The 72089-nt window shown below is 37.0% G+C and overlaps 1 long non-coding RNA gene across 1 annotated transcript; it reads right to left on the bottom strand.

Moving 5' to 3' along the window:
- Window positions 1–26403: 26403 nt before the first annotated feature.
- Window positions 26404–27331, bottom strand: LOC146141660 (uncharacterized). Its single transcript, XR_014498712.1, has 2 exons — window positions 27168–27331; window positions 26404–26543 (listed from the first exon to the last, which is right to left on the bottom strand). It is a non-coding gene; the product is annotated as an uncharacterized LOC146141660 (long non-coding RNA).
- Window positions 27332–72089: the final 44758 nt, after the last annotated feature.

Genomic DNA, 72089 nt, shown 5'->3' with positions numbered 1-72089 from the left:
CGCCCTAAAATCAAACATAATAAAGGTTTATAACGGCCACAGAAAACACATGTAACTTACCATGGTTTCTCAGGAAGCATTTACTTTCATTGGCAAATAACCAGATGAACAACATTTCTAGAAAAGCGTAATCCATTATGAGAAAAAATAAATCATCTTAAGTTAGACTATAATAAATAAAAATAACTTACATTTTTTGAGTTGTTTTGAACAAGGATTTGGATTTTTCCTGTCACAGTTTGAGAAAGTTAACTTACGCCCAGGGTTGCCAGAAACAATTTATAGAAAAAACTAGATTTTGCAAAATAAACCTATACAAGTTATATTTAATACTCTATCATGAAGTTTTTCTCCCTTCTTAGCTTTCCAATGTTAACTATGAAGTAATTACCGTACATCATTTATTCATCAACACTGGCTTCATCTAGATACATTAATTAGCTTCCAGACATAACACAGCTACTGTTTTTATTCACACTGCTTCTTCTTAGCTATTGTTTACAATTTGCATCCCCTTAGCAGTAAGCATGTACCTATTATACAGGGAGTCGAACCGTTTGACTTTTCCGGTTCAGGTTCGGTTCGGGTTCAAGGATTTTTTCGGAATCCGGTTCAGCTCCGGTTCGGATACAATTAAGTTGCATTAAATCTATAAAATGTGGGTCAATAATAAATGTAGAGACTTATCTTTGAATTGTAAGTCATTTAATCTAAGTTACATTACGTAATAAAAAAACAGCAACTCAGTATTGAAATATCTGAAAAATCAAAATAAACATTTTATTTAATCAATATTCCTATATTTTTTTCATAAAATTTCAAACATAGCATAACTTGACTCTGTAAACTACAAGTTGGTGACGTCATGCTGGAGTGAACCGCTTTTTTGACAAGTTCGGGTTCGGTTCACTTCCGGTTCGACTCCCTGCCTTTATATATGTACTATACATTGTTTTTTTTCAAACTAAACCTTTTTAGTGGACTGTCAAAACTAATTTAGACATACATATATTGAACACAGAAGAAATATATATATTTAAATTTAACACAGCTTGACAAGTAGAATCTTTAGCTTAGAAGTATAATAAAAATAAATGTAAGAGAACTAGGTAAATAATCATGACAAAAATCTCGAAAATATTGCGTACTTTTACAAGAAGGAATTTAGATCAGTTCATTGCAGTTCAAAAATTTTTTTTGGTTTCGGTTTAGTTCGAGTTTTGGTTCGGGCAACTTAAAAGATCTATCAGCTCCAGTTTGACTAAATTTATTTTCATAACAGGTTTATGAAGTTACAGTTCCTAACGATTGTTGCGTTGACAAATGTATAGAAAAGTTTAAAAGTACCGCTCGTATTTAATTTAGTTTTCATGACGTATTAAACAACAAACAACTCTTTGTTGAATTAGCTAAAAAATAAAAATCAATAGTTTATTCGATGCATATTCGTTTTTTAAAAAAAAAATTCGAACATAGCATAACTTGACTGAGAAAAATATAATTCGGGCGCTGGTCTACAATCCTACCAAACATTATTTTGGTTCGGTACATTCTGGAAAGCATGAGAGGGGTTGGTAGCCGATGTCGCATATACGGGCGAATTTCTCTACCGAACATACTGTGTGGTGTAAGGCGTCGGAATGGCGTTCTATCATATTTTAGTTGGCCAATATGAAGTGGTTGTGTTACCTGACAGTTATGACGTCATATCATGTCTCGTCATGACGTCACACTCATCAAGTGCTGTAGTAAATAGCTCATATTTGGCTAGGTCGCATATCCGGGCGAATTTCTCTACCGAACATGTTGTGTGGTGTTGTGAGTCGTCGGAATGGCGTTCTGTCATATTTTAGTTGGCCAATATGAAGTGTTTGTGTTCCCTGAGAGGTATGACGTCATATCATGTCTCCATGGTGACGCGTCACACTACTCAAGTGCTGTATAGTAAATAGCTCATATTTGGCTAGGTCGCACGGGCGAATTTCTCTACCAAACATACTGTGTGGTGTAAGGCGTCGAAATGGTGTTCTGTCATATTTTAGTTGGCCAATATGAAGTGTTTGTGTTCCCTGAGAGCTATGACGTCATATCATGTCTTCATCGTGACGTCACACTAATCAAGTGCTGTAGTAAATTACACTTATTGGACTGACTTGTTAACCACTAAAGGTCGCATATACGTTGCAGTCGCATGGTGCTGCATATACGGGAGAATTTGTGTAACTAGTACACGAAGAGGTGTATGGCGGAAAGGCCAAAATAGGACCAATACCTAATGGTATCAGCACCGTGTAAAGGAATAAGTCCTAAATCCGGCGGAGTAAAACCTAAAAGGTCAGAATCAGGTCTAAAGAACACTTTAACTAACCAACCCCACCCCTAAGTACAACACTAACCCACTTTTTTAACTCCACCCATTACCCACCAATAACTCCAAACAGTACTAAAAATCTGGTGCCGTCAGGGCACCATCCAGACAAGGGCGTCCAAACGTAGTCACCAAAACGGCCGATGCCAGATTGATGGCCTCCGATCGTCCCATACCCTCTGTCGACTCATCGTATCCCCACGAGTTTTCAACGACCAGAGACGCTATTTATTTAACATGTTGGCATGAAATGTTCACCCGATCCGTTAGAAATCAGTGCATTTCTAAGCAAAAAGGTCTACGACAATCAGGGCATCCAATGGCAGAAAAGTCTAGACTTTTAGACCTTGAGGTCCCTGGCAATGCACTGATTTGGACCTTTAGGTAAACTCCCAGCGTAGATAAATTAAAAATATTCATTAAAAGTTCAGAAAAGATAACAAAAAGTATGAGATAGGATTAATAACACTTGACCCACCTAAACCCTAACGCTAACCCGAATCCTAACCCAAATAATGTGCGTTATTTTAATAATTCTTTAAATGCTGGGGAAAAAAGCCCAAACTCGGATGGTTTCTCGTCCATTGTATTTAAGATTATTACGTCACAAATTGAGGTATTGGGGCCTGAAGCGTTATAATTATTAAATTATCGCACATTATTTGGGTTAGGGCGCTGGTTAGCGTTTGGGTTTGGTTGGTTCAAGTATTGTTAAACTTAATCTTCTTATGCACATTTGTTAATGCAAATTAGTGCATTGTCCAAGACCTCAAGGTCTAAAAGTCTAGACTTTTCTGCCTTAGGATGCGCTGATTGTCATAGACCTTTTTGCTTAGATATGCACTGATTTCTGACGGATCGGGTGAAATGTTTGATTCTATCGTCCGAAAACGTAGTAGTTGATGTCAATCTGGTCATTCACCCGGAATGGCCGTTTCAATTGAAGAAGTAGCTTGTTGGTTTCCGTCGAAAGCAACATTAAGTGCAATTCAAGGCGAAAATCCCGTAGGATCTTGAGGGACTTTCCTGAAGGCAACAGCAATGCATGGATATATAGCTTACCTGATCAATTGTTTGGGCCGATTGTAGCACAGGCTCGTGGATAGTTTTATTATGCTGACGCTTCTAGCAATTCTTGCAAAAAAATACAGCAGCTGCCAATTAACACACCCAAAATACATTTATATAAGGTTATTTTGTTATATCATATATTCGATTCGTGTTCCGGTAATGTGTTTACCATTTTGCTTAATATTCTGTCGGTTAGCTGAAAAAAAATTTGGCAGCAAAATCTCATTTAAAGAAGTAAATTACTAAAAAATTACTGTAAAACGTAAAATAAAATACCGCGGAATCCTTAAAAGAACGCAACGAAATTGCAATAATAATGGTATTCTTACATGCATTAGGATATGTATATTATTAAAACAACAGATAAGTAAATGAAATATAAATGTCATGCGTATATATCAAGCTGGATTTATTGATTAAACACAATGGTTCTTAAATTGAGGACCGCGACTGAAGTGACATGAAGGATTAGGAAAATAAAAAAAATAATTTATTTAATTTTAAGTTTTTGCTAACACAAATTATTGCGCGACCTATCCAAATATGAGTAATTTGATACACCGCTTGATTAGTGTGACGTCACCATGAAGACATGATATGACGTCATAAATATCAGGCAACACAAACACTTCATAATGGCCAGCTGAAATCTGATAAAACGCCATTCCGACGCCTTACACCACACAGTATGTTCGGTAGAGAAATTCGCCCGTATGACATTATGCGAACTCCCCTATATGCGACCTAGCTAAATATGAACTGTTTAACAGCAGCACTTGATGGGTGTGATGTCATGAGGAAAGACATGATATGACGTCATAACTATCAGGCTACACAAACACTTCATAATGGCCAACTGAAATCTGATAGAACGCCATTCCGACGCCTTACATCACACAGTATGTTCGGTAGGCCCGTATATGCGACCTGGCTAAATATGAGCTATTTACTTCAGCACTTGATGAGTGTGACGTCATGATGAGATCATGATATGACGTCATAACTGTCAGGTAACACAAACACTTCATAATGGCCAACTGAAATCTCGGTAGAGAAATTCGCCCGTATATGCGACATCGGCTACCAACCCTGATGAAAAGTATGGCAGAACTTGACGAGATCTCGCGGGTGCACGGGTGCGCAACAAAGGTCAAAAAAGTACACCTCGATTTTCCTATGAACTGTAAACGTATGCCGTCTTACATTCAGACTTTTTCCGGGTGCACTTTTGAAAGGTTGATAAAAACTCGCGGGTGCACTTGCCATACTTTCCACAGATGCGTGGCGCTGGTCTAGAATCCTACCACATTTATTTTAAAAGTAACAAAACGAATTGTCAACGTTGAAATTGCAAGAAAGGCATAAATATGTAAAAATAAATATAAAATAACACTTGACCCACCCATACACAACTCGCATCCTCACCCAAGTATTGCTAACAACAATATAAACCCGCAGACGAAAATGTGGTAGGATTCTTGACCAGCGCCCTAGTATTATTATTTAATTATAATAATAACGCTGACTGCTGTTTTTAATAAAAACTGACTGATTTTTTTGAATAAAAAGCGCAAATTCCGTCAAAATAAATTTAAAAGTTTCACGAAACCTTTTAAAAAAGATAGGCCGGCTACTGCTGTTATTATATTACTTCATATTGGCAATGTGTACTCTTGTCAAGATTTTTTTAGGATGTTAATTTAAACTTTTAATTTTGGTTTATGAAAATCTTTACATTTTGCTTACGTTAAAAGTTTTATATTATACGTTTTACATTAGTTTGAAGAAGTGTTATCTTGGAACGTTTATTAAAAATATAGACGTCTACTTTACCACGTTTGTAGTCGTTTAAATGTATACGATTTTAAGATTTTGTTTTCAATACGCTTAAATAACGTTTTAGAAAGGCAAAGCGAAAATCCTCTTATTTTTCTCCAAACAAATACGTTTTAAAAATGGTTTAAACAAAACGTTTTTGAGACGTTGTTTTTTAACGTTTAATAAACTTTTTTGTAGATAAACGTATATTATACAACTTGTAGGACATCTTCTTGAGACCAAGAAATATTTCAAATTTTCTGCATTTTTAAAGACGACGCAAGACGTTTTAAAGACGTCAAATTCAACCTGAAAACGTCTTTCTGCCAAGACGTGTTCAATGGGAAGTGTTTACAGTTGAGAATAAGTATTATGAGTCCTAGAAGTTGAGACTGTGTTTTGAGGTACAGTAGGGTTATTGCAACTGAATCATCCCAGTGATCTCATATGAAATTTGTTGTTAGTACAATTATGGGAGGTAATGGGTTAAATATAATTTACGTTGATAATGCGTACGGCCATCTTAATTTAACGTCTACTATGGTTTGCTACACTTTTGGTAGATTTTTACGACGCCTTCTTGATCTGTGAAAGTTTTGCGAATTTAAACCAAATAAACACAACTTAAAGATTTAATTTTGAATGTAGCGATGTTATTACGCAGCTAAACGTCGTCGCTAAAAATGCATTCAAATTTTTATTTGTTTAGGTCTGGTGTTAATATGTTGGATGGAGCAACATGTACAACAGGTGCTAACGAAAAGGTGTACACTGTCTCCAGATTTCGCATTTAAATTTGCGGCGCAAACTATATTGTGTTGCAAGAGCAATAAGTTTTTATACAAAGAGATGCCTCTTTCTAAAAGCCAAGTCGCACGCGCGATTTCCCAAGTTACAATAAAACACGCAGCATGGTGCCAAGTGGCTTCGTCGCTTCGCAAGTTTTTCAACTGCTAGAAGATGGGAGTCCATAGCTACAGCGAACTAAAAAGATGACGTCACATTATTGATTTTTCCCCCCAATCAAAGGCCCCTGGGGGTGGTGCGCAGCCTCCTCATAAACAACCTACATACCACTCTACCGTCACGTCTGAAAATTTGAAAGCTCTACGGATGTACACTTTTTCTTTAAAGCACTGGACATAGCAAACCAAAAAAGAACTAGACGGGGGTGTGGTTGTTGTATTTTATTTCAAAATAAAATTTTTAGTGAGCCGATAGCGATACTCTACCAGGGTTACTTTTAATTGTTTCTGCAAGCGTTTGCTTAACTTGTTTCTGCAGTTAAACACATATGGGCCGAAAATTCCCCACTTACCATATGGTTTAGATGTGGGATTCAAAAACGGCGAGGTATTTAGGGTAATGCCATGTTATTACAATTTGGCAGCTAAATGTTTTTAAAGCAAATATAATCATTAAAATGGTTTAACGCCTATAGTTTGCTATATATTTTGCCAGCTTTTGCTCGGTAATTTTTTACAGTGTCTTGGTCGGAGCAATATGCAAGCAAAAATGTTGTTTTACGTGCCAGCGTGCCTAATACGCCACATTGTAAATCAAAATTTGTTGATATGATTGGTTGTAGCAACAAGTTAGGGATGTTCAGATTAAACTTTTTTTTGAAAATCTATGTTTTCTCCTTGATTTCCCATTATGTTTCACATAACAAAATCAGTATCACAAGTTTTCAAAACGATTGGACAGCATTTTGGGGCTCCGCAGACACACCCCAAAGTTACCACACTAAAATCTGGGACTTCCCCTAACACGATACTGTACGTTTTGTGAAAAACATACCTTGCAATTTTTATATTAAACAATGGCAAGAAAGCATCACTAATCTATTTTCCAGTTTTATGTTATAACAACTCCCATGTTGTTATTTGTTAATTAAATAAGTAAACGTACTTGATTGACGTCGTTCATTGTTAAGTTACTTCAAGCATGCTAACTTTACGCACTTTTGGTGGACTCTTTCCAGATGGTGGAAGAGCTTTCAAATTGACTTAGTTGCGCTATCCAGGTTTCATAGAGATCAGTGGTTTAAAAAAAAAAAAAAAAAAAAAAAATTGTGATTAAATTTGTTAATGTTTGGATTGCTGCGTATATTTCTTGTGGCTATTCCTTGTCAGTAAAAGTAAAATGCCATTTGATTAGGAATGTTATTTGTTTGTGCTAAATTAAATTATAAATATCTATATTTCTCTTTCTTGTAAATGCTCGTCTTCCATAGCCGTGTATGACGTCATAATCGTATTCCGTTATGTTAAACTTTCGCGCTGTTAAGCATCCACGACGGTTGCAGTTAGTGTAGCGTTTCTTAATCGCTTTGATTTGTTCTTTGTCTCAAACAAATTGCGTTTGAGTTTCGATGTATCTTGCGCGAGCACACTAACAATTGTGCAACGATCGAACGCGTTGAATTTATTGTTTTCCAAGGTGGTGCCGCCATGTGAGCCAATTGATTAATCTCATTTAAAAACTTTTTTGGCCTTATTTATAAATTATTGTTAAAACGACAGACAAAATTATATTAATTATAAAAAATAGGGGTGCAATTAATTAACTGGCAATAGTTCATTTTGACTAAAAGCATCTGGCAACCCCGGACTAGAAAATTTTTGGAACGAATGAAAACGATTCTGTAAAACCACTGCCTCCCAAATTTGCCACTAAAACAGTAAGGTTTTAGTAATTGCCCGTGCTTTTTTTTATAAGCTATGATTTAAGTCCCTTTTTTAACATAATCAACAAAATATTAGTTTTTGGCCCTAATTGAAAAAATTCATAACTCAAAATCCAGACGTGATGGACAAAAAATCAATGAAAACAAAGAAATAAACCAATATTTGATCATTTGGCAGAAGAAATGAAGACGCAGCATGGATTAGCTTAAACTAGGTTTGTTTATTTGGAATGCATTACTTGAAACTTAACTTTGTTTTATGTCCTAATTCCTTTATTCAAAAGTTCTATATTAAATAGTTTGTTTAAATTTGTATGTAAATGATTTAAGAATAAAATAATTATCATTACCTAATCCACAAATAAAAACAAAGACTAATAATACAATGTTTGCCAGAGAATTGATCCATGTTTAATAAAAATCCCATAAAACTTGAACATAAGTTTAGTTTAGCTTTTGTATTTGTATTTTAACTTTACCACTGCACATGGGTGTAGTTTACAGCTAAGGGAAAAATGGAAAAACCTCAAAAGAAGTTACAACAAAATGATTACAAAATTAAAAGTGTCAGGATCAGACAGTTCGATCTTTTTACTACAAGACCAAATGCACAAGTAAGATAAAAATTTTGTGACGCTTGAAGATAAACAATATAAATAACAAATCTGTGTTATTAAGGCTATTGCAAGTAATGGAATAGATTCTATGGCTATGCCAGAGAGTGCAGAAGAGACAGAAGAAACATCTTGCCCTTCTTGTAAGTTAATACAATCGAAAGTTGCTATATTTTTGTAGAAATTTTAAATAAATGCTAATCTTGTTTTTAGCAGATGAGGAAACGCCACAGCAGGAAATACCAAACATAGGGAATGGTTTTATTGTGATTTCGCGTAATTAGCTGTGCACCTAGAGAGAAAAACAATTTACCTTCAAAATCGATAGCCACCCTCTTTCTTGTGTCAATTGGAGCTCTCACCGTGTAGTCATCTGCAAACCATTTTGATTACTTATTTTTTGTACTATTTATATAGCTCAAAACTATATTCATTACCTGGTTTCATTTCGTCCCACAGCACATCCAACAATAGTTTTTTCCCAAAACTCTTTTGACCTATGTACACGAGTGTATTTTTTACCTCAACTCAAAATTATTATATTAAATGCCACACTTATTCATCATCCATACACTTTTTGTTCGTCTTCTATTACGGTGCAATCTTGTTGTTGCTTCTTGTTGCTAACAAAACTTGAAACAAACTTTTTCGAGCACACAAACGCTTGTGGTACCATAACTTGTATAATATACTTGTAACAGTTAGCCACCACTCTTTGATACACAATTTCCTAATTATTTCAATAATAAGCTGAAATTTAAAAAGGTGTATACTTATCTAAAGTGCTCTTAAAACAAAATCCAAGCATATATGTCAGAGTTAATTATTACAGTTTTCAGAGTTGCCGACATGGTTTTGCTTTGCAACTACGCCGCGCGCAACACACAGAACGCTAGCGTTCACAGACATTTTTGCTTTTCCACAGATTTTCCTAACATTTTTTCCCTAACCCGGGTTCCCTGAACCATGTAAATCCACTCGCTTATCGTGTTAACAAAATAACTCTAACCCGTGCTACCTAACCCACTTATGTAATTAGGCTTAGAAGCGGGCCACAAACAATAGCATGTCGTGAAATATTTTCCAACCATGTAATATGAGTGAATGAATTATACGACACCCCCTTAAGTGGGTGGATAGCTGAATAATATCCATGTTATGTTGGTTACGTAAATTAGCGGAATTCAGGGTTGTTGCTTATCATAAAAGTTATAACACCGTTTTAGTTGGGTTCAGGCTGCATTTGAGAAAACACAGTGCTTAAAAAAAATATTATTGATCATTGGAACGAACTAAAATTATACTTTCGAATGGCTGGAAGGAGAAAGTGGTAAATGAAGCATAGTGTAAAGTGAGAATGATATGAAATATCTTAACCAAGAACGAAACCAGACTCTACCTTCTGTTCCTATTTACGGTTGTGGCAGAATTGGAGAGAGTAAACGCTGCAATCCAGGTCAATTATTGCTATCCGGAAAATCTTTACGCTTTACTTCATTACAACAGAAACGGCAATATTTTACCAAACTCTCGGGTGACTTATCTTGCGTGTTTTTACATCAGAGTCTATATCCTTCTTGAAGAGACGCGAGGTGGGATCAGACCGTGCTCAGCCCACACCATCGGACACAAAAACCGGAAGCAAATATATATTTTAATTTTAAAAATGTTGTGGATAAAAATAGCTAAAACCTGAAATGTTGAATAAAAAATGATTATTACATTTAGAAGTCAACAAAAACGGGTGGTTGTTGTGAAAACCAAATCACCATTAACAGGAAAAACCTCACTAGTTTGTTGTCGTTCCTGCTGTTGTTGACTTTTTCGTATTAAGGTTTAGAATTTTACCAAAATTAAAAATCCTCACCTGAGGGGCTTTTGTGGAAAGAATTGTAATTAAGCGTGAAGAAGCTTATAATTCTTCCAACAACCGAACAATTTTGGATTTAATCCCCTCTGGCAGACAACAATATTTTTTGCAAACATTTCTTCTTCTCTAGGAAGAAATACCAAGATACAAATGTCTCATGGATACGTCCAAATTTTATACCTAGGACACAACATCATCAAATGTAAATGTGCAGTGTCCGACCAACGTAACATCAAACGACCACAGTAGAGCTCTCACAGTATCCAATCCCAACATCCGGCAATGAGTGTGGTAAATGCAAACGATCTTACAAACACATTTACTAGGTTTCCTGCCACTTCTCAAGATGTCGACCTGTCCAAGATCAATCAGCTGGGCAGAGGAGATTGATCAATATTTGGACTAAATCTTCAATGACCAAACATCGAGTCTAAATTTTACAACATCAAAATAATTCCAATATTGTGGAAATGTTAGATAACAAATTACGCGCATTATACCACCTTCCGTCTTAAGCGCAAAGCGCACAAACCCTGAGCGTCAGAGAGCAGCTTGCAAAGAAAAGAAGAGAAGAGGGGGGACATCTATGTTACGCATCAATACCTATGGAACAGAAATTGCCCTCTCCTAGCAAAGATTTTGCGCTATCTCCGAGGTAGAAAAGTTTTACATGAACCGTTTTTCCACACCATCGCCTGGCCCCGACGGTATGAGACTCCTAGACCTTCGCAAGATCGGACCAAAATTTTACAGCGCATCTTCGATATCTGGTTACGCCACGGGGCCACACCTCAGTGGACTAAGCAGAGTCGAACGACCATCGGAAACCACCTCGGATGTTACACAAAGTCATGGCTGGCCGTCTACAACGATGCGTCAACATTAATTCTCGACAGGCCTTCCGCCCGGAAAACATCCTGCTTCTTGATGCGATCCTCCTACGAGATGTCAGAAGATCACGCCGCCTCACAGACCTCGCCGTGGATTTCCTTGGCATCGCGAAGGCCTTCGACACGGTCTCAGCCACAATTCTGTCGTTCGTGCTCTGAAGCGACATAATGTCCCACATTAATATCGTTTGCGACCAATACGAAGATTAAAGTTGGCAACCAGAAAACACCTCCAATTCCCATCAGAAAAGACGTCAAGCAAGGTCTGTTATTGAACATCGTGTTAGATGAACTTTTCTATGAGCTGCCCCAAGATCTTGATAACAATCAAATCAATCAAGGCAAATGCTCTTGCGTTTGCTGACGATCTACTACTGCTCATCGGAAACACACCGGAAGGAACTCAAGATCTACTCCGGAGAACAACATCTTTCCTAGCCGGCAGAGGTTTGACGGTTCAACCAAAGAAGTGCTTCTCCCTCGGTATAACAACCAAAGCCCGGGGCAAAACATCTACTTCAACGATCAGAGTCTTCCAGGTAGAGAACGACTAGCTCCTTGTGTGATCCGTCCTGGGAAATGGGTCAGATATTTAGGTATCAACATCGGCCCTCACGGATCCTGCAAACTCGAAAGAAACACCATCACGAGCGGGATCAACCATCTTCTGAGCGCTAGCCTAAAGCCGCAGCATAAGATCTAATACTGCGGCATCATCTGATACCGAGGTGGAGATACAGACTCGCCACTGGGTCGACCGGGAGGTTAGGAGCGTAAAGATCTCCTCCTACATGCTCCTTTATGTTGGTCAAACGAATTCATCTACAACAGAAGAATGGCGGACTGGGCATGCCAGCTTTGGTTGAATGGGTGTATATGTCGCTAAACAACGCTTAAGAAGCAGGCTTGCAACGTCCCCTGGACCCCGCCGTCCTATCTCTCACACCATCTACAACAGGACGGTGAGCAACATCGAAACGAATCTCCGGCAGACGATCATTGCAAACCGAAGATTCCAAAATCAGATCCAGGGCTGTGACTCGACTCACTTTAGCAAAGAATCCAACACCTGGCTGAGTGGATCGTCAAGACAAATGTCGGGCCGAAACTTTGTCCACTCCGACGCTCCCAACCCGCGAATTCACATCCAGAGAATGACCAGGAGCCACTCCAGAAGGTATAAACTGCGGGTTGCAGAGCGAGACGCTGTCTCACTCACCGCACCAATAAGATCAGGATCCAGCAACATAATGCAGTTCTCTGCAAGTACATATAGACCATCTACGGAGAAGGAAATGGACTGTGAGATCCGAACCCATCATTCCAACTCCGTCTGGCAGCGTCTTAAAGCCGGATCTCCTTTTAACATCACCAGAACGAGTACATTACAAAGCCTTAAATATCAGGTAGACCATTTTTATCGGGTCTCGCACCCACAGAGTAAATTCGAAATCTATATCGTGCCAGCTGAGCTGCCCTTTGCAAAATGGCAATTCACCAAAGTGTCTATACTATAAAGACGCAGGTGATAAAGTCGAACTTGTGAACAGACATGAGGAGGTGTAGGATGGAAGGTCTTCGGGCCACCGGTGAAATACCCTACTCCCATCGTGTTTTACTTATTCAGTAAAGCGGGGAGCGCGACACATCTGTCGAAGAGTAACGCAGTTGTCCTAAGGTGAGCTTCAGTGAGGACGGAAACCTAGATTTTAATTTTTAGTATGAATACAGACCGCGAAAACGTGGCCTATCGATCCTTCAAGCAAGAGGTGTCAGAAAAGTTACCAGAGGGATATGAATTTGTTTGCGTGCTCTTCGTGCATCGGGTTAACACCACACACCCGCGTGCCCACCCTGATTGCAGCGATGTCTAGCTTGGGGCATCCAAGCTTTTTGAATTTCGGAAGGCATCTTAAAATAGTCTACTCCTAAAACAAACTATATTGTTTTTTTTATGAAACAACTGAAATATTTTTAATTTCTAACAAAAGCAATTGGTTGCCCTTAATTTGTGAAATTTTCGTTTTTACATTTATGTGAAAAACAAACGTAAACATTTCTCACAAAACACTTATTTTAATTAAGTTCGGTTTTATTTTCAAAAACAAATGGCACAACACAATAACTTTATTAACGCAAATTAACCTAATGTTTCTTTTTTGGTGTTGATGTCACTTGAGTTTCCGGTGTGGTGGAAAATAATCTGGCTGCATTGTTGTGATTGAGCGCGTTATTTTTGTGTGCAAAGCAAAAGACCGCGTTTCGTAAAACGTTGGAGTTGTATCCTTGTAATTCTGCTGCTCAAGTCTTTATGGGCAGCTTCCAAATAGGAATTGATGTCCTTAGGTTGTTTAAACTTTTTGAGGTTTGGGTTGTCTTTCGAAAGGTCCGCAACAGTCGTTAAGTTTTCCAATACTGCTTTAGCAATCTTAATGTGTATTCATTCCCACCCATGTCGCTCCAACTCGAAAGACATCGCGAAATCGCTTGCATGGCTGAATTGCTTTATATCATTTTTCCTAAAATGATTGCTGTGCGTGATTAGCGATTTTAAAATTGTTCCTACCTCAGCAACGTTTTCTTCGTCCGGATAATAGGTCCATATTATTCTCAAGACGTTTCCAATTTTCCACCAATGGTCTAGCTAGCCCCTTCGTTGTAAACGGCCTGATGTGTTTAAAAATATAATCGTCTGTCATCTCTTGTACTGGTACCGTTGCTATGCCGTAAGGTTTCAGAAGATCCTTAGGAAAGCGACGAAAGTATTGAATTCCTGTTTGTTTTTCTGGCGAAGAAGTCTATTGAGTGTTATATATTGACATTGAACAAAATGTGCTACATTTGTAAATGCTTTTAATACAATTGTTGTTTTTCAGTTGTTTTAAAAAATAATACCAATGAAAAAATAATGAAGGTGTTAAGAGGAAATCACAATTTAACAGCGAAATTGAGTTACAAATGGCATTTCTCGTAGGTTAGCGTCATTGATGTTTATAATAAAACATTCGAAAAATAAAGATATACCGTTTTTAACCAGATTAAAGAAAAAAATGCATAAATTAAACTGCCAGCTAAACTGAAAAACCGAAAATGCATCTCTTTGATACAAACAAATACTTAAATTTGCATTTCTCATATAGGATAGCATCATTGTCTAAACGTTCAAAAAAAATATTTTACTGTGTTTTTTAACGAGTTTAAAGTCTATTGAACAGGGACAACAATGGGTTGAACTGACAACTACTAAACTGAGATGCTAAAAATGCAGTTACGGAAATAACAAAAAAATCTTTGCAAATAGAATTTTTTATAGAATAGTGCCTATAATAAACATTCAAGATATACTTATGTTTTAACCAGTTTCTAACTATAGTGCTTCTAATTAGATGCAATTGTTGGAAAAACGTAATATAGATGAGTTTTTAGGAAATCATTACTCAACAAACAAATTAAGGGCAATTGCATTTCTCGTAGGTTAGATATAAAACATTCACCAAACTATTTTGTTTTTGCAGTTTATAACTTTTTTCTGATCTGCTTAAAGTATATAATTTAACAAGGCAAGTACATAAATTATACTGCCAACTGAACTGGAGCAATTCATCCAAAAAATGTTATTGTGTTAAAATTGCCTTCATCGTAGGATAGTGCATTAGCGTCTATAATGAAACATTCAGAAATAATTATTTAACTATCAATAATTTAACTATTGTTTTAACCCGATTAAATGAAATAAACTACCAACTAAACCGAGATTAAAAAAATGAAATAGTTGCTCGAAATTGAGTGACAGATAGCATAAATAGTATCTACAATGAAACATTCAAATTACTCTTTTTGTAACCAACTATGTACCTCACCAGTTTAAAGTCTATTGAAACGCCAATTGCTAAAATAAATCTTTAACTAAATGATACCAAAAAATGTTTTTACTAGAACAACATTTGAAAAAATATACAAAATAGAAGTTACTCCTGTAACATTATTCCATTTCTTCAATTTCCGTTGGTTTTATTTTTATTGTAGGGGTTAGTTAAAGCTGATATAACACAAATCTATTCGTTGATGAGATCCATTTTTTCTGATCAATTTACTCACGCTATTTGACAACGCCGCTAGATTATAACCAAGTTTTAGTCAGCTGTCTAACTGAATGAGCAAATCAACAGCGACTAAAAATTAACACCAATAGTACATTGCAACGGTTAAACTTTTAAACGATTTGACTGAATCCTTTTTAGTCACCAGTGGCGGCGTTTCAATATTTAGTCCATCAAGTCCCTTGTATCCATTAAAATCATTGTGCGAATCAGCGAACGTTGGTGGGGAAACTCATTTAAGTGCCAAAAAGGGGCTGTCTTAAAACTTCTGTCATACGTCGTTGATTATATCATGCCATTTAGCTTGCTGCGTTTTCAGTATGATCGTTGGCTGTATAAAACTGTTTCCGGTGCGATAGAAATCATTTGCACATCACCGGCCGATCTCGCCCGCTTTGCCGGAAAGGTCGAGCGAGAGCGCTCGCATTGGGACCCGAAAGATGGTGAACATGCCTTAAGAGGTTGAAGCCAGAGGAGAAACTCTGGCTGGCGCTTTGTCGCAGTGAGGCCTTGGGGACGAAACGTCCTTAGGAATAATTTGTTGGCGGGCAAGTTGGCTTCATAGCTGGCTCGCATTAAGTCTCTCGATAATTTTCTCCGGGAAATAGAGACTATTGCATGGGGTAGAGAGAAATGTTTGATTAGATTTAGGATGATAGCCAAGCGTAGCCACCTTCTCGAGGCGGTCCGTGTAATGAACCACTTGTGGTGAAACTAGCGCTCTAAAATGGTAACCTTTCGATGTAGGACATGCGAGAGGGCGGAAGCACTAGGCCTTTCATGCGTCTGCAATGCCAACGTATTCGCGACAAAGGTGGGGTTTGGCAAATGGCGCTGCTGGAAGTCTCCCTTCTGGCAGCAAAGCGTCCAAATATCAATGCAGAACTATGGTCACAGATGAGAAAGGCCGCAGCAGATGCTCGCGGGAATTCTTTCGTCCTTAAGGAGACGGTGGCTCGAGTAAATGTCAAAAAGAGGCAATTAAGCCGGGGCGGAATGGTGCGATGATGAGCTTCGCGAAACCATCACAACAGGAAATGCCGGAAGTGTCTAAGGTTTTCGCGGAGGAGTTCCGAGATCATGTCCTTCGGATGTACAGGAGAGGAAGTGGCCGAAGCCAAGGTTCGTGCGAAGAACCGCTTCTGCGAACTCAAAGGGTCGAAGAGGAAAGTCGGCAGAGGTGTACGCGGTTGCATCGATTGTATCAAAGCAACCGGACTGAGGCAGTACGTCAGGCGACTTCGCCCCCTTTTTGGAGGGATAGGATGTTTTCGGCAAGGAGTCTAACTAAGAGCGATGGGAGGAGAACCGTGAAACCCCCAAAGAGGTGCTTTGGCACCTGTTCGCGGGGAGGTAGCGAGATGATTAGCACAACTATGCGAGATACTACTGCAGCGGGGCCGGACGGCATAACGGTGGCCGACCTCAGGAAAAGATCCAACAAAAGCATGGCGGCTCTGGGCCATGAGAACGCCCGAGTCGATACAGACGGCACGCACGATCCTAATCCCTAAAGGGCTCTGCACACATACTGCGTTTCGCGTCAAGCGTCGCGTTTTTTGGTTAAGCGTTACGCGGCAAAGCATGCACACTCAAAAACGCGCGCGACGCAACCGTCGAGATCTCGCTTCAACGCGTCAAACGGCAGAGTTAAAATTTGTTTAACTTTTCCGCGGGACGCGCTTATTTTTTGTATTGAATATTGGATAAATTTACAAAATATATTGGTTTGTTGATGTAAATTAGTAGTTTAGTAACTTTTTTATTGGTAGACCAGTGAAAATGAGTTTTAATGAAATATTAATCCAAATGGTTCGTGATGCCCCATATCTATACGATTCCAAAGATAAATTTTACAAAGACCAATTAAGAAAAGACAACATGTGGATGAAAATAAGCGAGTGCACAGGCCAACCAGGTGATTGGTAATTAAAATGATCATGAGTTTACTAGCGTTTTTCCACGTATTTATTTTGACAGTGGATACATGTACAAAGCTTTCCAAAGAAAAAAAGAAAATAGATAATCAAAGAAAAAGTGGGTCAGGAGCTGTATCTAATTCAATGTGGGAGCACTATAATTCTCTCACCTTTTTACTGGACCACCTTCGACACAAAATGTAAGACGACATGACTAATTTATTAATTAAATCTAGGAAATATTTTGTAAATAAGTAACTTTTTGTAGAACTATTGGAAATGTCAGTTCCGCTGAAGAGCTATTTAATCCTACACAGGAACTAGATTTTACAAACACAAGTGAATTGACAGATGAAGGTGCTGTTGTATGTTTGTCCTTGAAACTCACATGTATCTTTAATTCATGAATAGAAAAAATACTTGATCATTTTTGCATGTTTAGATCAAATAGAATTAGAGCCTGTGGAAAATGAAGTGGTAGAAACTTTTGATAGTGAATCAGTCCACTCAGGCCAATCACAATCTAGCAGTAAAAAAAGAAAAACTTCAAATCGAACTGGATTTCAGGTCAGTTTATACAGTACATTCAATTTTAAGTTATTGATTCAGGAAAGATGTTTAATGCTTGGTTATTTCAGGAAACCATCTGTGGCATTTTCAAAGAAAACATGAAAACTATGGCTACAATACAGTCAAAACGGCCGTCGAATGAAGATGAATTTGATAGCTTTGGAAAGCTTGTCGCATTTAAACTACGAAGCATGAGTCTTGCCAAAGCAAATGAGTCCACGACTAGTATTTTACAATTTTTATGTTCTCAATCTACAAGTGAAGAGCCTCAAGTGATTTCAAGCTAACAATCAAACTGTTTTTTATAGTTTTTTATTTTATTTTTCATTCCATTCATTTTCAAGTTGTTCTTTTTTCAATACACAAAAAGTGAAATACTGCTCTGCTAGTATGAAGTGAAGGAAAAGAGAAATACCATAAGTAATTAGGTAAGAACATTACAAACGGTTAACCACTGCATTTTGCCATGACAATTTTCCAAAGTCTGAGATAAAAAAATCTTTAAAATTTTCACGGATAACATAAGCATCTTTTGAATACATATTGGAGCCGCAGCGTCCAAGCGAATGCAAATTGGTATGCTGTTGCAAGTTTGCACGCCACTCTCCCATAGTGATGTTACCCAGTCTATCTCCTCTTTATCAACATAAGATGGTGAACAATACATTCTTTCCTGGGGTAGCTGAAGTTTGTTTTTAATTTGGAGGTAATTATGTAAACAGCAAGCTGCTTTTGTAATTAAAACAGCTTTATTTGGTTCTGCAATTATTGGTCTTCTAAAAATGCGCCACCGGCTCGCTAGAATACCAAAGGTATTCTCAATGACCCGTCTTGCGCGAGACAGCCTGTAATTAAATAAATTTTTGTCTTCTGACAATCTCCTTCCAGGGTATGGCCTCATTAAATTTTTTTTAAGTGGAAATGCTGGTGTCAGTGTGTGGCAAGCATTCTGCAGGGGGGATATTTAGATTATTTTCCATAAACCTTACCGAACTCTGAGTTAGCAAAGACTCCGCCATCACTGTGACGCCCTGAATCCCCTATGTCAATCATGGTAAAACAATATTGAGCGTCACATACTGCCATAAGAACAATACTATGTGAACCTTTATAATTAAAGAATTCAGAACCTGCATTACCAGGGGCTTGTATGACAATAAAATTCATGAGCAATTTTTTTCCATTCAGTTTCAGAAGATGGAGGTTTTAGGCACTCTGGCTGCAACACTTTCCAAATGGCTTCACATGTTTCCATAATTATTTGGCCCACTGTAGTATAACCCACCCTGTAGCTTAGAGCAATAGTTGTTTGTGAATCACCAGAAGCTAAATATCTATAAAGATAAACAAAACAGAAATTTACTCATTTTAATTAAATATAGAAAATCTAATATTACAGTCACTATAAAACATGTACCTTAATGTAATTGCAAATCTTTCAGCTGGTGAAATAGCCTTTCTCCAATGTGTATGTATCTTTTTTATGAATGTTTGGTTCAACTTTTTTCAACAACTCATCAAGATGTCTGCATCCATTCGAAAATATTTGTGAAAACTTTCTGGGTCCGTCCGCATGTTTTTGACTAAATTAAATTCACCCAGATTCTCTCTTTCCAAAAGTATTCCACGAACCCATTCTCTGATGCAAAATAAAGCTGTTTAGATGAGTTAAAATATGCCAATGGTTTCTTAAATGACAAACATATTAAAATGTTAATAGTATAAATGGTGAGCATATCAGGACCAGGTCAATCTACATTTCATGGCACTACATGCTGAAACCTGGGGTGTGCAGCACTAAACTTTGAAGTGTGCAACCATGTTTTATTTGCACACCTAAGGTGGGAAATCCTTATTTTGAAAACCTAAGTTTTAAACATACTAAATCAGGTCGAAACACAATTAAAAAAACAACAGAATGCAGACTGGCTACAACATATTTATATCCAGGCTTACCTTTCAGGTGTAATACAGTGCCAAGAGCCAATAGTAGTTGCTGCTGTTGTAATAACAGCCAAATCATATCCGCATCGTCATCATCCATGGTAAGAAAATAAAAAATATTTAACTGATAAATTTGCCAGTTTTTTGCGAACTGACGCCGCTGTCTGCTGACAACAAACCGGGAACGTCGCCTGACGCGTTTTGTGTGCTATGTAAAACGCGCCACGCCAAACGCAGCCGAACGGTTGAAGCGTCGTTACGCACTGCTTGACGCGACGCTTAAAGCGAAACGCAGTATGTGTGCAGAGCCCTTAAGACTCATGAAGCCGAAGACCCGGCGCAGTTCCGTCCGATCACGATTGCAAGTGTTGCCGTTGAATTCCAGCCATCGAGGCTTTGTGTCGTCTACAGATGGTACATTTGAAAATGTCATGGTTTTGAAAAGCATTATTGCTGAAAGCAAGCGGCTTAGACATATCTATCAGTCGCATAACAGCCGAGACGACCCTGCCCGGCAGAAAAGGAAACGAAGTGTCGGTGCCAGCTCGGAGAGGTGTCTGGCAAGGAGACCGAACCCCCTGTCGGGCATCCTGTTCAAATATATTATCGACTTGGATCGCCCAGGTGGATCTAATATTGCGGACGACCTTGTTGTTGTAGCGGGCTCGCCTGGCGGCCTTCAGAGCAATCTGGATGCGATAACCAAGCACCTTAGTTTGTCTGGGTTAAGCATTAACGAACAAAAGTCGGCCTGCTTCCATATCAAAAAAGGATGGGAAGCAAAAGCGCTGGCTGGTGGACGCTTCAGAAAGAACGGAGGTCCGCGGGGAGTCGCTACCCGCACTTAGCATTGCTGGCACTTATAAGTAGTACCTGGGTCTGAGATTTGGTTCTGGCAAGGTTGTCCCCAGGCTGCATATCCGGTTAGCGAGTACGCTGACTAACCCTGAGTGCGGCGGCTCCGCTGAAGCCCCAGCAGAGGCTTTACGGGCTCACGAGTTCCGGAATCCCGTATCTTTTTCATGAGGCGGTGCTTAAGCAGCACACCGAGAAGTATTTAGCTTACCTTGATCGCACAATAAGAAAAAGCGTGCGGTTGAAGACCCGGCCCGCGACGAGATTTTGAGAGGCCTGCAGACAGTTTCTGGTGCCACAACTTGCTTACTACGTAAATTTAGAGAGATTGTTACTTATTCTTTGGCTCTTTTTTTGGGTTGAAATTATATTTAGAATTGACAAGAAATATTTTCCCATGGATTTGCTGCCTAGAAACGTAAGTTTAAGTGTCGAGAATTTGATAAGGATTAAATGCCCAAGTACTTTTTCACTCAAATCGGCAAGAATCAGTATTTTCTTTTGAATAACCAAATTTGAATGGTGAAAAACAAATGATTCCGGCCGGTTGCACATCAATGATAATAAAGAATGTTGGGATGTTAAGAGATAAATATAATTCGCTAATAAAAGCATCATCAGTAGGGCGATTATTTTTTGACCTAAAAATGAAATTTTGACCTACTATAAATATATTGATGATTATTTTAAACAACAGCATTAGTGGTGTCTTGGCGTCGTCAACAACACGTTTTTCATGTTTTAAATCAGCTATATTTTCGGGTTTATGCAAAATTATTGAAATCCTTAGTTGATGTCATTTCAAAAAGTCAAATCACTATAAATTGCCGAAGTAAACAACGCTGGTTATTTTAGAAAATGTTGTCAAGAGACATTTTGTCAGAAAGGCCTATAATGCAAAAACGAAGCTGAGCCAATGCGACCAACTTGGACAGGGTGGTTAATTCTGGAAGCTCGCGTATATATAACATGTCGTTGAGCTCAAAAAAGAAATTTTTTAGACTTGAAATAATTTTTGCCTAACGTGTAATTATTTATCTCATAACATCTAAACAAAACGATTTTCGGATTATAAAGTTGTACTTAATGCCTATTATGCGACAAAACATGCAAGCTTTTACAGTACTTAATCTGGCCCGCCGACCGGAGAAGTTGCCCGCCCCTGCTATAGCTTCGCCATTGGTTAAAAGAGGTGTGAACTTCAGCGCAGGAAGTCGTCCACCCTGTGGTTGGTTACCTTGGTAATTTGATTTTACTGCATTTACAAGGCCTCTAAAAAATACAAAGACTTGCATCCTCAATTAATAAAAATTGTCAAGACACTTTGCTATATAAGTTCAATAAAACCCCGAGTAAATTGACTAAATGTGATTTATAAACATAGTAAAAGACTTTATGAAAGTGTTTTAAAAAAATTGAATAAGCAATATCTGCAAGTTTAAGAAGAGATATGACAAAACTGTGTTCAGTGTTTTAACTGTAACTCAAAATATAAAACATGAAAACAAAATTTGTATCGCTGAGTAAAAAGATGAATTGATTGGCATCAAATAATATTTTTTAGTTACGCCTGAAAGTACTATTAAAAACGATGTTCTTGATTTTTAAACTAAAATTATTTTTTTCTCATTAAGTCATTCGCATGCGAAGCTTTTATGCCCCATTGCTGTTCATGTTTTGCTTTGAAGGTTCTTCAACCTCAAGTCTGAATTTGTCTGATGCATCGACACTGTCTAGTTTCCCAGAGCATTGAGTCACTGGCAGTATTAACATCATTCAATTCTTCCTGGGACAGAATGAAGGAAAGCGGTCAGACGCCTTGTTGCAGATATTAAACACAAAGCAATTGACAGATCAATTAGAGAACAGAATAGAAAATGTTAGAAAAAGCAGTGGATTGAAACGAAAAAAAAACATCGCCCGACCAAGCACCAGCAAAACCTTTCGTATGCAGTGTGCCAGTTTATGAATAATGTCAAAATATCAACAACTCGCGTGCCCAACATTTTTCTATGTTTGGTTTTGCCCTAGTCATCAGGGCTGCGGAGTCGGTTAAAACAACCTGAGTCCGGCTTCAACTAACGTCGAGTCCCAAGTCTGGTTCCGGACTCCAACATCCTGTATTTCACATGGAAAATATGCCACGATAAGCTATTCCACCTTAACCATTTACAGTTTGCTGCCTTATTACTTTCTAAATTTGCATGCGCACACATCGGACTCGGGTAGTTTTACTTGAGTCCGACTTCGTTGCCCTGCTGTTATCTGCCAGTACTGTTCTGACATCTTATTTACGTTTCTTGGGAGACGCCAATAACCAAATTTCACAGGACAAAATTCTGAGAGTTAGCGTTTGGGTTTGGCAGGGCTGAGAGGACCTAGGCTAGTGAGGCCCCTCCCTATTTTTGATCTCAGAATTTCTCTCTCTAAACAACATCACATGTCATTGCTGAGTGCATTAAATAAACTCTTCGTTCTTTTCATTTTCCACATTTAGTTAAGGCAGTTTTGCTTTTAATTTTAATTTCTTTGATCAAACAACCGTTACAATATTTGTAAAGTTTATTTATGAGGATCAATAAGAAAAAATAGTTACAGGCTGACAGCCATCAAATAGAGCAAAGAGATTATAACCATGAGGACAAACTCTCACTTTTGCCTTTTTTCTTTTGCCTTTAAGCATCTACTTTCGACAGCCGTCATGGTCTTCACAATAAGAAAAACATCATCTTTCCCATTTAAGCCTGTTATAAAAATGTACGCTTTTGCCGTAATTTGTTGTTTAATGACCCCTAGTCCTAATTTAAACCATTTTCTGTTTACAAAATTGACTTGGTAGGACAGGCAAGGTTATCACAAGTTGCGTGACACTTTCTTAGGACCCTACTGTACTTTTTTGAAAGGCGTGTTACTGTTAAAATGTACGCGATTGAGCTATGTCGTTGATTTCGGGGCTCTTTCCATTTGGTACGTAGAAAGTAACGCAAAAAACGGTCTACAAATGCCGCATAACGCAACGCACATCATTATTTTATTATTAATAATAATGCTCTACTCAAACCCGCACCGTAACCCGTTGCGGTATGCGGTATTTAATGACCGTTTTTTGCGTTACTTTCTACGTTAAGATTTATGTGAGGAATTGGCGTATAAATTAAATTAATATCACTTAGTTTGTTGTTAATTTCAAGGTGCCGAACTCATTAAACTTAACTGTATGGCGGTGTTAATTGTTAGCTTCTTAATGTAAATGATATAGGTATTTTGCATTGTACACTGTACACACTACAGAGCGTATTACAGAAAAAGAAACTTTTGGTAAACCAAACCCATAAATGAATTGGCTTTAGTGTATAAATTTTACTAAAAATTGTAGAATTCCAAATTTGATAAGTGTGCCGCAAATCAAAATTCTTTTTTGAGGGCGTCGCAAAAAAAGTTTGCGAACCACTGCCTTACATTACTATTGGAATACAAATGTATCTATTTCTATACTACTGTTTAAGATCCCAAATTTAGCGGTGGGGCGCAGTAGTGCTATGCAGCTTGCAAACAATTTTTTGAAGTGCAAATTTTGTCTGCCCCTTGGTGGTAATTTTAGCTTTTCTTACATAAAGTAAGCTGGAGTAATATTTGGTTGTATACCAATTTAATTTAAATAAAAAAATTTGCTGTGCTTGGTAAATGGTAACAGCCATTGCTCATTTAGGAAATGTTCTTTACGCAAATATATCCTTATCCTAAAGAATACTTTCCAGTAATTTTTCTTTAGTATGCCAGTGTTCTAAGACACATTGAAATTGATACCATAAACTGAAAATTAATACCAAATTCTTTGAAAACATCGTTCAAACAAAAAGTTTTTGCACCTCAGTTTGCTGTGTGTAATATTTAACTAGCAAATATTATTGGTGGTGTGCTGTTTGTGCGAGTGAAGCAAGCAATTAGCATTTGTAGGTTGTTTAAAAAAGGTAGTTACATTTGAAATCAGTAGTTACCAAATGTCACTGAATTCAGTTAATAATTTTTCAAATTATATTATATTTGATTGCTCAGTATTGGAGTATGTTATTATAATGTTAAACTTCTCCACTTGGTTTATTTTTATAGAACTTGCTCGTATTTACTAGTTAAACTATAATAAGAACACATATTCGTCTATAACTGTGATTCAGCCATTCTGGGATTATGTTGGACATTGCTTAAAGACATATCAGCAGTACACTATAGTCAGACTATTCCTCAAAGATACAACAAATCTCTGGTAAGATTATTGTGACAATGAGATCATAGTGTAATGCAAACCATTATAGAGTATTTATTTTACTTATAAACAAAACTTCAAACTGCCATTTGTCCATGGGTAAAGTTTAGGCCTATCTAGTTTAGGGCTACCCAAACTTTTCAGTCTGTGACTGTTTTTATTGTATTAAACTTTTTGACCCACTAGGTTTAACATTTTAAAACATATCATTTCTTGATGTCTGCTTTGGCATGTATTTATTGAAGTAATGTGCATTATATAATTTGCCATTAACATACCAAACAAAAATATAACAATTTGACAAATTTAGCACTTCAATCCACGTCGGCCAGGCCGGAGTCCAGATCGGTAACGCCTGCTGGGAGCTACTGCTTGGAGCATGGCATCCAGCCCGACGGCCAGATGCCCAGCGACAAGACCATCGGAGGCGGCGACGACTCCTTCAACACTTTCTTCATTTAACTCCATGAGCAACCCCCAGTTTGGAAAGCCCTGGTCTAGTTATACAAAACTTCCGAGTACTTTTACCAATGTTTTGTTTGTACAGGTTAGAAAACTGATTGGGAACCTCCACTTAAAAAGTTCTGGTCACAGAATGAGCAGATTATTTAAAGAGTAAAACACAATAAATTCCTTCAAATTTTCCACCATTTTACCATTTGTTGTGCTGCAAGAAGCCTATTAATTAATGTGAAACTTTCTCTTGTGGATAACATATGACACTGCTTTACACAAACTCCTACTGGCACTTGTTTTGGGCTTTTGATTTTGATTTCTTAAGTCAGGGTGGTCCAAGGTTGCACAATATTTCTTACATATTCTTTACGGGCCACAAAGCAGGAGGCTACATGCATGCCAGGAGCGGATAAACAATTTTCGTTAGGTCGGAGCATGAAGGGGTTTACAGATGACGGCACAAAGCATTGTCAAAAAGTAACTGTCGAAAGATATATAAACTGCACAAACTTTCTGCTATCACCAAATTGTGCACAAATAAAATCGAGCGCTAATAATCAGACTGGCAGAATGGTGCGAAAAGACTGCATTTATAAGTGAACACAAATATAACTTGCATTGCAAAACAGCCATTTTAGAAAGTTCCATATAGGACGCACTGCGACTTTCAAACCTGTCTGACACTTACAAAAAATAAGTTATAGTAAACTAGTTTATTTAATAGTGTAATCGGAAAAATGTAACACCCTAACCAAACCATTGCAGTATGCTCACTAATTGTTGGTCACTTATATTTATTTAAAATAAACCCTGTACGCATTACAATAATTCAACAGTGCTTCGCGGGCCACAAACAATGATGTCGGGCCTGGGTTTTGGACCACCCTGTCTTAAGTAATCAATTCTTGTTAAAAGTGTCATTATTTTCTACTTCTTGGTATACCTAATATGCAAACTCAGGCAAGCAAAACAAAATAATGTTTATTTAAAATTTATTTGGTTAAACATGGCAGGAATCAATCAATTTAAGGAATGAATAAAGTTCTTTATTGACACCAGATTCCAGAGGCCATTTCAGTATTGTACTCTTTTGTGTAGTACCTGGTCAACAGCGTCTGTAAGAACATAATTTATCAACCAATATATTACAAATGTTTTTTATAATTTTATTAAATTATCTATCTTTGCACTGATTTATTATATTTATATTTCCAAGTGTGTTGTATATTACATAGTATATGTTTTGTTTTAGATGAATAAAATATTTATAAATTTTTACTTTGTCGTCAAAAGAGTTGTTGAGTTATTACTTATTCTGAATAAATTTCATGAAATAAATTATAGACTGTAAAAGTATAGTGGCTTAATTTAGAGTAAATAAAAAAAATCCACACAGAACTAGGTAGCATATTGTACAGGTTTGAAATCAGGACTGCGGAGTCTGCCTCGAGGAGTCGGTTTGTTTTGCTGGAGTCAGGCTCGGGACTCGAGTAAGACCATGTAAAACTACCCGTCTGACATGCGCAGTAAACTGATATGATCGCCAACTGGAAATTGTAAAGGTGGAATATAGCATGTGGTGAAATATTTAAGTATATAGCTGAATATCCATTGTTAAACAGGCTGTTTAGTCAGGGCCAGACTCGGGACTCCGGTTATTTTTAACCGACTCCGCAGCCCTGTTTGAAATAGATATTTTTTGTCATTTTCAATGTAAGTTTGCGAAAAGTATTTTTTACCTTGAGTGCTTCTCATCTCTTTTCTCCCTAATAGCTGATAACAAAAGTTTGGAGCTTAACTGCTGGAGGATGTAGTTGAATGAATATCAAAGCCCATGTATAGAAGTAGGTGACATCTTGTAAACAGCTTAAATATATATCTTTATTCAGTTTAAACTTGATTGGATAACTGGTAGTAAAAGAATAAAGGTTATTGTTACATTTAATTTCAACAGATTACAAAGCTGCATAATCTGGTGCTTCCCTTTTTCAAATGAACAATATTACACACTAAGTTTGTGTTCACCGAACCCTATATCCAGTACCAAAATGTGTAATGGTAATATTCCTTAACACCAAAAATAAAGAATAATTGAATATATTACAAGATCCCTACTGTTTTTTACTGTAATGCTAAAATAAACGAAACTGGGGCAATAAAAATAACTTTAAACAAACACAAAAAGTTGTACCAAAAGGCTTACTAGTAATAATAAGAAATGTAAATTCCTCTCCGGCACCCCGGTTTGGAACCACTGGTCTACTCTACAGCAACGCGTTGTGCGCTTCCCAGTCATTAACTGGACGACGTTGGCGCGCCAACGAGTGTGTTAACCATATTATATAGTACTTATGGTCAACTGATATTGTATGCCCTACAGGCTTTTTAAGTGTGTTTACACGAAACTCGGCAATGAAAGTTTTACACCTAATTCAAACATAACTTTTGACCTGTCAGAAATCTCGAACGTTAATATATATAAGCCGGTTGCTCCAAAATTTTAGCTCACCAACATACAAGTCAAGCCCAGTTGTTTACGTTTTACTATTATGCACTAGAACGGAACTCTGTCGAAAGTAGAACAATGGGCTACGCCGTCACAGTTTGTCCTCATGGTTATAATCTCTTTGAATAGAGTAAGACTAGGCTACAATTTTTTTTAGCTTTCATCAAAGCAAAATAATACAAAAGTTCATCAAAATTATCTGTTTACGTTTGTCGATCTCAAGTATATTTTTGATGCTTTAGAGCCTTGAGAAAAATATCTCTCCTGAGCAGTTAGTGTCCATTAATCATCTTAGAAACAGTCTTAATATTGCTTCCACATTAGAAAAGGCAGTGTTTATTTTTTGCTCTTCTGTACCGGTAAGCCCTTTGGTTTTAGTGTTTGTCTCACGTAGAAATGAAATTGCCTTAGTTGCTTTCAGATATTAGCAAGGAAGAGGAACATTTGTGCAATGTCACTACACATTAGCTCCTATTCTTAAATTGGCTTCAAGTGCGTCGCGAGCATAGAGGGACAAAGGAATTTATTTTAAATAATTCCTTTGCAGAAAGTTCAATTTTTTTTTGCAAACCCTATGAAAACGACCTAGCACTGCGCCCCCTTATTAAGATGCAAACGACGTAATAATGAGTGTTTACACAACCTTTTTCTAGTCGCGGGCCAAAACCAAACTCAGAAAGGTCACTGCGGGCCGCACAAAATGTTAACTAAGAATTGTGTTTTTGAAATGTTAGAACAACTGTGAATCAGGCGGCGGCCCAAACGTGTTTAACTACATTTTGCGCAACAAAAAGCGTTGTTTGTTTAGTTTAAAATTTGAGTTCACTACTAATCAAAAGTGTAATAAAACTACTTTGAGGGAACGCGATGACATTTAAAGTTAATCTAGCTGTGTTTGTTTGATTTCTTTTAAATGTTAAAAAATATATGTCTAATATTTTTTAATACGTTTTCCGATTTTTCGCGTCGCACTGGGCAGCCTTCCACGGCGCAAAGCGCTGATCTAGTTGAAAACGCAGCTAAACAAAGCGGACGTAGAAAGCGTGAAAAATTTCGCAATTAAGTAGTAAAAATAGTCAAAACGTATGTGAAATGGACTTGTGGTGTTTGTCAAAGAGGCGGCGAGCCGGATGAATATGGTTGCCGACCCTGGTTTACAACGTGGTTGAAACCAGTTGTGTATAGAAATTTCTACTCTTAAACATATATACTTTAGGTAGGGTTTATTAAACTTGTCAAGCTTTGTCAACTTCGAAACCGAATTTCGAGGGCCTAGGCTTCTTCAGCCTGCCTACAGTATTTCCTTACAATTTTACTTTTCACACCTCGTTTCGTTGGTAAAATAAATATTGTAGGAATGCAAGCCATCTTTATATTATTCGGGCAGTTTGTGGCAGGGATGAGGAGTCGGAGTCGGAGTCCAGCTCCGTCTCTCTACAGCCTGTATTTTTTACGCAACTAAATTAAGGTGGATTTTCTGCAATTCACTCATATTGGTGTCATAATTGATCCACCCGCATTACATGGTTTAAAAATATTTCACATTTGCTATTACACTTTTACAACTTTTTTTTTGCCGCCTAACAGTTAAAAAAATTTGATACTGCGCATGGGCACTTTACGCGGTCTTACTCGAGTCCCGAGTCCGACTCCGCAGCCCTAGTTTGTGACATAGAACAAGAGGTGAAGGTTTTCAGGAAAAAAATTATCCGAAGGCAAACAACTTTATCGAATTTATTGCGTTATGTTATAAGGTGAATTTTATTATTTTCTGATCGGTTAAAACTTGTGTGAATGCAAAAAAAATGTTTTTTTGATATAGAGTCACCTGTTTACTCTTTATGACTGACAAAATTACAATGCTTTAGGAGTAATCAGAAGTATCTAAAATCTTGCTGGAAACATATTCTATTATTTATACACAAACATATATTTTGTTACCCAACTTTTGTGAAATTACAAGAATCGTTACCCCGATTTACTAAATGAAAACGGCTTCGTATCCAGTATAAACTTTTATGAAATGTAATATACTATTAACAACATAAAAAGTACATTTCGTCGCTAATACCAACAATACTAAAAATTCAATAATTGTTGCTGTTTTTTGCGAACACATTTAGTGTTTCTTCAAAGTGTGGTTTAGTGACAGAGCAGCTTTTCAAACATATTTTACAGTAAAGTTATATTTTGGAATTGTAAATGATATTAGGCCATTACGTACAAATAATTGTTGTTATTTAGTAATAAGAAACCTCATTGTCCCAAGATTTGGAAGATTGGAGGGGGTGCATTCAATGTAGTCTTGCTACAAACTGTATACTCTATCCACCTCTATAAGACAGTATTTGACGCAAGAAATACAAACAATTTGCTTAACAAGTATAGACATGAAAAACCTCTCAGATATCATATCTTAATTTTCGTTTGAGCGAATTTTATCAATGAAACAGCAACAAATATCTCACTGTTGTGGCAAACAAAATAATTCACGTTTAATTTATTTTTTCGATTTTGTGCGAAATGCCGCGTAATTTAGCAATATATATCGACAAAAAAATCCAGAATTTTTCGGGGGTACGAGCAGCAAAAAAGATTGGGAACCCCTGGTTTACAGGATAAAACAGTTTTGCATTTTAAATCGAAAGCTGGTATTTGGACTCCTAAAATCATTTTATTGCTCTCATACGGGAAAAAGTGTTCAGTCGTCCCCCAAACCAGAAGAGATTCAAATTCTAATTTCCAGTTCGACTTTTTTTTAAATTGTGTCTGAAAAACAGCAAAAATGAGATGTCCTCATTCATGTCACCGAGCCAAGTCGTAAATTTGCTTGCAACATGCCTCTGGAAAAAATTCCTAATGGCCTCCCAAAAGCCATGAATGTGTTAATAGAATCAACTCAGGATTCAAGAGAAACTTTAATAACGATTGTGGGAGTTAGAGCTGCCTAGCATAGGCTAGAAGAACAGTGTTCAAAATGGAGAGCAAATTAATCGAGAATAAGGAGCAGTTATGTATAAGAAACCCGAGAAAAGGAACATATACCCAATTGCGGCCACAACCAAGCGATTATGAAAAAATAGTGATTAAATGTTATTACGCCATAATAGCAAGTGATAAATAATCTCATATAAAAGAAAAATAACCTGGCTCGAGAAAATATTTAAATCAATATTTTCCGTCTATTTTCATAGCAGAATATATAGGAGGAATACATCCAGGACATGTACATCACGGTAACTCAAAGCATAAGAAACAAGCATATGTTAGAACTCGTCCCGAAGCGTTGGAAGAAATTAGTGACGCCATTTTCAAGGGTTTATATATAGGTCAGGGGCAAACTTCTCCGGTCGGCGGGCCAGATATGGCCAAATACTTGGCGGGCCGGATTAACTGTAAACGCTTGCATGTTTTGTCGCATAATAGCGACTAACGTTGTACTCGTTGAACACGGCATTATATAAACCGAACATCGTTTTTTGTTTAGATGTTATGAGATTTTTTACACGTTAGGTAAAAATTTGTCAAAATTATTTCAAGTCTAAAAATGTTTTTTTTTAAGTTATATTCAACGACATACTGTGTTATATATATTAGGCTCAGCTTCGTTTTTGCATTATACAGTTGTTTATTTCCGACAAAATGTATTGAACAGTATTTGCTGTCTTTTTCCCTTGACAACAGTTTCTAAAACAACCAGCGTTGTTTTCTTCGGCAATTTATAGTTATTTGACTTTTTGAAATGACAAAAATATCAACTAAGGAGTTTAATAATTTTGCATAAACCCGAAAAAATAGCTGATTTGTGTTCGACGGATAGTCAGTAAAACATGAAAAACGTGTTGTTGATGACGCCAAGACACACTAATGCTGTTGTTTAAAATAATCAATATATAACAGGTCAAAATTTTGTCAAAAAATAATCGCCCTACTGATGATGCTTTTATTAGCGAACTATGTTTATCTCTTAACGTCCAAACATTCTTTATTATATCACTGATGTGCAACCGGAATCATTTGTTTTTCACCATTCGGATTTTGATGAGTGAAAAAGTACTTGGGCATTTAATCCTTATCAAATTCGCGACACTCAAACTTACGTTTCTGGGCAAATCCATGGGAAAATATTTCTTGTAAATTCTAAATATAATTTCAACCCAAAGCAAAGAATAAGTAACAATCTCTAGAAATTGAAGTAGTGGGGAATTGTGGCACCAGAAACTGTCTGCGGGCCTCTCAAAATCTCGTCGCGGGCCGTATGTTGCCCGCCCCCCCTGGTTTAGAAACTTTATGATAATTTGCAAAAATAAAAAAAAAAATATATAATGGCAAGCAAAACGGTTTTCAGTCCTATCAAAAATATTATGCAGGTGACATTTTGTGAGGAAAGTAACAAACGGAAAAGAAAGACCCATTGGAATTCAGTTATATGTTGACCAGGGCTGCCACTCTTAATGGTTTTCCACTAGATATCTAGTGTTTTTTTATCACCTTGAAATTCAGTAATATCCTGTGAAAAAAGCCTGATCAAGTTTTGTGATCGTGGCTCGATGCTTGTTAATAACTAGTTTTTATACTGATTACTGTCAGGGTCAGGCAGCTGGCTTTGTCTAGAAATTCCTACCCTCCACGTAGAGCTAAATGAAAACTCACCTTTTAAAAATTCGGTGGCCTCTAGGGAGAATCTCTGGCTAGGTTATAATTAATTATAGTTGAATAGAACCGCCCCCAAGGCCAAAACCCAATCTTGGCTCGATTGAGTCATCATAGTCGGATACAGCAAGCTTTGAGGATGTTGACTGAAACCGTACAAGACTGATGATAGTGATAGATAGATAAAACTAAGAATGACCAATTAATGCACTGTACATAGACAACATTATGCACAAAAAGAACAATACTACCAAACTCAAAACCACCACTGTTATTGCTACATTTTTAAGTAGTGCCCAAGAAATATTTAACAAGAAAAGGCAATAAAAGCGCTTTTATTAGCTGGGTTTATGGCTGAGCATCACACACGTTTCGCAAAAGTAACGCAGCCAAGTAGTATAGTGAAGTTTTTGCTTTTTATCTCGCTTTGTAATAATGTTTTCAAGTGCTTATGTTATTTTTTGAATTTTCATTCGATAATAATGTGTTATATTTAGAAAATAGTTGCTTTAATAATGCAATTATGGCACGCACACAGACTTAACAATAATCTAATCTAGTGTTTTTTTTTAATTTTGAGAGTCGCAGCCCTGATGTTGACAAGCAAATAGAAAACATAAGACAATTTGTTTACCTGGAAATGCAAGTACTTGGAGCAGATAAGACATATTTAACTTAGGTCAAATATACGTGACAGTCACAAGTTTCAAGCAGTTGGCCTTGATAAGGACTCGACTAACACCACCACTATGTACCCAGTGATGACATCTCGAACATTGAAGCAATTTTGTCTCCGCATCTCTTTGTCATCTTCTTCACAAACCTTACACTTGCCTTTCGCTAGATTTCCGGTTAAACATCTTCTTCCAACAATGGTTTCGAAGATTTCCTTTCGGTAACTATAACTTGACCTTGAAGATTGTGTAAAGGTCTTGACCAGCTGCAAGCCATTTTGCATACATACAAAAAACACCACAGCTGCTGTGATTAGTTTGGAAACACATCTTTCATAGGACTCAACTTCATTAATGTGAAAGTTAAACTTGGAAAACAGCAATTTATCAAGAAATACGCTTGGGCAAGTATCAACATGTTGCATAGGATCCAAATATAGAAGGGATTTTGTCAAAAGAACCCAGTGTCTGTTAGAAGGATTCCAAGGAATGAAGATGAATTTTTTATCTAATAAAGAAGTGTTGTGCAACATGGACGAGGCATAGATTACATCAGAATGTTGCTGCTCAAGCAACCACATAAAAACTATTGATCATAAAGCCCCTACTTTAAACATTGGATCACATGAAATCAAAATACGGCGCTCAGTTACTAACATTTGCTTCAAGTGATTTTAGCTGCGTCAAAGACACACAATGAGGCCCATTCCTTAGTAGAGTTTCATCAAGTGTCAAATTAAACTTTGTTAGAGATGATATTTTGGGGGAGAATGCCTGTTGTATGCAAAAGGTATTATTAACATCAGCATGATCGGACTGCCGCTGTTGTACTTGTGACGGACTTTGTTTGATGTTTGGCTGCAGAGATGTTACATTGTAAAAGGGGTTTCATGAAATTGGCATAGCTACCATGGCGATGAGCATATGGATTATTATTAGGATTGGGCTGTTTTTGTGGGAGGAGCCTATCAAATAAAGTGGCATCGGGATATTTTCGTTTTTTGGCACTACCTGACTTGGTTACTCTGAGTCCATTATCATATTTACATCCCGATAAATTAGATAGAACCTGCTGAAGAGCTCTGCCCGTATTAGGGCTTCATTCGAAGTAACAAACATCAAAAGACACATTACGAATATCTCTAAGAAGATTTAAAATATTTTTCAAATTCATCTTATCAGAAACTGGTGTGCCTGATCCAACATTGCAGACAGACATTCAACTTCTCTATCTAATGGTTCTCTGAGTGGAACTAGCTTGGAAACTGACAAGATATATTGTTGCAGCTATAAAAAACAGAAAACATATGTTTGCATGGCAAAAAAATTCCTTCTATAATCCGGACAGCTACAAGAGGAAAAAGGTGATTGATGTACCAAGGAATACTTTGTAGGCTACACACTGCCTTTCCTTCTGCACTTTTTACATGAAAATATTCATCCTGGGTTATGATGGCATACCTATCAAGCAACAATGAAGATTGTAGTCGGTCCATGCAATGCTGCACAAATTTACGTGACTGATTGTGTAAAAACGCTGGAACGTCTTTACTGAACCGGCGGTAGTTCTCAGATGCCAACAAGTTTTCTTGTGTATACCTTTGAAATTAAAAAGGTTTGTATAAAAAACTTTCATTTTTCCTAATGTGTTAACAATGTTTTTCAAGTCAATTATATAAAATTCCACATAACAGCATATCAAAATATATCACCATTATTTATGCAAAACTGTCACTAAATTAGAGAGAGACTTGTCAGTGCGAAACCGCATGTGACACTCCTTTAGCACCCTGTTTTGCCGCTCAACAACGTTGTTGGTACAGGGACTTGTAGGCTGCCTGCTCTGTACAACCACACCCATCTCTACATAAAGAAAATTAAAAAGTTGAACTTGTGCCAAAAACATATTCCATTCCTTTACTTACTTTTGAAATTTAATATTATTTTTCCTTTGTAGATATAATTTAAGGCTGCTATAGAGGACTGGCAGTCTTTGCGACTTCCCTCATGAGAGCAAGGGCTTCGTATCGATGGTCAGCAATCCTATTGTCCGATTTCTTAGACCAACGCTCCCATGCTTGTTCGCGATGAAAGTCCTAAATCAAAACATGACAATCTGTGATTAAAATTCAAGTAAAACAATTTAAATATTTTGATATTTTTGTGTTTTTTATAACTTTACATTTTGACAATTCACATTGATAATTTGTTCAACAAACTCTTAACTTACTTGGAAAAACATGCTGTATTGCATTAATTTCCGCATCACTTTTGTTGGTCATAAAGAGGGTGGGGTTCCAACTCTCTGGCCATTTTTTAAGGATGGAAAGAGACTCTTTAATGTCAGATGCAGTTTCGAATGAAACTGCCAACCACACTGTAGCCAACATTCGTCTTGACGCAAAGGAAAAACAAAGGCATACTTTGTTGTCAAGCAAACATATATTTTGTCCATAGTGCTGGAGAAGCCTCCTCTGCCAAGCAAACTGATGAACAAACAAAAGAGTTTGCTCACAGTTGATGACAGGGGAATTGTTGTCGTCCACTTCATCTTCACATTCATGAACAAACTGACAAACGCCTGTTGTTGTAAGTTTTCTATTTATTTTTTGTCTGGCCATTAACTTTTTTTTTCTTTTTTAGGGGTGTGTCCCTCTTTGGTTTGGGCTCATCATTGCCCATTGTGGTTTATTGATAAAAACATGTATGGCGTAATAACGCTTTTCAGTATGCATGGGGCAGGTCTGGTTGTTCTAAAAACGGGTTGTATTGCTCCCCTATTATAGGATATGCGCTGTTTTATATTTTTTAGGCCATGGCAGGCTACTTAGTCCTGGTTATGGGACGGACGCTCTGGTTGCCCTAAAACGGGCTAAATATAAAAGAAATGCAACAACAATTAAAAAAAAAATTGGCGGATGAAAAAACAAAATGGCGTCCTGGTAGTAGACAAAAGGGGTCAGGGTTGCAACAATAACAACCAAGAGATATCTAAAATTTATGGGGGAAGGAGAGACCTAAGGTTTGGGTTTCACATGGGGCTGGGACGATTTGGCGTGGTGGGTCAGTTGGTATTAAAGGAGGGAGGAGGTCAGTTTAACGAACAGGTCAATGTGAGGAGAGATGGGTCTGGCCTGTTCAATTTGGCACTGGGATCGAATAGAGTTATTAAAAAATACTATTAGGCTTTGGTGTGGGTTGCGGGTCTGGGGTGATAATTTTTCTGATCCGAGTTTTCCAAATGGTATGGTGAAGTATTTGTATTTAAGAGGGTGTGATGAGGTAATATTGTTGGGGAGTGGGACTGGGAATTGTGGGTGCGGCGGGAAAAGGTTTTTTAGCGTGTATATGTTAAGGGTTTCTAACAGGGTAATTATCGAGAGGTGAGGTTGGAGAACACAATTAAAATCTCCAGCGGGCTGAGAGGAGGTTACTACATAAGGGTAAAGGTTTTCGAAAAATTTATTGTTGGCTAAATAATTATTTATCCCAGACGGGGGGGGGGGGGGGGGCGTATTGGTTAAAAGAATGGTATGGGTTAAAGTATAATTTTTCCGGCGAGATCCGAAAAGGAAATAAAATGGCGACACCTCCGGAGGGACAAGAATTAAACAAACCTACACAACCCGGAGCCAACCTGGGTGTCTCCTACAAGAAAACTATGTCAATACGACATTTTTTTCGAAAATCAAAGGTTTAAAAGTAGCTATTTTTGCTTAGGCATTATTAGTATTTCAATTTTGGATGGGGGACATTATGTTTTGCCTGAGTGGCTAAAAGGGAAAGTTAAAAAGTGGTCTGATTAAGACCTTCGAATATCGGGCTGTTATCAGCTGTTGGGAAATGCGCCGGAGGTTGATGACGACGATGAGAAAGAACTCCTCGGGGGGGATTTTCGTCCTCCTGGGATGTTCTTCTCTGCCATTCCGATGTGGGGAACATCCTCTGGTTGTTTAAGGGGTGATTTCAACCGTTTTCTCTACGAGGTGACCCTCCCGGTTTCCAGTTTAATCCTGGGTGTTTTTAACAATATTTTCGTCGAACGGGTCAGCGAATTTAACCACTTTCAGAGCATTTAGTTTGGATGCAAGCCAGTGCGCTGTTGCAGGCTTTTGGACGAAACACGTATTTCTTCAAAAATTTGATAAATCTGGGCCTTTGTTTGGGGAGGTGAAAAATGGATATGTCCACTTCACATGTATGACTAACGTCTCTGGTCCGCCCATGAGGGGCCAACGGCCGTCGCCATTTTATTAGACTGGCGGCTCGGTGTCCCAGCAGAAATGGTATTCTGTGGTGAGTTCGCCGTATATAACAGAAAGAAATGAAGACAGACAGTACGTACTGGTGTACTCCGATCTAATTGACGCGATGAAATAAATCCAAGTGCGGGGTAACGCACGTCTTTTCTCAATTTTTTTTTTTAAAACGTACAACTTTAATTTCTCCAAATCCAGTAACGAACATGCTTCGTCCAAGTCTTGATGTTTTGAATTATAAAGTTAGGAAACTATATTTTAAGTTTTCTCCATTTTGGATGTCTTGTTTTATTAGCATTGTTAACATTATTTTATTTGCATTCATTTAAAAGTTAAGGACATTTTTGTCTATAAAATAATCACTGTTGTTTATTAAAACACTGATTCAGTTTTTCCAACTTTCAATAATTTTAACAAGTAAAACTCATAGTTAAAAACATGAGTAAAAACAGGATCAGACGTTTTGTTTAAAGATACACCCTATTGTTCAATAATTTTATTTAGGTTGGCTTGGTCAATGCGGGCAAGTTTGCGCTTGAAGCCTGGTGATAGTGGTTGCGAATGTTACACCTCTTTGTAGGAAAATAATATGCCTGTTGTCATGAGTTGGGAGGGGTCTGCTTTTTAAACAACTCGTGTATAACAAATGAACGTTGATTTTTTAACAAGACGACTGTCAATTGGCTCGAGCAATCCCTGCAGAAAAAGTTCAAAAGTGTATTATTTCTCACTTGTTAATTGTAGCAGATTGTAAAAATGTGTGTGGCATAATTTTTACCTCTCCAATGACATGTCCTGAATTATCATTTTCGGTTGGAAATGCCACCACACCACATGCAAATAATTTATTAAAACCTGGGGTCTTCACTTTTTAATTTCCAATTAAACGACTTCCCATAATTTGATGGTTGCCGGGCAGGCAGCCCACTTTTTTGGACCCTTGAAACATCAGTTTCTTCTGGCCAACATCGTGCTCTATTATATCATCTTGGTGAATAAGACATGTGAATTGTTTAAAAAAGTGAAGCATTAAGGCCCTAAACAAACATAACCTATCTATGCAAAAGTACTCACATGTTTAGGGATTTTCTGTTGTGCACGTTTCATGTTGTAATGCTTATTTCGATATTTTGTTCCAATTTTGTTGTTTTACATATTATGTAAGGCGTATTTGTTTCATCCTATCGAATCCTGCTTTTTTTTAATATGAGAAACAATAATTTACTATAACTGTCGTATGTTAAAATATTCTAAAACACTAAATTGTTATGCAAACACTAACAAATTTGTACTCTGCCATATTTAATAAACTTGCCGCTATTTTTAGGACTGAACTTAATCTGGAAAGCAGATCAACAAACCAAGGTTGGTGGTACACCTGTGTGCTTATCAAATTAAATCTTAACAGTTAAAATTGACTCTAGTAATTCTTCAGTTACCCTTTTTACATATGCTTTGTAATGACACTTCATAACTATTTCTTGTTAGCTTTACTATTTTTTTTTCGATTGAAACTTGTTCTATGCTATAGAAAAAAAGCTGTTGGTGTATTGCTGAATGAACTTAGTCAGTGTTGTGGTTTCAAACACCTCTATTGCTGATTTAGCATTGTGAACAGATGAAAAACACTGAAAGTACATTAAACACATCTAGCTGTTGAACAACCATGTAAACAATAACTAACTTTTTACTTTTACTGCAGAGTCAGGTGTCAAATTTACTGAACACTTCTAAAGAGAAATGGATATTTAATAGTTGTTATTTTTTAGGTGCAAATTAATGTTCAAATCTAGTAGTATCTCATTCTGATTTTCCAATTCTACGGTCACAGAGCTCTTCTATAAATGGTTATATATTAATATGTTGTAGAATATTATATAGACCTAAAAATAGCATTTGTAATTTTACCTTGTTGACTTTAGGAAATTGCACCCAAAAAAAAATAGTGTAGGAGTACAATCTGTGTTAAAGCTTAAAAGCTTACCTTTAAACTGTGGTAACAAAACAACTTTATGGAGAGTCAGCCTGGCCAATTTACCAATATTCTGTTGATTCTTAAAATGTGATGTTATGACAACAAATACATATCATAAAATTAATTAGGAAACATTTGTTTTGTATGTAGAAATTTTAATGGTGTTCCAATGAATGTGTTACTCTTAGTGCTAAAAAGGTATGAAATTGGACAATTTATTTATCATAAAACATAAAACTAAAATAGGGTTTTTGAAAACACTCTTGTTAAAAATGTAGGGAATTTGTATGGGTAGTAGCAAAATATCTATCACAAGGTATGCATAAAATCAAAAATGTAAAAATTACCAAATATTATTTTATTTTTCGAAGGTTTTACTGCCACCAAGCCTTCTTCAACAGAAGAAACCACTGAATATAAAAGTAGTTTTACTAAACAAATTCCACCAACTTACCTTGTGAGAGACACATTCTCAAAATTGTTCTCAACTTCTGGTTTGACAAGACATTTTTTACAAGCAAAGTTTTCAAGAGGAACTCAAGAAATGTTACCTATGTTTCCGTAGTATAAATGGCTTAGTGTACTTGATGTGTTCAGATCTTAAATATCAATTTATTAATTTAAATTTTTTTAATCTCTAACATACCGCACTGTAAAAATATTTGCTAGCAGCCTACTACCCCCCTTGCCATTCTATATCGTTCAAAACAATGCGCAAAGGACACTTACAGACAAAACGACGGAAGAGGGCGAGTGTTTAACGACAACAGACTTTCTTCACCCTTCGCGAAGAAAATTACTGTAATAAAAATGAAAGGAAAAATGTGTTACTAATGTTTAGCGACCACTTATTTACATAATTTGTTGGCTGTGTTATGAAATATAAGAACTGTAGCCTATAATTTTATTTTCCAACCAGCAGATCTGTCATTCATTACCCATGATTTGTCAATTGCAGTTTTTTAGCATGTACATATCAGTGTCTGTGTAAGATTGGCAAAAGAACAACTGACTAATGTTTTTTTTTATCAACAAACGCCAATGTTTTATATTATTGTACATCAACGTCGCTATTAAATAAAAAAACAAAATGGATTAAAACGAAAAAGTGTTCATTCAATTAAACCGGCCGGCAAATATAATAGGACGAAACATATACACCTAATTTTGATAACTTACTCAAAGTAGCAGGAAATTAACTTTTTTTAATTTGTCACACACAAACAACTTTCATCAGTTCGACTTTCTTTGTTTCGAGCTTTTCAAGAACTTCACCGGTTTTGTTTCACAATATCTAAAACGGTTCGGCTGTAAGGGTGGCTTAAATGCTAAGCGTAAATAACAGCGTTTTTCCCACTATTTGTTCAACTATCCAGGATTGTTAGGAGGCAGGGCACCTTTCAATTTTTTTCTAAAGCTCGCAATATTTTCATTTTAGTTTTGACCTCGGCTTTAAGGGTTTTCACCAGAAATATCGATTTTGAATGTTTTATTTTGCTCTTAGCATTGTATCAACTGCCGTAACGAATATAAGTAACAATGCTAGCAAACCGTTTCGAGCAGCAACTGACTGAGTGTGTTAACGCAATACTGAAAACACAGTCAATGAGCAAAAACTGTCTGAAAGTATAGTAGTAAATGGTACTGCTCATAAATGCAATTTTTTATTAAGAGTAAAATATTTATACATTTTTGGGGTGGGCCCTGGGGCTTCGCCTACCAGGGTTACTTGCAAATATTAATAATTTCACTAATGTTTCTTTTTAGATAAGCATCTGTACATGGCAAAAAGTTAAATAAATTCGTACACCACTGTAATCCAGTGATCGCCGGTGAGTTCGTTTAACGTGATTTGACTTGGTAGTATGGGCAATAATGATGAGGCGGATATATTTTTCTTTTTGTTTAAGGTGCTGATGAATTGTTTCTAACAATAAGACGGTAACAAAAATCCATCTAGCCAAGCAATTCTTTCATTGTATCCGTCAACCATTGTGTCCTTCGTTGCTTCTGATATACCCAAGATAGGACATCTTCATCGTACCAGTGTTTGATTGATACAGAAACAATGCTTGCCGTCCATCGCAGATTTTTATTCAAGGGACGTTTCCAAGATTCCTAACATTGTTGATCTCACCGAACGGGTCTATTATTCGTGCTGTTCCAACTGAAATGCAAATTGAGCGTGTGCCACTGCAATAAAATGTCACAAAATTAGTGAATATTTTGCTTAGTTTTTTGGTGATAAATCGTAGTAACTTACTTAATTGACTTTGCATCTTCTTTGTTCTTATTTGTCAGTTGTCTTATATTTTGGGATGCCTAAAAGAAAAAGCGTTTGGGTAATGCAATCGAAAACATTAGCATATCATTAAATATATGTGACTATTCGTTTTATTTATTTCGATTACCTGGTATAAAAACAAAGTTGTTAATTTAACAATTTACTGTCTATAACAACAACAAATATATCAGTTGTCCAACAATAAAATAATATAAATGTTCCAACAAAGTTGATTTTAGCTGCAGTTGATTTTGTCCCGTGTGCCTGCTGACCATTTTTTTCTTTTTTACGTGGTTTGCTGTATAAGCGAAATAATAGTTGATAAAACAGATATGTCTCCTTTTTAGTGAGTATTTTCATAGAATATTTAAACTCACTAAAAGTGTTACTCCAGCTTCCTAAAATTTAAATTATTTGTTATATTTCGGTGTAACATTACTCCGCTTTGCAAAACATATAATTGATAACCTTTAAAACGAAATCAGCATGAAAGCATCGTTGTATATTCCGCGCTCTAAGCCAGGAAATTCGTTAAAAATGGCTTCATAAACATTTGCAGCTGTTGTTGATGCCACCAAACCGAGAGTAGCAGAGCTTGAAATGCCAGTTTGCACGCTGTCAAATGTTTTTGAGTTAATAAGTTTGTTCCGCCTCAAGTCCATGAGAATTCCATAATGCCGAAAGAAATCAGCGCCGAGGATTGATTGGCTGTGTGACGTTGGCCAGTATGAAATTCCATGAAAACTTTTGACCTAAACCTGATTTTTCGAGTGCATATGTATCCTATTTTGACAGCCATTGCGATCCATTTGTGTCGCAGGCATTACGCTCACAGAGGCACCGGATTCAACCAAGTATGACCGACCAGCGGCGAGAATGACCAGAGGCACTAGCCGCCAATGCAACACGGTGGAACGCACTTCTTAGCTTTGTCCCCGAAGCGAGGGTGATACCAACACAACAGTCTTGGAAATGCACTTTTACGCGCAAAATGTTGTTGGCGATTGAAGTTGGAACTTCTTTTAAATGCTGCAACGTCGTATTGAATTTGATCGACCACTGCCCGCGTTGGTGAGGATCTAATAAATCAATAATATTGTCTGGTTTTTAAGCGAGTTCTTCTAAGTCTAAATCCAGGGTTGAAAGAACAGCTTAAATTAGCAGGAAGTCTTTGCAGAAAAACCTCGCGGAGAATTTGCTTAGCTTCGACATCACCGAGATCCTCATGTCGCAAAAACTTTTAAAGTTTTTGGTGTTGCGAAATTCTGATTCTTCTTATTAGTGCTTCTTTTAGTCTTTCATATGGTTCATCACGTGAAGGGTGCTTTATGATGATGTCTCGCACAACAGTTACGATGTCTGGTGAGATGATAGATAGCAGCAACCACGTGGTTAAATTTTGAAGGCGATTGCGTGATACCACCTTTTACGCTAATTGCGCCTCGACTTGTAGACCACAGTTCTGGATCTGTGGTATTTTTATAGTAACTGCTGTTATAGTATTTTCTTCCATTGCTAAGCCCAGCGTTGTGTGAAAATTCGTTCACGTCGGCGGTCACCATTTGTAGGGAGCACATAAAACACACCCCCTTTTAGTTTAATCGAGTGACCTTACATCAACACAGCGAGGCACAAGAGACGCATGTCGCTAATACAATAATGAAACGAACGACACGCGCTACATGCCAAACACCAGGTAGTTCTAAAAACGATTTAAGTGTTGTTTCAATTATATCATTTACAATGTTTTGCCCCTCCTCCCTTTGCCATCTTTATTTGGTACAAATTCAATTCGCTGACCCATTTTTTTTTCATTGTGCTTAATAAACGAACCACAACTTTCAAAAAATTTAATTTCATTATAGTTTGTGTCCATGTTTTCAAATATATTGTTGTAATGGGACATATATATTTTTTGGAAAATTTATTTTCGGGACATATCTTGTTTTTGCTCGAATTCTTTTATGTTTGGTTTCAGACCGTTTTTTGTCCAGAGTTTTACAGGAAAACTATAATTTGGAGGACTTCCAATGTCCATGGAGAAGTCTATTTTACCTAGGGGGGGCCTTCAGCTGGGGGAGAAATTGGTTTTAGCTCTGTACTCCTACCTAGCGGTCCTGAAAAAAGGATGGTTGAAACGGCAACTGTGTTATACCGACTGTCTCGCGTTAATACGCGATAAAGGGAAACAGATTCCGCAGAGGAGTGCATTCTGCTTTGGAACGCCAGACTCAATCCTACCTAGCGGTGGCAATATTTCCTAAAAAAATGATGTTTGAAACGGCAACTGTTATACAGACTGTAACGCGATAAAGGGAAACAGATTCCGCAGAGGAGTGCATTTTGCTTTGGAACGCCAGACTCAAGCATGGCAAGCAGAAAACTAAACATCTTTCCTGCCATCGGCTGTTATATGCAATTATGAAAACTGTTCATTATGATTTTAAAAGCCTTGTGTATTTTTATTTTTATCATTATGCACTAGGCAAACACAACACGAACTGCGGTATGTAGCGGCTACGGTATGTAATGGATTGTACAATAAAAGCCAACATTGTAGGCCCTAGTGTGATTTAGCTCGTTGCACAAATTAAAAAAAAAGGCTATAATGGTAAAACGCAATTGACTTTTATACAAAGAACATGATAATGAATTGAAGAATATATGATCATAGTTAAAGAAAATTTATTTCAAAATAAAAACAAGTTATCAGCACAAACTTTTATTGTATGACAGACGGCGTAACGGCTGCAGTCAGTGGGAGTTTATAACATGAACCACCCGATCCGTTGGAAATTAGTGCATTTCTAAAGAAAAAGGTCTACAAAAATAATCCTAGGGCAGAAAAGTCTGACTTTTAATTTAAACCTTGAGGCCATGACAATAACCTAATAAGGATTCGAGAGAATTAGAAAATTAAAATGGAAAAAAATTACAGTACACGAAACTAACAACATAAAAACCGCAAAACACATCGATTGAAATGATAAAATATAACTGAAAATTGTAATAATATTTACAAGAAATTTGTTTTTTAATTTCTAATTTAATAGCCCTAATGTTCTTTTGGTTTCGTCGTATGTGTGGGGAATAAAGAGTGGGCAGGCGTCAGGATATTTTGCGTAATTTGCGTGCAAAAAAAGATTTTGTAATACAATTTACACATACAACGTTATTCAACAAGGAAATGTTACTGATCTCTGACATACAGGATTATTGTTAAAAGGGAGCAAAAACAGGTCCGGAGACGTCATACAGTTTCTGAATTGCTTTCACGCGAAACATAGGAGGGAATTCTAGACTAAAAACTAATATTTTCACCAAGTAAGTGTAATTTAATTACACAAACTCAGCAAAATATTGAAACGGCTGTTATACGACAAAGAAATAAAGTTTTAAGGATTTATAATCTGTTTAACCTTAACTATTTTGGCTTTCATCTTTAAAAAAACTCATGTTTATCACACCAATAAAGCTAGATGTTCATAGTTTCTAAGCGTTTCTGATTTTTTGCTATTTAATGGTTTTGTTTTTGAAGTGCAAGGTGTTATAAAAGTACGCGTAGACCCTAGTGTTTATAAAACTTGCATTTCTTGAAAAAAAGAGCGAAAACCTGATTAATATAATGTTTTAAAATAAAAAATCACCTCAATTTGTCGCTTTATGCAAATTTATAGCTCCGCGTTTCAATCACAGCATCGTATACAACACATACGGACCCCCTCTAAAAAAGTTGTTATGTGTCGATTATATCATAGTCAGGCGTCACAGATGTGCGTCTACTGCTTCAAAGTTGAGTCAAGGGAGAGTAGTATAGTTGGAGGAAAAATATTTTTTGAAAAACACAGCGTAGTATATAGTTCCGTTCATTCATTATATCACCGTCGGGGGCGACATATGTGCGACTGACTTCCTGTATCTCAGCTGCAGTTAGTGGGAGTTTCTATCGAATTTAATTAAGATTTGGAGGAAATAAAAACTAAAATTTTATCTGAAAAATAAATTACACTTTGATTTTAAATGTAAAACAAAATAAAAAACGATTATCAAAGGAATATGATGATAATTACGAGAAATTGCTCGGCTTTAGTGTTTAAATATTGTAGAAATCAAGCTTTGCAATTTCTTTCTATTATTGCTTGCGTTTACATGTGCGTATGCGGGCAAAAAACTACCAAACTATAACATATTTTTGATACAAAAACAAAGTTTTGCCGTTCGCGGCTATCGTAATGTTCGTTGCGTAGCGGTGGAGCATGGGTGGACATCGTTGCCGATCATCGTCACTGGTCACATCGTCTGCGGCTGCTGGAAGGATGACGCAAAGTTTTGCGATTGGTCGGGTCAATGTTGATCCAGATTGTGGTAACATCAACGCTGCGGACACAAAACTCCGTGTTTGTCCGGGTGCAATTTAACGATACGGCCCAAAGGCCAAAAAACAACGACCACGAGGAGTGGAGTGGTCCATTATTACAACGATGTCGTTCTGTCGTAATTTTTCGTTTCTGTCTAGCCACTTTCCTCTTGTAATTATAGTACGCGGATACTTGGATTATTATTACCCAGCGCCTCCAAAATGCGTCGGCGGCGTACTGTACAAGTCGGTAGCGTTGTCGGGCGTAGCAGTCGCTTGCATCGGTGACGAGCGGGGGAAGGCTGATCGCAGGGTTAATTCAGCAAGTGATTTGGAGTAAGAGGAAGGTCTTCTCCGGCTTCCAATGGAACTTTCGTCAATGGGCGGAGTTCACGACATCTTCAACTTTTATGAACAGTGTGTGTATTGCGTCGTCGTACCGATCGAATCATACGCTCCCAAGCGCCTCCAAAATGACTAGCGCTCGGAGGATTGAAGTGCCAATTAATCTCACGTTGCCTGAAGAAGGTCTGTCGTGAACCAGACAGATTCCATTCTCGTATTGCTTCACGCAGTTCTCTTTCTCCTCCCACCAGGTTAGTTCCATTATCGGAATATATGTTGGTGACTGGACCTCGTCTACCAGAGTCCGTAGTGAGGTCTGGGGCGATTTCCAAATGTATCGCACGAGTGGTTCATGCACGTAAAGATATACATACATCCGTATCGTTTCAAAATACTTCTTCGATGTTTAAACGGTCCGAAGTAGTAGTCTACTTCAATTCTATTTGATATGTTGTGTAGCTCACTTTGTTTTTGCTTTTGTAGGCGGGCCTATACAGTATTATGAATCCCGTGCCGCCTGTAAACTCCTCATTTGTTTCACGAATTTCCCTCATAGTTTAATAGAGGTTAAAGAATACCTGAGCAACCAACCTGTGAATCTCTCTCAATATTTACTGGCGCCGGGCGAAATCCGAGAGTAGTGGTAGCTTCCCTACACTCTTTCCAGACGGCAGCAACACATTCACACAAGAAAGAAATACCAATTTGACTTTTGGACAGAGTGTGCCAAGGAAAAATATCAACGATCGCTTCGTCTATGTCAATAGCACTACGAAAACACGAAGGAAGTCGCTCCATAGCCAGGTAACTCGACAAAGATTGTCTTTGCGGAGCGTTAGGGGGAGTCCACCGTATTGGGAAGCACCATGCGAGATTTGTTTGCAATGATTCGCCAACTTGGTATACCAACTTTTTTTGCAAGTTTTTCCAGCTGCAGACCGAAGGTGGCCTGAATTTGTAGCAGCCATTTGCAAACAACAAGGAAAGGATGTTCCTAAAGAATTTAACTTGGAAAACTATTGCAAATTAATAGCAAGTAACCCAATAACAGCCGCTCGTTGATCAACGAGTTCATCATTTTTTTAATGACATTCTGAAGTCCGAATCACAGCCAATCGGAGAAATTGTTGATTTATTTTACCGTACGGAATTTCAAATGAGAGGTATGTTATTTTTTAGTCGCAACCCGATACCTGATTATAATAATGTTTTTCTGTAATAGGTTGGCCACACTGTTTATTTTGGGTTAACAAATATCAAAACCGGAGCTTCAGAACAAGCTGTAAAACAATTTATTGATTCAAAAATAACATGTAAAATACCGATCCAGACGAAAAGGTATCGAGTTTGCAAATGCACAGTCAACGTCATTCAGCGTCATGCCGAAAGGGTGGCAAAGTGTGCAGGTAAAAACTGTATTTTCCTATGCAAAAATATTATTAATTTTACTACGCAAACTTATAGATATAATTTTCCCTGCCCAGTCAGCCCAGAAACATTAATTTCCAAGCCAGTGTCAAACAACAGCATTAAGGAAGTAAAAATGGCGGAGGAAATTTTAAACAAAGTACGTGGCGTGCTTCAAAACTATGAAGAAGAATTGAACACAACTTCCAATCAAACTATAGATGCTGATTTCATCATTTTAAAGGTTATAAATTATTTTCTTTGTAGCGGAACGTAGATTTGTAATTTTACACCGAAATATAACTAATAATTGACCTTTGTAGGAAGCTGGAGTTACTCTTAGTGAGTAAATTACTCACTAAAAAGGAGACTGCGTGATCCGTTAGAGTGCTGGGTTAAGCTTACAAATCCAGAGTTGCTTCGAGCTTGGAACGGCAACATGGACATTCAATATATCACAGACCCTTACTGCTGCGTTATGTACATTGAACTTCGTACCCTTGGCAACAAATACCCCTGACCCACAGGGAGGTCAGTATCATGAAATCTCTGTGTACACAGGGCCATAGGTCTGTATCTCAAGCTATCCTCGCGAATGGTTGTTTTTGTACCTACGGATCCTTAAGGTAAAGTTTGCCTCTTCAACGAAGAATAGTTACAGTACCATATTATAATACTTTTCCTTCCAATTGCAAGGCTAAAAGAGCATACAACTCAATTGTGGACGATTAATATCGTTGAACGATACGAAAACCGACCAATGACCTTGCCTATTTCTCTTATTTTTCTGTCATCCGGATCCAAAATGGATTAGGCTCAGTTAAAAAAAGAAAAAAGAAAGCTGTGATAAGATTTCCCAAATTCCACAAAGACAAAATTCCGGAAAAATATTATTTGAATTTACTTCATCGCGGCTTGGTTCTGCCGCCCCAATACAATTTATACGAAGAGTATTTTCACTCCGATAGAATTGTTATCAATGGAAAACGAGTGGCAATTTCACAATTCGTCAATGATGAAATTCCCAAATACAACGAAATAACTAATGTTGAAGAAGTGTTTCAAAACATGCCAGAATACGGTGCTCTGGAAGACGCTTGGGCACAAATTGCACCGGTTTCCGAAGAACAACGAGATGAAGAAAGGGCGATGAAAATATTGAGCTTGTTAACTTTCCCGAACTCGACCTTGTACCATTACAGACTAGAGAAGTTGATAATCCAGATTTTTCTATACAATTAGGTACAGAGGTCATATCGGCGCGAGATACACATCAATACAAAGCCACGCTCAATAGAAGGCAACAGGACAGGTTCTTCTTATGTTTATAACTGGAGGAGCAGGTAATTGTTGATATTACGAACACATAACCTACATAATAAAACGACTATCTTAACTATAAATATATTTTATTGTTTATCAGGATCAGGAAAAAGCCAGTTGATAAAATGCATATATCATGAAAGCCAACCATTGTTCAGCCACATAGTGGAGTTTCCAGATACAACAATTGTACCTTTTTGACTGCTTTTACAGGAACAGCAGCTTTTAACATAGGTAACTGTGTGATTCAAAGCTGACTTTTCATTCTGGCTCTTGGAATTACAAAGCCAGGTCCACAGTATAAAAAAACAATTTGGAGAGCAAAAATTAACTGATCTGCGACGAAAGGTAATAATTGTGCAGAATATTATCATTCATTTCGTAAGTGATGTAACATAACACCTTATTAACTCGAATTTTATATTTAGATATCCATGGTAAACAAAAACTTGATGATGTTTGCAAGTCAGCGTCTCAACCAAATTTTGAAACCATCATACCCAGCCAGATGCAATCTTTGGGGAACGCAGCCCTTTCCCCGGATATCTGGATGAATTTTAAAAAAAGTGGAACTCACAGAAATTATGCGCCAGAAGGATGACACAGCCATTCGCCCTTATTTTAAACAGGTTGCGGACCAAGATAAAAGAGTGAGTTGTCCAAGTCTGACCAAACAGTACTGGAGAAGCGGTCAGTAAAAAATAGCACCCTTCATATCCAAAAAATTGTTTACACTCATTTTTAGTACAAACGCAAGGGTTGATAAACACAATCGGAAAATGCGTGGTCAACATTATAAAAGTAAATCTCTTGTAAAATACTACAAAAATGAAAGACCCCTATTACCTGATTTTGCAACATTGACGTCGATGATGGCTTGGTTAACGGTGTTATTATGGGCACTGTTGTAAAAATTTCTGACAATAGCAAAGTAGGTTTGAACAAAAAAAAATCTAATTCAACAACAATAAAACTGGAGCCAATTTCTTCAGTTCCGGTACAAAGAGGAACGAAAACCTACGTACGCCACCAATTTCCGCTACGCCTTGCGTAGGGCTGCACTGTGCACAAAATACAAGGTGGCACAGTTGATCAGATTTTCGAGAAGGAATGGGTGATGTAAGCCCCTTAAGCAGAGTAGTAACCAACTAGCATAAACGGACTTTTTATCAAAAACTACGATTTACACCAGTGCAGAGATTTGTAATTCTCTTAATAGTATGGATGCTCTTCATATTAATGAACCTTTCAATGACGTTCTCGGCGTTCATTTCAAAGTTGCTCATCACAAATACTCAATCCTTAGTAAAACACTTCCAACGAATTTCGAAACAGCAATCTGTTGAGAGGAGGTGGCATTGCTGTGTTTGTGAGGAGCCACATTCCGGTCACGGTTTTGTTTTCTGAATCGACACAAGTGGAGAAAAATGCTTTGCCTCAAGTTATGTTTGATTCCAATTTGTGTTCTCCAAGAGTTTCTTCCACTAAAAGCAGCAAACTGTTACCAAACAAAATACAGCAGCACTTCGACTACCCAGATCAAAAAGTCATTGTTTTGGGTGATTTTAATGAAGATATATTGTCACAAACAACGACGCATCCATTCAATTCAGCTTTTAAAAGTCACAAGTATGAACAACACATCACACAAGCAACAACCACTGACGGGACCTTACTTGACCACCTACAGCAGGGGTTCCCAACCTGTGGTACTCGAGTAGCTTTTTTCACATTGTTATTACGTAAACATCCCTGTTGTTTCGTACCATGACGATCTTCAAAATACAGGCCATGTCAATTGTCAACAAGGAGCACACAGCAGTTGCTTTAAAAAGCCGTACAACGCTGTGGGACAGCAGTGGGCGACGGGCGTCAAATATGCCAAATGTTTGCTCTTTATAGATAACATCATTCGAACAAATTAGTTATTCTGCAAGAAGTGGTACGAGATCGTAAAAAGGCTGGGAACCCCTGTCACGATATGCGAAAGTAACTGCACGTTTAACCTGACACCACGCAAGTAATAGTCGTTGCAACTATCGTATTATTTTGTGCAATTCGCCTTGAATTATGGTGTGTTCAAACCTTTATCACTTTACCCATTGTAATATGGCTTATTATGCTTAACTCAAATACGATTTCCTTAGCCAAAAAAAATAAATCGTGAGGAATAAAACACGACCAAAACCAACACAATACGAGTAGCAATATTTAAATATATAATAAACTACGAACCAAATTAAAATTAGTTTTATTTAAAAATAACCTCGGTAAGTAAGGGGCTATATTCGGCCAAGAAACACAAAATGAATTGAAAACAAAAAATAAAAAGTAAAATAACAACAACCGCACCAATTTACTTTTATTCCACTGACAAGTTCAGAAACCAATATTTTTGTTTCTTCTCTTTGACAAAATTAAGAACAGCTTCAGTCACAAAAGTGTTTGTTCGAAGTCTGGCTAAAACCACATTAAACTTTTAGTAATTTGAGTCATATCACAATTGATGATTGACATTTCTTGAGCATTGTCAGACCAATCAAATAGGTATTTATCTCTGGTACCGCAGTTATCCGATCAGAAAGTGTACCACCAAAGAGTGTGTTTGCTCGCTCCAGAGGTAGGTAGCAGGTGATGTGCTTACGCAATGAGCTTGTGAAGCTATATCTGGAAAATGACCAAGAGCAGTTTTCTTGAAAACATAAAAGTATATGAAATCCATCCACAAGAGAATGTTCTTCATGGCATTTAAAACATAAACGAATTTTCTTTTCTGTATATATATACGTACTTTATTCGATGCATCTTTTTGTGACATAATTTCTACTTTCGGTTTAGCGTGTAGTGGAATTTAATCCTGGCCACTAATACGCTGAAAGCGGACGCATGTTCGTCCTCGTATGGATAGTCTGTCAAACAAGGTATGTACGGCCAAAACTTGTTTTGCGTCCTGCTAGAACAGGTTGAGTTCTTCCCATATATTTGAGTTCATTCTGTTTTTTATGCTTTGAAAAGTAAATTTGGGAGGCGGGCCTTGCTGTGTTATGTTATGATATTTATTGTCTGTAAGTAATTTTTGTTCAAGTATTTTATAATCGTCTGTCGTGTGGGGTAACACATACAACTCTCTCATCTAATAAATTGGGTTAACTGTGTGGGGTCTGAGGTATAAGCTCTTCTTTTATCAAGTTAAGTTAATATTGAATCTAAGTACTTCTTTAGAAAGCCGTAACAATGACTAATAAGCTCAACTAAAAGTCAGTATTAATTTAGTGGCCCACCTCTTTAATGGCAGACATTTCCTTAAGAGAAAATACTTTATGTCCCACTTTCGGTATAAGTTCCTTAACGTCACTCATTGATAGCAATAGAAATTGATATTTTTAACAATGTTGATAATGACACATACACATCAACAGTAAAGTCCTTTGAAAGTGCACATCACATCTGCCATACTTTCCAAACCGGGTGGTGGGTGGTAAGATAGCGAACTTTAGGTGTTCGTTGCTGGTCTAGAATCCTTCCACAAAATATTGTCCAGAGGTTTATATTGCTAACATTATTTCGGTTGGGGCTTGTTAGTAGTATTTGGGTGGGTCAAGAATTATTTTTGTATTTATTCTTCCAGTTTCAATTTTGACATGCTGTAAAAAAAGTGGTAGGATTCCCCCCAGAACAGGGCCGAAGTTTTTACAATTTGATTTTACTACTACAGGCTTGAAATTTTATAGAAATGACCTCTGGAAAAAATATTTAAACCTGTAGTAAAATCGAAATGCATTTTATTTAATTCTAAATTATTAACTAAAAAATAAACAATTACACCCTTCCTCCTGAACAGTAAAATTTTCAAAAGTTGACACCAGTCGGCAGCAATACAAAAAAGAGGTTGAGCACCGGTATGTTAGTCAAAAGTTTAAAACTAAAAAAAAGTTTGACTTAAACCCCAATTTTGTAATTTGATACAAAAGAGTCAGCTATGCTGCGAGCTCCTGCACTCCTGAACAGTAAAATTTTCGAAAGTTGACCAGTCGGCAGCAATACAAAGGTTGAGCACCGTATGTTAGTCAAAAGTTTAAAACTAAAAAAAAGTTTGACTTAGCACGATGAGATTCACAACTGTCCTCCTCTACAGTGTTATATATTGTGGCGATATGAAGGTGAGAGAACGGTGCACGAATTCGGCAACAGATAAACAATTACACAGTTCATATCCAAAGTCCAAGGAGAGTTCAATTGATAACAGCATAGAATGGCGTTTACATCATACAGTAGCGAACAAAAACATGTTGAGGACACGTTGAGATTTCTAAAGTTCACAGTACTAGGTGTTTAGCATTACGGTGTTGGTTGTTTAATCGTCTAAAGATTTAAGAATAACAACAAACAAAATGTAACCAAAACACTTTGACATAACTAAATTTACATTAACGAGCCTATAAACAACTAAACCTAGCCGCCATACACAAAGGAATCATACCGTAACGACAGAAAAACGAACTTATATAAATATTGTTATTTTGTCCGCAACATTCCGGCCTCAAAAATGTCAGAAAGCATGGAAAACATTTTTCAAAACTTGGTTTAAAAGAAACAGCTGTTAAGTCAAATTTGAAACAATTTTCACAACAAAACACATATATATGACATACAACGAGTGGAAATGCACAGTTTCAATGTTGTTGATATAAAAATAAATCTCCAAATTTGAACCAATATTTGTTCTAGGAGGTAAAAGCAAGTACAAAAAGGATACACAAGACACAATAGCAGGTATTCGGAATGTTGGCATGTAAGGTGAAAAATTAGGCAAGATAAGGTTCACATAGGTATTTGCAAAAATGACATGTGGGGATAATGAAATGAAAAGAATGAGCAGCTTACAAATAGAAACAACATGCAATGAAAGCAAAAACTTAACCACATTCCAGCAAGCACCGCTTTCGAATGTCCCTCACGTGTTCGGACTTGAACTCTCCGTACAGCTGATCAGAAATGACCTCCTCGACCAGTCCTATATACTAACACAACGTCCCCGTCTTTGAAGTTTCTTATCGGTTCCAACCAGCTTTTCCAAAACTGATCACTCAACAATTGTAGAATTTATTGTCTTTCTTTCATGTAACTCGTGATCAGCTTAAAGTTTCTTTTGTTAGTGAACTTGGGTTTCATGGTAGACACCCCTTTCTTTCTGAGCAGAAATATGTCAGAGCGTCACTACCACCTGGTTCCGTAAACCTTAAAAGCCCTGTCAAACTCAATCGCAAAACTTTCGATTAATGCGACGGCGAGCCTTCTTCGCTTGTGGCTCTCTCCCCGACCAAGAACTTTCCTTGGTTTTCACATTTTTAGGTGATGACTAGGGCCCGCAAAATCTTTTTAAGGACCTCCCCTGTCCACGAATCAAAGAATAATAAAGTTGTTTTCAGCACCTAGGGTACTCTTTCTAAGAAGTTTATAGGTTAAAATAATTAGTCAAATTACATGACAAAGTTGATCAGCAGTAACTTTTTATGCAAATTGTCCAGTGTTTCATTTATTGTTACGTATTTAAATAATTTTTATAAAACACTTCATCTTCATAAATGTGGTCTTTTAGAAGATCAACAATTTGGATTTTAGGAATAGCCTGCTGACATTCTGTAATACAAAAATGCCTAAGCAAGCTAAATCCATAATATTATGTTTGGCTAACTGGCATCAATTCAAGGAAGAACTGTGGCCTCTACAAACAAGCAATTTCGTTATGCTAAAATAAAGAGTTAAAATTTGATAAAAAAATAAAATTTTTTTTTTTAGGTCAAAATAAAAATGGCCCTAGTGATGACACTGGTATTCTCAGTATACTTCTGAAACAGCATGCCTCTGTTTTACCAAGAGGGCGTTTTTTCGCTTTTCCGCAATCCAAAGACAGCGCTTGTCGTCCTTACCTTCACATGGAAACGCAAGCTGTGTTTGTCTTCTCCTTTTTACAGTTAAATTCATCATAGTGAGGACGCCTTTAACTCCACTACTTGACTTGCCACCTTGAGTCTCTCCCCAAACGCTAACCTTCATGTTTGTTATGTAGTTATGCATCACAATTTACACAACTGCTTTAAATAGAAGTAAAATGTTAACCATTTGAAAGATAATTTTTCATTGCAATATACATTGGTCGATTGTGATTAATTGCTGTCAGTGTAGAAACAGTTCTTCCCAATCTGGGAGTCGCAAGAGAACACACTCCTGTTTCCAATAAATGGCCGAAGCTAATGATTATCTAGTACAAACCGTGCATGCTTATTATGGCATAAACCCGAACATTCTTGCAAATTTTGTAACATTCTTTTGCAACAGATAAAGTTAAAACAAAATCAGACTAGCATTATGACCCCCCACAAAAATTTTAGTAACTTTTGTTCCAATATTAACTTGTTTTGTACATCAATTCCAAAGAGACATTTCATCTCATTCAGAAGCTTAAATGTCATACAAAATGTAATCAATCATAAACAAATAACTTTAATTATATAGTGTACGGTGGTATATTGTTTTAAAGGGTTCTAGAGTTTTATCATTAGAGGCAAAACTGGGTTAAGAATTAGTTTGAATCATCAAAATAAGGGGGGGGGGGGAGTTCTGATTGGTTCACATTCAAACAACTGACGAGTACAAATTTTAATTTAACGAGTGCTGTTGACCCACACCCACTCGTGGCGAATGCTTTAAAAGCAAAACACTGGTTGTTGTTTTAAGATCGACTGAAGTTTTTAATTTGTACATCTGCGCCAAATTATGGTAAACGCCCACTACTAAGGCTAATTATTTTAATCAAAGCCCATAGAGTAGTAGTATGTAGCATTCTTGGAACGTTTGAATTAATCGTTGATCAAGCAACATTAGTCTGTGAGATAGTAGCGTGTTGTGTGCTTAACTTGAAAGCAGTTGTCTTTGGAATCTACCATCAAGTTTATATATAAGTTGTTATTATCTGACAGTAAATATTAAAGTATATTGTGGGCAAACATATCAATATCTGACTAAAACTGAAAAGTGTAAGTGCTATTGGTAGCAAAATCCCTCTTTACTTTACAAGTTACAACAAACTGTTAGACTGTAACCTATTGAATGGTTAAATATATAAACAGAATAGGTAGTTAGAAAAAACATCATTCCTGATTGAAAAAATTTTAAAAACAGTTCCACAGGTCATTTCTAGGATTTAAGCACGTAACCAATTTGTAATTAATTTTTCCTAAAGCTGAAAAAAGGTCTTGTTATCTAACAAAATGTCTGGAAGCTGATTTTTTTGTTGGGATTTTAATACAGGCAAAAAAATTCTCCAAACAAATGCCCAATTATGAATGTTGTTTTCTTAGTAAACTCTCTAATAAGATTTGTTTATTAAAATTATGTTAAAGTTTACAGTTAAAAGTTTGATTGTTATTTTTCAATTAATGGCACAAATATCGACAGGTTGTTAGAACTCCAAAATACCAATATTATCTAGTAATTCAGATTGTCGGTTTAGAATCAGTATGAAGTGGAAGTCGAGCAGTAAACTTGCGACAGGAGGAATAACAATCCCAGGGCACCCCCATTGCGGACCGTTCAATGCAATTGGAGAAGACACGACAGGAGGAGCGCTTGATGAGGCTTGCAAACAGCACGACAAACAATACGAAGCACGACAAACACGACAAACAATACGAACTGGACATTTAATTCTGCGGATAGTGATCTACTCAGAGATAGCGCTAACATTCCTGGCATTAGTAGCACTATCGTGCGTGGTGTGTTCAAAGCTAAAAAAGCAATGCTACCTCACATGCCCCCTGCGAAAAAAGCGCGAACTGAGAAGAATTGGCCGCAGATACAGAACTACAACAGAACAAGGCCATCAGGAACAGCTGCAACAACAACAACCGCCGCCAACATACCAAGAAACAGCCCTGTAGAAAGCCCAATGAATGAAGCGATGGAAGATTTATCCATCAATTCCCAATCACTCATGGAAACTGGGGAACCAACGGCTAAGCGCGCAAGACTATCGGATGAGCTATTATTAGTAATGGTACCGATGAGCTATTATTAGTAATGGTACAAGCGGGACTCGAGGCACGAAGTGAGGCACAGGAGGAATAGAGTACCCACATCATGCTCCACGGGGTCGCTGGGAAGGGCAAAACATTCCTGGGAAAATTCATTTTTCCAGTCGAGTATGCATCAATCTTAACCAACGATTCCCAGGGGGTGGGACAAATGGCGCTGCGGTTCCGACATAAAGTGCTAAAAGTGGACGACGCAGGCAACGCCTTTTTCAACAACGATGCCCTGCTGGCCGCCGTGAAATTTATGCACCACAATGCGTGGAGCGCTAAAACACACGGCGACCGGCAGGACAACGAGGCGACCTGCGCGTTCATAACGACGAATGCTTCACATCCACTGGTAAAGAAGATGGCAGGGTTAGAAGATATGGCTCCAATGCGCAGACGCTTTGTTACAGCAGAGTGGACGGAGCAAAGCGAAAGCCCACAACTAGGAGCACAAAAGAGGATAACATCGGACCTCACTGATGAGCTATTAATGGAGATAACATCGGAATTGGTAGACAAGTTGGAAAACAGGGAAATGGCAGTACAACCATCACTAATAGAAATAGCGGAATATGTGCGAAAGGTAGCACATCTAATCGACGAGGATATAAGTGACGAAGAAGAGGAAGAGCAAGAGGAAGAAAGCAGTCAGAGCAGTACTAGCAGTAGAAGTACGAAAAGGTCGTACCCCACGTCAGAAGAAGAAGAAGAAAAAGAAGAAGTATCCGCGAAGAAATCACGTGTGGAGATATTGCCACGGGCTTCGCGGAGAGAGCAATAGCTCCACTATTGGAAATGATGGGTCAATAATGGCATGTGCGCTCAATGCACATGTGAGCAAGATAAAAAAGAAGAAGAACTAGAAGAAGAGGACTTTCAGATGATTAACATGGTAGAGGAAGCGATGAAAGAGAGCGGGATATGTCGCATGTATAGTGTGGGTACTAAATACTGTACTATAATTAATGTAATTAAAAAACTAGTGCAAAATAAATTACACTAATAATAGTGTAGTATTTAGTACAGAGGGGCTATATGTGGGGTTCGTTTGACCCTCCGAACTCAAAAAAAGAAAAAAAATTTACAATAAAAAGAAAAAAATTATAAATATGCTAATTAGATAACACTATTACACTGCACTGCTTTAAGTTAGTCAAAAAAAATGTTGTGCTCAGATGGAAAAATATGTGGGTTCGTGGATTGAGATAAGTTAGCGCCACCATTTGTTGACTGAACCGTGACAAATGTCAAGGAAACGCTTGGGTCAAGCAATCACAGATATATTTGACATTGAACCAGTGAGGGGAAATATAAGTTTTGGAGTATTTTGATATATAAGGACAGTATAGTAAAATAATGGGCTGTTTACAAGAGTTAACGCAAAGTTGAAGTTACAGACTGTTATTCAAAACAGTTGAAATTATCAAGTTTTCGGCGGTATTCAAGCCTGGGGGGATGATGCAAAGTTAGGTCGTTTCAGAACTGCACTAAACCCAACAGCATGCAAGTTTCTTTCAACAACCAGAAAAAGAAAGCAGGAAATGACTGGCTAATAAATAGCTTTTTGAAAAGACACCCAAGTCTGACTGTTAGGAAACCTGAACCAAGTACAAGTTTGAGCGTTTTAACTTGCGTTCAAAAACCAAGTGCCATTATTGCAGCAAAAGGGATGAAGCAAGTGGGCAAAGTGACCAGTGCTGAAAACAATAACAGTTTGCGCCATGAGTGCGCTGGTCCTTCCTTAATGAAGCACCACCACAAGGCTCAAAAGGTTTTGCTTCTTCTTCTGGATGGACGGCAAAATATTTTTTTAATGGGTGATGCATTTTCATACCTCTGTTAATTCCCTTGACAATCACGACAGCCATCTGTACTTACCAACAAGAATGGAATAAAAGAGAGCTGTGTTCTTAATCCCACCTCCCATCGCCTGCAGCCTTTGAACCGTACATAAATGTTGGTCCTGTCAAAACCTACCTACTACTTTCAAGAAATAGATAAATGGATGGCAAAGTCATGTGGGTCAACGAGTTCAAGATGCACATAGCATCCCTGTTTACGAGCTGCTTCCATGACCAATTCTGTAAGTGGCTTCAGGTCAGCGGGGATTGTGCCATACAACAACCCTGATGTATTTTTAAAGATGCAGAATTTGCGGCAGCATAGACACAGGAATCGAAAGTACACAAGAAAATAGTTACACAGATAGAAAGCCAGAATATTACTTCCGTTGACCATAAAGTTATTCCAGTCAGTCAGCATGATATTATTAGTCCAACCACAGATTAAGAGCCTGTCTACTATATGCAAGACTTTTTTCCCCAACATCAAAATTCCCAGAGAGGGTTTTGGTAGACATATCTCCTCTGCCCATTGCCAAAATTACATCCAGAATTTTGACGAGCTCTCCGGTAAAAAAGTAAAATTGTTCGGCGAGTAAAAAAAATAGTTTAAAACTTAAGAACTTAACGAAAAGAAAAGATTCAAAGCCTAAAGCTAGTCGGCAACTCTTCTACTAAACAATACTACTGCGTGCTCTGTGGAGAATCAATCCTCTACAAATTTATTTTTCGCTTTAGTTACGACTCAATGACTATTCAGAGCTATTTTGATTAATTACAAGAAAAAATTCGTAATATTTACGGAAATTCGTAATATTTACAGAATTTATTGTCTGGAAAATTCTAAGGATTTTTTCTGTAATTCTAATAACACTAAATTTCATTTTTTTAGTTACCCCACTTTCCTTTTTTTATTCTATTTTCAAATAGGCAAGCAAACACGATAAGAACACTACTGTGTTTGACGTTTATTTGTTTGAAATGGATTTTTAAGTGATTATTGTATCACTGAATGTGCAGGCCAAATTTTTTTCTACCAAGACAACAAATTTTGTGGCATCAACAGAGTCGTCATCATACTATCAAAAAAGGCCAAGATTAAAGTTAGGCTTTAACAGCATTGTAGCCTGCCTTATACAGGCACTACACAATTGGTTTTATGGTTTCAGGTTCCAAGTTGAGAAAAAATACATGCTCATAAAATGATCGCATAGCGCAACTAATATATATCTAAGTAATTTTGCAACAACATTATTACTAGCAAAAACTTTACCTAGCACTACAAAAGGTGTCGCTGGTGCATCTTCAACTATATTTTCAAAAAGAGTGTCGCTCCGCAAAATAAACTTATGTAATACATTACATCAAATATCTGACCCTAAGAATGTACAATTATTATCCTTAAAAACTTTTATCCAACCTTACATAACTATTAAATTTCCTTGCAATTGATCTGGTTTAAATGGTGTTAGTTAGCATTTAGTTGTCGGTCATACAATTAACAAATCAGATAGACTTACCGAAAAAGCATTTGTATAAATCGGACACCACCTCTTCTTTAAAAAAAGAGCCAACTGTGTGTTTGGTTTTAATTTCAGTTTTTCTTTTATTTGTTTAATGTTCAACTCAGCAAAAGTAAAAATGAACACCAAGGAAAAATGTCATCTTCAGTAAACTATCGTTATAACAGGTTGGTGAAATTTTGTTGTTATAACCCGAAGTTCTTAAAACATTTACAACTCTGAACTTAAGAGGGTGGTAATGCATTGGCACAAAAAATGTGTAAAATTTGAGTGCACTAGGCGTCATCCATGATCACAAGTAAAATGTGTAAGGCTGAAAGATTCCTATAAAAGGTGAGGAGCATAATAAATAAGAATTTTTATTTATTTACTGACTCTTGGTAGGCCCAATGATTTCAAAATATTTTACAGTTAAATAACGAACGACTTATTTTGGGCTCTATGGTTTGATTTTTAGCATCTATAGAAAAAACTATTATGTCATTTCTTAATGTGTTTCATAAGTTTGAAAATATTCAAAGAGCATTATTACAATTGACCCCCCCTCTTTGATTGCAGTTGAAAGACTGCTTGCACTAGGCCCCACTAGAGTCTCATAATGAAGGTCATTTCTTTGAAGGGGACCTGTCGTTTTTGAACTCTTCAATTAGAAAGAGATGCGAATTGGTCACTATATTTAAAGCTACATTATCCACATCTCTTTTTCTCGGTCGGTCAACAAAACGGAATATGTCCTTTGTTACAATTCTGACCATCTTCTCTAATCGCAAGAGAGGGTCTGGAATTGACTCCTCTCTGCACGCAAGTAGTAGGTTTGGTGGAAAAGCGTCCCAAGGTATTTTGAATTTATATAACCAGTCACCATCTATGCCAGTACTCCCAACATCAGACGATGAACATGGTTGGAGGCATACTGGGCTAGTGTTACCTACAAAACCGGTGGACCTTCAAAAATCAAACCAAAATGTAATTACGACAGAAGTATTGAACTAAAAGGCTTCTTAGCTACAACTAGTCTTAAATTTTAAGACTTTAATGAGCTATAACCCACTTTTAAACAGTTGGGCGCAACACTTGCAGCATTGTGACGTTTGATAAAGGCTTAAAGTAGATCATCAACTCTATATTATGGCAAAAAGTTCAAAATGTGATAGACAAGCCTTCAACATCTTGCATTTTGCAAGTGAGATATAAAATTGTAACATACTTGGCAGACCGACAGGAAAGTTGACGCGGACCGGCGGTTGGGAACCACTGGTTTAAAGTAAAATACAATTAATATAGAATTTACAAAATGTATATAGTTGTCTGAAATTGGTGTCCCAGGAGTGCCTGGATCGGACGCCAATTTCAAAACAAGCAGTGAAAACAAAACAATTATACTTTTCATTTTCTTGCACTTTTATAATAAACACTACTTTACAGTTATTTTTATTGTGTATATGTTTTTATATAGCCCTGTTGAGTATTTCATAGCTCTTAAAAGTATCTTTGTTGCAGAATAACAATAGTGTGTATACCTTTTTTGGGAAACAATGCAGCATTTGTAATGTAGCTCGTTAATGAATAACTTTTTAATTTTTCATAGTATGGTGTTGGTTGATTTGTTGCACTTATATTGTTGCTTAATATTTCGAAAAATTTATGTTTGCCTTGTCTTAAAACAAACATTATTTCTTCTCCGTGAAGAAGATAAGAGTGAATTGGATAACAAGCATACATATCCATAAGTTTAACAATTACTTTAGTTGATAGATTAGAAGAACTGGTAAAGCAAAACACATTAGGATTTATTGAAGGATCACCAAGGAAGTATTATATTCTCTTCAAACATTGTTGTTTATGGTTGGCAAGTGTTTGAGTAATATTTATAAAATTTCCACAACTTTTAACTACATAGCGATGCTTGCTCTCAAATCTTAAAGTCCAAACTCCTTGTCAAAGGGCCAAACTGCTGTATCAGGTAGGGGTAATGGCAAAGATAATGATGTTTGGGTCTTAAAGAAACTTGAACAAAAGCTGACTGGCGCAATGCAATATATAAGTTAATTTCATTTTGAAGAACAACTAAATTATTAACATTTAAATAGGGTGCACAAACTAATTGCACTATTCGTTGAAGAGCAATAGTTGCTTGCCAGACAATATTGTCAAAGTTTTGTACCTTTTTTCCAACAAAAAATGTGATAAGTCGCAATAAGCACCAATTTTGACTAGCATTGCCATATAGTTTGTGCCAAGCTGACAAACAATTTCAGTTATGGTCGACGAGGGCACAAGACGTTTGTGTTCCACAAAACAGTATATATAATAAAGCATAGTGTCTGGTGATCATATTTATATTTGCTGTGGGCGCGGGGTTTGTTGAACAAAGTTCTTCAACGGAACTTCTGATTCTCCAGTTAATTCATCAGGTGTGGCTTGTCCGACATCGTACCGCTTGACTTGTGTGTGAATTCTTGTCAGATGTGATGAAAATAAAGATACGTTTTTGTAGTGTTTGGAACAATTATCAAATGGACATTTTACCTCATATGAGCAGCAAGTAACCTACAATATAAATACATAAATTTACATATTTGATTGATTATATTTCAGTTCGGCACATGTTATAGGTTTTATCAAATCAATATACCTCGATGCAGGACTACTTAAACACAACTTAACACTAATATTTTTTTATAAAAATTATGAACTCATTAAATTTAAACCAAACCAGATTCTATTTTGCTATCCTTAAGTTACAGACATATTAACTAATTAAATTATTTTTTTAACGTTTCGTAAGAATTTAACAACCAACAAAATATTTTACTTTTCCGGTTCTACTAACCTCGTTTATTTGGATGCTCAAATAAATATTTCCATTCACTGTCACGTCACCGACTTTTTTCTTTCGTTTGAAACGAGCGATTTGATTGGTCGGCCTAAAGTTCCCGCCAAACATATTAAACATTTTTACACTATTTTAGAGTTGATCAGTGGATCGAAACATTACAATTACAGAAGTTTCTACGACCGACTTCGCGGGTATAATATACTTTTTATTTCCGACTCTGCAAAAATCATGTCCCCATATACTCCGCATTTTCGGGAAAACCTTGTTGATTCTTGATACAAAAGCTGCCAAAGAATACAAAGAAAACGCAGATGTTTTCGTAACAGCAATACCCCCCCATTTTTCAACTATTAGCGTTTGCGCTCCATATTGTTACCGGCTTGAAACCCCGGCCAAACAAATGAAGCAGGCTGGCCGGTTGACAGTTTAGTCGTTTGTCCGAGTTTCCTCTTTTTCGATGCGTCGCCGAACCGCATTGTCACGATATTTAATTACCGCCAGCTGGAATGCTGCATATAAGGGATTTCATTTTATACCAAAAATAGCAGTCTTGCATACTGTTCATTGTGGAGTCCAGATCGCGTACGTTATACGGAGGTAATTATTGTATGTATGTATGTATCGTAAGTATCTGTGTAAAGTAACGTTTGTCGTTTGTTTAATTGCAATAAATATCCTTTCTTTGTGTTTAAACCCACAAATTGTTGACGCACCTGACGTGATATTGAACACGCATTAATTCCTTCTGATTAACTAATATTCTAAAATAATTAATATTAACCTATTGTGTTGATTTAAATCTATTTGTAACCTACGCTTTTGCACCTATTTTTAGTCTTATTTACTGTGTGCTATTATTCTTAAAATCGTTATGTCGAAGAATAACTTTTCCGTTTTGTTTTCCAAGGTTTCAAGCAAATTTAAAGCTTGCAACGTCAAAACTTCAACGCGTATAGCTGCCATGCAATATAAGGGAAGGTAATGTTTTTCCGAAACCAAAGGGAAATAATTCGAAATTTTCCATCTCTAAGCTACGGCGTCCGCAAATAGGCTCCTTTTCTAAACCTGTTTTTCCTTTCTCAAAAGACAGTTTAACAGAAAATGATGTTCCAATGCCATCGGTTACAGTTGTTCCACCGATTGCAGTGTCAATCTTGTCTAACGATTCTGTTTCTCAACCTGCAGCTGATCTTTTAGCCCAACCGCAGATGGACAACGTCCAACCGCTTTCAACTTTCGAAGCCGCTCCATCGTCGTTTTGCAACACGGCAAAACCTTTAAATGTTCCGGTAAAATCTTTTCAGTCTGTTGCAGTTACGTCCAACAGCGAACTTTCAAATGCAGAAGCGATGCCTCCTCGTCAACAAAGCGAGTTTACTACATCTACGACGTTCAAAACATCTATGACGACATGCTATTTAAAGCCAGACTCTGTACTTCTAAGCTATCTTTTTCAACTTTCTCTTTACCTAATCTTGACAGGAATTCTTGTCGATCGATTGATGATTTTAAGTATCTCGATGACTGGTATCGTCCGCCTGACCTAACAGCTTGCAAGCAAATCTTGCGGATCTGTTGCGAAGGAAACAGCACTTTCCTACGACGTTTACACCTGATGATAAAAGCTTTCATAACTTTACTTTACCTTATCTCTACGGCCTCTTACTATTCTAACCTTGTTTGACTATTCTAATCTTCTCTTCCTCTTATTCTCAGCTTTTTGCTAGTTTTCTTGATAGACGCTTAGTTAACATTTTTTGGGTAATTTTAGCGCCTATGGCTTAAAGTTGTCGCTAACGCAGGGATGGGCCTTGCATAATCAAATTGAATTTCACTAATACGCTCACGAAGGATGGCAGCTATCCTATGCATTGTCAGTTATTGATACATGCCTTGTTTACCTTTTTACGCACCACGCCTGTTTTTCTCTCTAAGCCGCCGCCATTGTAGTATGTTGTTGCTAAATTTTGAGCACGTTTTAATGTTGACATATCGGTCGAACAATGCAGATTTAACACCGCTTTTGAGCTAACTAAATTTACGGCATAGCTGTTCAGTCAGTTGCAAAATTACGTCTCTTTTTGTTAAGTTAAAGGTGAAACTTTACGTAGGAGAATGAATATTCTTCTCTCGTAAACTAATCTCTAAGCCTGTAAACAGATATATTTATCTCTCACACTTACAGAAGTTGTGCCTTCTAAAGTGCCATTTCCGTTTGCAGCTAACCTGCAGTCTGGTCCTATATGGTTTACGGTGTTTGATCAGAGATAATATCACACCTAAAATAACCTGACCGTTTTGTTTGTATTCCGGGCATAGTTCCCGATGTTTTCAAGGCCACGTGATGCCGTGAAGCCTTTTTACCTTACTGACGGCTGAGGTACAAGCTTGCATACAAGCTTTGCATAACCTTTACGCCAAGGTTAAAATGTCTGTCATTTAGGGATTACTTTTAAAATGGACAAGGCGTTTATTTTGTTTTCGAGTTTCAGAGTTTAGCACCTTTAACTTCCTTGATTTCGGTATTCTAGAACGATAGATTCTAGGCATTTGACTGACGGTTTTTGTCTTTCTACATTAAAATTACGATTTTTACGGCTCTATTTCTGCATTGTAGGCTGTGCATTTCTTGTATTCGCATGTTGTTAAACGCCGGTGTAAGTATTTTTTACACAGATTGTTCAGCAACAAAGTACCAGCTCGATTACGGAGGGATTCTCGAACACTAGAAGGAGCAGTTCAGTTTCAGCTCTTTGACTACCAACGTGCTTTGTACGAAGCGAGCTTTTTCATCGTTAGACAACAGTCATTTATGTTTCGACCGTTCCTGACTTGTTCTACAAAGAGCCGATCGACAAGGAGGACATGATCCATCCCATGAACAATGTTTGACGGACCTATTGCCTCAAAGACAAGGGGAGTTGTGATGTAGCGTTTGCGCTCCATATTGTTACCGGCTTGAAACCCCGGCCAACCAAATGAAGCAGGCTGGCCGGTTGTGACGTCCAGTTTATTATTGCCTGATCGTGTTTTCGTCGTTTGTCCGAGTCACGATATTTAATTACCGCCAGCTGGAATGCTGTGTATATAAGGGATTTCATTTTATACCAAAAATAGCAGTCTTGCATACTGTTCATTGTGGAGTCCAGATCGCGTACGTTATACGGAGGTAATTATTGTATGTATGTATCTGTGTAAGTACCGTTTGTCGTTTGTTTAATTGCAATAAATATCCTTTCTTTGTGTCCACATATGTTTTTACTTTTTGGGTGCAGATTGAAGAACCTGCAACCACTATGCTAAAACAAGAAGCCGGGCCGCTAACATATGGCGGACCAGGACAACAAACATGCCTCCAAAAGCATTGGCAAGTTTGCGTTTTGTTTTCCGTACTTTTAGTATAAACATAATATAAATACCGTACACCCTATATAAATTACTGTTTTTGCCACTTAGTAATACACACGGTTTTCGCGAACATTCCACGCTTATAAAATACAGTCTCCTAAATTGAAAGTTTGTCGAATATGCAAATTTTTTGCGCTTCTCGCGCACCTCTTTTTGCAGTCAAATATGACATATGTACACACTTGGATATTATATTATATTTACAAACAACTAAAAATATATTTATTGTTTATTTGTTGTGTGTCATATTACACTGAACACCCAGTTCAATTCCAATGTTAGCTACAGGGAAGGTGGTAACTTCTTCATTGGTATTTCTGTTCAACTTCACAGCAGTTTTTAGATAACCATGAAATATAAGTGACTTTTCGAACAATAGAAACTTGGGCAATATCCATATTGTGCATGGGCGTCAATATCTTATCCAACAGCGCATTTTAGGAAAAATGATATCTCATTACTACTCAACACTGATGGTGTTCGTATATTCAAGTCATCCAACTATATTCTGTTTGGCCAATATTAGCCACAATAAATGAACTACCACCGCACCTTCGCCGAAAACACATGATTATGAGTGGTTTATGGTTTGGATCCTCCAAGCCGAGAGAATGAATACATTTCCTAAAACCATTTACAGATGAACTTGTTCAACTTGGAACAAACATTGGACATTTAAAGTATTTGTATCGTCTGCAGATGCTCCAGTAAGAGCTATAGTTAGAAATTGCAAGGAATTTAATGGTACATATGGGTGCGATTGGTGCTTACAAGAAGGGACCACAAATAGTGAGCAGAGGAGGCTGGCTGTGTAGAATCAAGACACAAGTGTTTGTCAACACATGGATTGATACTAGAAAAAGGGACAATGACTTTTATGTGTAGGAATTAGATGAACGAATTCAAAGAATACGGCCACCAAAAGAGATGATAAGCAGAGGTGGGTGTCCAGCCAGACCTTTTTCAACCAGAAAACACTGGAAGGCCAGAGCATTAATTTGTTATTCTCTTTTTTTTTTTAGAGGGTATGTATTTTTTAAACCATCCATTGGTTTTTATTTGTGTTTGCACTGTTGAATTTGATGAGTGAAACTGTAACAGTAGAAACTGTTTATAAAGCAAATGCCTTTAATGTACTGACTAATCAACTGGAACCTAGCAGGGTCAGTTTTTAATTCTGGCCCATTGTGGGCAACCAACATCCACTTTCTTGTTTGAAGGGTACAATGGAACAATTAAAAAGTTGTTTCTGGGAACTCAAAAGGTTCCATTACAAATAGCTGAAACGTTTTTAATGTTGAAAAAAATGTCTGATGTAAATCCTGAGGTTCATACTCTTTAAAAGTCATTGACTTCAGGATACGTGAAAGAAAAATATGTATTCCTTGCAAACAACCTACAAGGCTTGAAGCAAGGAAAATATTATTGTTACCTTCAAGATTGCGTGCTGTTCAAGCATTAGTGGAAGTCGACGTTAACCGTGCAGTTATGTCACATGAAATGTAACACGTTGTGGTAAGTAATATAACTGTCAAGCTAAGCTGATGTTATGTGTCAATGTGAACTGGCAATTGTGTGTTTATACTGATATTTCGACAGATTTTATGTTTCAAGTAACTGAGTTAGATAAGTATGTGTGTATATATCCTAGATATATATTTGCAAATGCATATTTACATGAATGTTGATGACTTTATTTAATTTATCCCATAACGACCGAACACCAGGCAAATACTGCTTTTAGGACTCACTCCTCTATAGGATCTTATTAGACTTTGCCTATAAGAACAGCTTTATTTGATCCTATAGAGACTCCCTATACGAAATCTTTAGTCTATAACTCTGTAGGATCCTAATATATTAGCATTTTTCTGTTATACTTCTAATGTATGTATATATACTATAGGATCACATAGATTCCCTCTCGTTATCTATATTCTATATCAGATTTACCCCCCATTATATCAAATAGTTCTCATCTATTAGAAAAAGGAAAGTAACAAATTGCATCAGGTATAATCAATGCGACGGGTTGTTCCCTTGCGTTTGGCAACGAGTTGTGCTGTCAAGACATTCCAGTTTGTGTGCCTAAAATTTGCTAGGTGCCTTTTTAAAGGGCCGGCGGTTTCATGTTACTGTTTAAAAATGTTTCCACGCACGAGACACACTGAGGAACTTAAAGACCATTCTCAATAAAATTTCTAAATCTAAATTTAAAATAATTTTTCTGTTACTTTCTCTTCTTTTTGGACACGACATTTTTAAGATTACATTTTAATAATCAGTCAATGAGTTCTTTAAAGCCTTAATTATTGGACTAAAGAATAAACTAACTTGGCCAGCCGTACCCAGTGACAGAATTATGCAATCACGTGTATGTATAACCAGCACTGAAATTTCAAAAAGTGTATCGGAACTTTCAAAACTGCTCGCAGACATAAGCGACCCCATTTTGGAGACAATTATAGGCAATGTTATTAATAATAACAAGTGCTATAGAATGCAGCAGAACGTAAAAAATGTTTTTAGCGAAAAGCCTCTTCGCCTGTTTCTAAGTGAATATGCTTTCTAATTTGGCCTGTGGAATGCAACCTTAGAAAACGCAGATGTTTTACTAGAAATCAACAGCATTTTATTATGTATGATGTTACAAATGCTGATATAGCAGGTCTTTAAGAGCTACAAACAGCAATTTTTATACCTCATTGTAAAGAAAACTAAATACACAAATCGTACTAAAAACACATTACGAATATGGTGAGTTATGGCGACCCCACAAAAATTTTAGGCGTCCTCACTTGAGGTCGCGACTCACACGTTGGAGACCACTGCCTTAATAATCTAAGCCGTGACTGCCGAAGAACATGATTTATTCAAACAGTAAATGACTTATTAATGATGTAACTGAAAGATAAGGATATTGTCAAGAAACTAAAAAAATGATCAATTAGCGAAGCAATAAAAAATCAATATACTAGGCTAGCTTCAAAAAAGCAGTTCTAGGAAACTCCCTACAGGCAATATTTTTTTGTCTCGTCAGCTGATGTGGATATTTTCATTTACCCCCTAAAGTTCTACAGAACTTAATAATCGAAACCACAATTGTATGAAAAAATCCATTAAGTAAAAACAATTGCGTCAATTTCACACAAATTATGTGGCATTCAAATATGCTCATATAAAAGATTAATATCATTTATAAAATAAAGATTCCGTAATGTTCACAATTGAAAATTACTTTTTATGGCCTACATTATTATTATATTTTGATTAGAGAAAAGCTGACAAAATTTTAACCATACTGGCCTGGTTTAATAAGGTTCAGCTCGAACTTCAGTTTTTTATAAACCCTGAACTTCACTGTCATATCACTTTCAAACGCTACCAAAGACACTAATGCAGTCATACAACAATGAACTGTTTAAAAATCAAATGATAATCGTCCACCTGATGACACATAGTTTGGTGCTATTTATTTTAATGACTTCGTGGATTAAAAACATGTTTGCTTTTTTAAAGCTGCTAAAATTCAAATGGCCGTTGATGAAATAAAAAGCTTGAGAAAACGACGCTTGAAGAATTTTTAGTTAAATACGTGAAAAAAATGAGCGATCATTGTGTTTTTAGCATCAGTTTTAGTAAGGTGTTTTTGATTCCTCTACGGTGTCAAACAAACATAACTTGTGTCATGTTTATTTGATTTACAACCACCTTTGGTTTGGTAATTGCAGTTGTACGAAAAGCCAACAGGCTGTTGTTTTCTTTTCAGAGCAGCAGCATCTCTTACACTGACAGTGCTGATGTATCGGAAAGTTTTGAGGACCACTCGTCCGATTCAACCATTCCAACGGAGGAAAACCTTGACTAGACATCATCACATACGGAACACTCCTTCAAAACAAAGCTCACGAAGTCTAGACTCTACTAAATTTGGAGCAGAACCACAAATCTCAAGAAGGTTATATAAAACAAAAAACATCATTTATCTGTTGCTCATCATCCTCCATTCATTCCCATTGTCAACCTATTTTAGAAAATACACACCTCACGGACAATGTTTTGTAAACAATAAATAAGGTTAGTTAGGGAGAGGGCCTACTGCCAAGGAAAGAAAACTTGTTTCGATTCGTTTAATATTGGGCTGAGGCTATCCCATCAGAAGCGCTTCGTAAAAGAGGCAATAACCAAAATGCAGCACTTAAAAAAATGATCTTGCCAATAAATTCCAGAGCTGCTTGTAGTAATTCTAATATAAAAGATTCAATCGATTGAAGATACAGCTGCTCCAAGAAAGTTCTTGCTCAGCTGGTAATTTAAATGCGAATAGTTTTCAACTAGTTTGCTAGAAGAGTCCACCCAGTCTTCTATAAGTTTAAGTTCATCTCCTGATGATAACATTGCCAATTCCAAATTCTAAACTAACCAGTGACCAAGCCTTGCCTAATTATTAACCAATCCGTCAATAATACATTATTTCTCTAGATGGAAAAGTGAGAAGTAGTAAAACATTCAAAACATTTCCTCAGTTTCGGTGTATAGACTTGTTAACAGAAATGTGTTAAAAAGTAAATTTATTACAGAAGTCGGCTGAAACCTGGGCCATGATGTTAAGGTGGAAATCAAACAAATGGTTTACAAGGTAGTGTGAAATGGAAAAGATGGTAACTGTAGTCTATAACTCTATATGTGAAGATATCCGGGCCATTCAATTAAAAAGATAAAAATCAGCCATATATTCTTTGCTCCGGGTCAGTCCAAGAGCCAGCAGGCTGCTGCTGAATTAATATAGATTGTTCGAAGTTAATTGAGTTGAACCCTACTAAAATCCTTGCAGTGTATTTTTGTCATTATTTGGAGTTTTTTGGACCTAGAATATCCATCTGCTGCAAAGCAAATCTATCTTTTTTTAGCAAAAAATTGCTTAACATTAAATGTCAAAATGTCCCCTTGTCATAGTAATAAAAAACTGTATTTATATTTTCCATTTATATATATTTTAATAATGACAAGCTTTCACACAACCGTGCTTAATTACAGTCTGCACTAAACTACGATTGTTTTCAACTTTCTTTCTCTTGACGTGTCACACAATTGTGTGAAAGGTCGTCAACATTAAAATGTAATATGTCAAAACTGCCTGCCACTTCATGCTGCTATCAACCAAGATTGACTATTTAATTTATAAA

The sequence above is a fragment of the Ascidiella aspersa genome, chromosome 5 (assembly GCF_963924565.1).
Source record: "Ascidiella aspersa chromosome 5, kaAscAspe10.2, whole genome shotgun sequence".
Lineage (NCBI taxonomy): Eukaryota > Metazoa > Chordata > Ascidiacea > Phlebobranchia > Ascidiidae > Ascidiella > Ascidiella aspersa.
The sequence above is the reverse complement of the archived record's forward strand: the minus strand, read 5'-3'. Positions and strand labels throughout refer to the sequence as shown.